Source organism: Akebia trifoliata, chromosome 3, assembly GCF_017979445.1.
Source record: "Akebia trifoliata isolate Shusen 1 chromosome 3, ASM1797944v1, whole genome shotgun sequence".
Lineage (NCBI taxonomy): Eukaryota > Viridiplantae > Streptophyta > Magnoliopsida > Ranunculales > Lardizabalaceae > Akebia > Akebia trifoliata.
Genome location: NC_141377.1, coordinates 4,134,446 through 4,202,120, shown reverse-complemented (window position 1 = coordinate 4,202,120; position 67,675 = coordinate 4,134,446). Strand labels below are relative to the sequence as shown.

The 67,675-nt window shown below is 31.4% G+C and overlaps 3 protein-coding genes and 1 long non-coding RNA gene across 7 annotated transcripts; 1 reads left to right on the top strand and 3 right to left on the bottom strand.

Moving 5' to 3' along the window:
- Positions 1–9,096: 9,096 nt before the first annotated feature.
- LOC147405619 (transcription factor bHLH167-like) lies at positions 9,097–12,429 on the bottom strand. Its single transcript, XM_086434143.1, has 3 exons — positions 12,409–12,429; positions 9,267–9,605; positions 9,097–9,165 (listed from the first exon to the last, which is right to left on the bottom strand). Exons 1-3 carry the CDS (start codon positions 12,427–12,429, stop codon positions 9,097–9,099), a joined length of 429 nt encoding a protein of 142 aa, XP_086290269.1.
- Positions 12,430–12,535: 106 nt separating this feature from the next.
- On the top strand, positions 12,536–13,006 carry LOC147405618 (uncharacterized). The gene has a single exon (XM_086434082.1). The coding sequence runs from the start codon at positions 12,536–12,538 to the stop codon at positions 13,004–13,006; it is 471 nt and encodes a 156-aa protein (XP_086290208.1).
- A 19,602-nt stretch (positions 13,007–32,608) lies between these two features.
- Positions 32,609–35,030, bottom strand: LOC147405617 (transcription factor bHLH162-like). The gene is made up of 3 exons (XM_086432720.1): positions 34,736–35,030; positions 33,092–33,430; positions 32,609–33,000 (listed from the first exon to the last, which is right to left on the bottom strand). Exons 1-3 carry the CDS (start codon positions 34,868–34,870, stop codon positions 32,884–32,886), a joined length of 591 nt encoding a protein of 196 aa, XP_086288846.1. The 5' UTR covers positions 34,871–35,030; the 3' UTR covers positions 32,609–32,883.
- A 23,097-nt stretch (positions 35,031–58,127) lies between these two features.
- Positions 58,128–65,987, bottom strand: LOC147405616 (uncharacterized). 4 transcript variants are annotated; one of them, XR_015176014.1, is made up of 6 exons: positions 65,427–65,987; positions 65,061–65,342; positions 63,565–63,598; positions 60,452–60,495; positions 60,310–60,337; positions 58,128–58,871 (listed from the first exon to the last, which is right to left on the bottom strand). It is a non-coding gene; the product is annotated as an uncharacterized LOC147405616 (long non-coding RNA). The 4 variants fall into 4 exon arrangements; XR_015176013.1 differs by having other exon boundaries at positions 65,111–65,342; XR_015176016.1 differs by having other exon boundaries at positions 58,130–58,871; positions 65,061–65,133.
- Between the last annotated feature and the right edge of the window lie 1,688 nt (positions 65,988–67,675).

Genomic DNA, 67,675 nt, shown 5'->3' with positions numbered 1-67,675 from the left:
TAATTTGGAGACCAAATCCCGTAAAGTTGCATCTTTAATTTTTGGATAATTAGATGTTTAAGGAATCGATTTTGTTATCATGTCAAGATTTTGTCATCATTAAAGCCTCGTTCTTAAAAAAATGGGTTAGTAACGAAAAAAAAAGGCATATTTTTTTAATAAAAAAATGTGTTTAAAATGCATTTTGTATCTCTGACGATTAAAACGATTTAAAAATGTGATTTTTTCATTTGTAGGATTTGCTACATAATAGAATTTGATGATTCATAAATGTAAAAATATGGGATTTGAAGATACTAACTTGATTTTATGAATTTTCATTATATATTTTATAATTTTTAATATATATTTTTTATCTTATATTTTTATTTTTATTTCCAATTTTTCCAAAGTTTTCCCTTGCTATTTTAAACTCATACTCCGACTTTGCGACTATGGGTGGAACAAGTCTTATTAGTGTTTCTTTTACATTATAATCTCGATTTTGCATTGGGTTGGCAATCTAAAAAAAGATTTTGTCACCTCCTAACATAAATCTTGATTCTCGTCAAGTTCGATCTTGAGTCTCAATGTAAATTTTATGTGCCAAAAAAAGAGAGAAATTTATCAAAACAGTTGAGAGAGATGGGTAAAATTACTGTGTTAATTCTGTCAAAATGGGTTTTACCCCTGTTGGTCGATAATTTATTTATTTTAAATGGTAAATTTGATAAAGCAACTAATAGTTAATTTTCTTTTATACCTTTTCAATAAAAGAGCAAAACATTATAATAAAGCTTATAATAATAAAAACAACCCTCTGACAAATTTAAGAGAAATTTCAATTATAAATGCATTCGTTTTAATTTTCTCCTTGTTTTCAATGGATATCTACTCTCTTAATGCCTTTGTGGGAATTTTTTGATTGATCTTTTTCTTCGAACTTCTTTATGGTAGAATTTCTCTCGGTCGATACTGTCCGATGCATTTTGGTGGACAATTATTTAAGTGATTTTCACTCTCCCGATACTTTTCTGTTGAACTCTTTTAATTTTATTTTTTTTACTATGTAATTTACATATTTTCTTGGGATATTATGAAAAAACGATCAACTTTTGATGAATTTATGATTCTGGGCCACTATTCATTTTAATTACCAAAACATGAACAATAACGAATTCGGAGGTTTTAAAGTGACTATTTTATAAATTCTTCAAATTCACCTCCCAAAATGGTAATTCAACCTATTTTCTTATAAGAGGATGTAAAATAAATTAACCAGACAAAAATAACTGTAGAAAACTTACTATTTTAAAATACAAAATAAGTTATCAAAACGTTTAAGAAAAAATAATTTTGGTAAAAATTCTGAAAACTTGACTGACAAAGTAATCAATCAATCTTTCTCTACTGTTTAGGTAAAATGCCCTGTTATTGATAAATAATTGAGTATGTGACATCATGATCACCCAAGTTGATTCTTGGCGTAAATTAATTAGCAAAGTTACCGGTTGTACTAGATCATTAATCTACTCCTAGTATAATCTATAAACTTGACCCTACATCATTTTCTAGATATGGTATAAAATGGGTTGGACTTGATCCGAATAAAAAGGGTCGAACATGACCCGACATTATTTGACCCGCCCACCCTGAATGATATGAATCTAGGGATGATTCTAATGTGAAATGTAATTCAATTAGACCCAACACAATGAAATGGGATATGACTTAGTTAGTATGATCTGAGTCGGATCTAGTTTCATTTAAAATGGGTTAGACTTGATTCAAAATTCGAGTGATCTGAAAATTGAATTTAACGGGTTTTGGGTCCTTGGAATGGTTTACTATTCCTTGACCCGACATTATCCGACCCATCCCCGAAATTTCCAAATCTATGGATGTTTCCAATGTGAAATGCAATTGATGGATTTGGAAGGACTGAGTTAATATGATCCGAATCAGACATGGTCCCTTTATCAGATCTAAATATGGAGATACTTAGATCCGACTCATTTTATGACTTATTTTTAGAAGATCTTTATTTTTATTTTTATTTTTTTATAATTTAAAAAAGAGTGCTTTTGGTTGTTCACGAGAAACCTACTCTTTTTGACTTAATGTGTGTAGGAGTAAAGGTTGGAGGGGTCTCTCACATGGGAGTCTTGTGGTGGTGGAAGCTTTCCCGTGAGAGAAGAGAGAGTTTTGTCTTTGCTAGCTCTCTCTATAACCCAGATCTCATCTTTGATTGTAGAGAGAGAGAGAGAGAGTTCACGAGTTTCGTCAAACATAACCAACAAATACAAAAGTTTAAGATTGATCAGAACACGAGGTGCCTCTATGTTCTAAGTCAGTATAGTCAGGTAAGATTGGATACCAAATTCATGAACATACATACATACAAATTAATTATATAAAGAGGAAATTATCAGAATAGTCATGTATTTTGCCAAAATTATTGAGCCCACCAAATTTTTTATATTATTAATTAATATTTTAAGAAAATGGCATATACTTAGGAGTGTAAATTTGGACCGTTGGCCCGTTAATCTGGTCCGTCTCGCCCAAAAAGTTGGGTTTAGGGCATTGATTTTGAGCTTGCTAAATAGGGTTGGGATAAGAATTTTTTTTGCCCGTTAAATCTTAGTCGGATTAGAGCCTATAAATGCCCGGTCCAGTTTGGCTCGGCCTGGGGCAAACCGACTGGCTATTATATTGTATATGTGTATGTTATATAGTTACATTTATGATTTTTAACTAAAAAAAAAAGAAAAAGAAAAAACTATAACATAACATAAAATAAGAAATTTAAAGTCGTCTCTCACTGTAATTAGGATGGAGATTAGAACCCTATTTTGATGAAAAATAGTATCAAATGACTTTGGAAGGTGTATGAATTTAATTATTTTTTATATAATCCAAAAAATCAACTCGAGCCTTTTAAGATGTATAATGATTTTCTGATGCCCCCCTTAGACACATGCCTCCATACAACCCCTGATGTGGCACGTGCTAGAACCATAGATTCTTTTCCTCAGAATACACAACTGCATATTTTTATGGGGATGTACACTTGTGTATCCCAAGCGAAAAAAATATAAGGTTCTAGCCCATGCCACATTAGAGGGTGTATGGGGGTGTGTGTTAAGGGGTGTCAGAAAATCACGACTCTTTTAAGATTGGACTTCCATTACCCGACTGAGGTCCAAGATGGGTTTAGGGATAATCTAGGTACAACCTGCCTCTTTAGGACTAGGTTAGGGCTTATGCAAGCCGGGCCAGAACCCATCCATTGACAGCCCTACATATACTTAAAGCCATTATTATTATTGTTTTTCTTCTTTGAAAGTGACCATTTGTAATTCTTTATGCTCTTGAATTGATCAATTCTTCATCATAGAGAGGGTATAAATAGCAAAATGAAGCATACAATATACAATCATATTTGTAAAAGAATAAATAATTATTAAATTGGGTATGTGTCTATTTTCATAAATATAAAAAAATTGTTGATTCAATAATTTTGCCAAAATAGTTGGCCATTCTTCGTAAAATACCCTTATCTAAATGTACGTACGTATGTATGTATACACAAGCATGCATATGTAGGTACATGACAAACGTACAAAAAACTGTTATGCATTTTGCCAAAATTATTGATCCAACCATGTTATTAAATATTTTATCAAAGTGGCCATACATTCGTTTTGGTATTTATATATTTGTATCAAAATGGGTACCCATATGCTCGAATTGAGAGTTGTTAATGAAAATGGTTATTAAGTTGATGAACTAATGGCATAATACCACATGTGTTAAAAATAGAAAAGGTGATTGGCTACTGGTGCGAGAATTGCAGAGAAAATTTCTCAGCTATTTTCATGTTTGCATTTACGTCTATTCTTATACACATGGCGATTTAATTTTTGTTGGTATATATTGTATTTTCAAGTAGGGTTTCTAATGTGTTTTTTGTTCTGTGAGGTTCCTTGCAGTTGTCGACAGAGAGTTTGTAATCTTTATCGTTGATAGTGGATTTTTCTCCTTCTCCTCTATGAATGTAGGCAATTTGCCGGACTACGTAAATCTTGTGTGTTCGTTTTATTATTTCTTTAATCTTGTTACACTTCCGCACAACAATATATATATATTTTAAACTATGAAAAATCCATAACTATATTTAGAGTTCAAGATTTAGTCCAGGTAGAAAATAAAAGGTACAAATGTAATTAAAGGGTGTGAAGGTGAATTCAGTTTAATGTCCATTAAGTGGATTCTTTTTTTGGTTAAAAAAAATAAATACCAAAATGAGTACATGATCCTTTTGATAAATATTTTAAAAAATGTGGCTGGACCAAAATAGTCCTAAATAGAACATAAATTAGGTTACATTAGTGACTAGACGGAGACGGCGTGACCTGACTCATCATCCTCGGTGTCCAACATTAAGTAATAATTCAGTTATATTAAGTTATAGGCTTCATTATTTCGTGCCATTAATGCAATTTTTGAGCTTTGACGGCCCAGAAGTGCGTCAATTCTAGACATGAGGAATGAATACTAAGGAATATCTCCAAAATGAATATGGAGAAGGTGTACTCAGAGCTGTCATTTTGGTGGGTTGTACCGGGCTTGGTTGAACCCTATAAAGGCAGGTTGTACCTTAGATCAGACGTAAACCATTATCGGACCTAATTTAATTAACCACAAGCTCAATCCTAATGGGTTTAGGTTGGGCTAAAGTTGATTTTCAGATTTTCTAAAAATATTAGCTTTTAATGTTTAATGATTTTCTAACTCAACTCTAATAAAATAACTCAAAAGCTCAGTGACGTGGCATGTGCAAGAACCGTCAATTTTTCCCCTCAAGATATGCAACTACACCCAGTTGTGTATCCTGAGGAAAAAAATCGACAGTTCTTGCACATGCGACATCAATGAATTTTTGAGTTCTTCTGTCAGATAGAGTTAGAAAATCAGTGCTCAATTTTAATATCTCTTGAAGTTGTTTGGAACCGTTAATTATTATTTTTCATCAAAATAGGGATCCAATCTTCATGATGGTTTAAAAAAGGATTAGAGATGAAGGCCAATTTGTTTTCTTTATAATATGTTTTAGTTATATTTTGTTATAAAATCATACATCTAATTATATAATAATATAAATATATGGATTTAGTGGTTTAGAAAATCTTGAGCCTGACCATACTTTTCGAGGTTCAAGATTAAGACACTAAACAAAGCCTTTTCGGGTGAACCAGGTTAGCAGGCCAACAGGCCTACTAGATAGCCCTATGTGTACTAAAATGGTGTGCACACCTATATTGTACAAAGTCTCATGTTGTCTATAGCTGGAGAGCCCATGAATAGATCCAAGAAGTTCGTATAGTTGGGTTCAAGATTTATAAACATATTTGGAATCGTTTGAAGAGTTTCACAATAATTAGATTGTCGTTGACATATAGATTAAACCATGTTATACATTCAAAAATTCAAAAATTACTAATAATAATTCCAAGGGGTTGGCTCAATGGTAATTTTGGACCGATAAGCGGTTAATGCTCGTAGGTTGTGAGTTCAATATCCAGTATATATGAGTATTAATTCTTCAGGGCCCACCCGCAAGGGCGCACCCTCACTTACCTAGTGTGTGACAAGTTTGGAAATCAGATTCATATTATACTTCACCAAAAAGGAAAAAAAAAAAATGCACACTTAATTGACTCTCTTGACGTGACAAGTTTGAGAACTGTAGATTTGTACTCCTTGGGATACAAAACTGCACTTCCCCATAAAAATGTGTATCCCAAAGTGTACATATCTAAAGTTTCGAAACTTGTCATGCCAGGAGAGTCGATTGAGTATGCCATGTGGGGTAGTCAGATTATCACGACTCTTTTTATTAAGATCGTGGTATACAACCACGTTTCATCTAGCCCACCTTAAAAAAAAGGCTATTCAACACAAATCAAATCCTGAAGTCCAGTCATCCTTTTTTTCTTTTGAAAGGTTATCAGGGTCAAGGCATACCCAAACCAACTACAACCTCAGGTATAACATACCTCTACTATCTTGACCTAGATTGACAGAAGATCACCCAACAAGGAATTACAATCAAGCTCATGGCAACCACAGTTGTTTGATAAGAGACGATCAGTCATCCATTATGCATAAGAGGACCAAAAAATGGTGGCTTTACATTTACGGGTACAGACTCTAAATCAAAATGATCAAGCTCGCCAAATAGTTGTCTCTAAATCAATAGTGATCAAGTTTGCTACTTTGAGCCTCTGAATCCCAATGATCAATTTTCTTTTTCGGAATAGAGCCTTTTGAATCTATCCTTATCTATTTTGAGCATTTGAATGATTCATAATCAAACTCATCTTGACCCATAGAGGTCCAATTTCATTTTTGGATCAAAATTCAATATGTTTCAATCTAGCCTAAACCGATTGCTCTTCTTCTTCTACACATTTGGATATATAATTTTTTTTTCTCAAACAGGCACTCAAAGTGTAGTTATTTTTCTCATTTAAAATACAAAATTGGCAACATAAATTTCAAATACGACGACTTTTATTTCAAGACTATATTCATAATCAAAGTGTGGTTATTGCAAGACCATAAATTTCAAAGAGGCACTCAAAGTGTAGTTATTTTCCTCATTTAAAATACATAATTGGCAACATAAATTTCAAATACGACGACTTTTATTGCAAGACCATATTCATAATCTCATCAAACATGCATTTGGCATTGGTGACACTTCTTTAAGCAACCATATAATTGGAGGCTATTGATTTTAGCAAACTCACGTGGGTCATTGATCACTATAAATTTGAGGGAGGGTATCAGTGCCAGAGATAAGGTATGATGTGCATTGTAAAAGTTGTATTGCGATACACCAAATCATATTTCTATATTGTAATTTACTCTGAAAATCAATATAATTTTTAAATTTCAAATTTAGGACCCACCCTTCAATGGACCACACCAAACAACACTCTAAAGTCAAAAAATCAACCATATTCAATGTAAGGAGACTAGGCTCTCTTCAAATCTTTCATTATTTTGGATGTTTGAAACCAGAATATGGTCGAGAGGTTAGGAAGAATGGGCCCAATAAACATAACCAAAGGAAAGTGATTTGAAATGATTTGGAGAGAGAAAAAACATTCGGTATCACAATAAATGAGAATGGGTGATTTGGTGCATGTTGAAGGTTCTAAAATAGTAAAAGAAAGACAAAAAATGATTTTATTGTGTGAACTAAAAGTAGGATCCATTATAGAATTAAATGACAAATTATGATTAATGTTATCAAGTTTAATAATTAGGGAAAATAACTTAAAGGATCCTCGCAGAGGGACTTCTTTCTAAATAATCCCTAAGTTTTCGACTGTAGCTTAATAGGACATTTAGTAAACTTTTCCTTTCTAAATGGTCCTTGGACCTAGGGCCTGTCAATGGATGCTTATTGGTTCAGATACAACAATATCCGAATCCAAATCCGAAATTTTTATCTGATATCCAAATTAGAATTCGAATCGGACGGATGTTCTAAAACTCTATTTGAATTCAAATCTGATTATCCTATCGGATATAAGATAATATACGATTAAAATTCGAATAATGTATCTATAAAAAAAAACATAATTTTCCCATATCCAACTGATTTTTCATTATTAAAAAAAAACTTATTATATATTATACTATTTAATAATAAATAAATCAAATAAAGTAATATATATTATATTATTTATATAAAAAATTAGTTAAATAAAATAATATATATATTATTTTGAATCGGATATTATCGGATTCAAAATTATAATATCCGAATTTGAATCGGATTCGAATTTTCGACTATCCATTGACACCCCTACTTGGACCTCATCTCACCCATATAAGGTATTTGAAATACCCAAAGTACCCTTTTCTCATCTACTTCACATAGTTATGTTTTTCAACGGTGATTGCAATCATTTCCGACGATCTTTGATGATGAATAACAAATGGAGAATGATATTCTCTTAATTTTGAACATCTAGATGTATTTTTTTATATTTATTTCAATAATTTATAATAAAAAAAATTTGGAGAATGAAGTTGAGATTCCATTTTTTTTAATGATGGAAAATGATCTTCTCTTAATTTTGAACATCTACATGTATTTTTTATATATTTATTTTCATGATTTATAAATAAAAAAAATTGAAGAACGAAGTTGAGATTCCATTTTTTTTAATGATTACATTGTAACTTTTGATTTGCAACCATAATTTATGCAAGTATCGAAATGGAAAAATGAACAAAAAAAAAAAAAAAAAATGAAAAATCTGATTTGTTGGCAGGGTACCCTTGTGACAATCCATAGTGAAGCATATTAATTTGTTCTCTCTTGCCTCTATCTGTTTATTGAGTGTGGAATTCTCACCTTAGAGAATCTTCAATATTTATTTATAGGTACCCTTATTTGTTGAGGGAAAGTTTCGGAGTTCTAGAAGAGAGGAACCATGCAATACTTGACACAATATACATTTTCCAAACTTCACACAACTATATATGGTATGGTGATTCGTAGAACTTCTTTCAAACTTGTTAATGACTTGTGATTAATACTCCTTGACAATTTGGGGTGGTATAAAATAATTTCTCAAAAATGAAGAAATTGAGAAAGAATCGTGATAATCTGACTACCCCATGCCGTGCACTCAATTGACTCCTGATGTGACAAATTCAGGAACCGTAGATCGGCACGCCTCGGGATAGAAAGAAAATGTTTGCTTATACATGTATTATTCGCAAATTGGTTAACAATACTACTGGTTACCTTAAAAAGAGGGGGGAGAAAACTCATTACTTTGCCATTAAAACATTTATAGTGTTGCATGTGTATACATAATCATCAGAACCAGATCATATTGATTGAAGTAATCATACTTGTAGATCATGAAGCATTCTGATTATCTTACCATAAACTTCAATGGCCAACCAGATCTCCTTTATTTCCTACTAGTGGAGTTCTCTGTGGTGTTACAATCCTCAAATATTGAGGTTGATAACATAAATCCTATTTGGCTATTCCATGGTACCAATCCTTCAAGTAATTAACTAATAAACCAACTCCTTCAATCTCTCACATACCTTTGAAGTATCCACACCAATTCTAGAATTTCTGACCTACAAAGATCAAATTTAAACAACCCAATTAATATTTTAAGCTTAATTAAATTTATCAATCTTCAAAATAAACAAACATGAGAAAGTTAACAAATATATACCCGAGAAATGATGGTGTGGAAGATCTTATTGCTCACAATAGAGAAGTTAACATTCACAACTTCAGCTCCTTCTTCCTCAAGAACACTAATCACTTGAGAAAGCATGAAATTCTTGTTCAACCCACTAATCAAAATCACCTCCAATGTAGAACCCATATCTCTTAATTCAATTGCTGGCTTTGTTAAGCCAGGCATCACTGAATTGGTAGTGTCATTTGTAATTGATCCCTCAATACCCATTAATAGTTGCTTCCTTCTCTTCAATTCTTCGATTCTTTCTCTCAATTCCTTTATGTAAATGGTAGCACGGTCCAATTGATCTTGCTGAGGCAATGTATCCTGAAATTCAGAAAAAAAACTTTAATGATCAACAGAACGGAAAAAAGTACTAATTAATGAATTGAGAAAAATAAGGAAATCAAAGCAACAAAGCGGATTCTATTAGAGAAATAATCGCTCTAGAATTATATAATTTATCTGCTTTCTTATTCCCCATCCCCCATGCCATTATCGACCATACATTAATAAAGATTCACATGTTAAATTTATTTATTAAGAGAATGCTGACAGCAATCCTCAGTAGTTATCGAGAATCCTCATTGAGGATCTTTGTAGTAATTATTCGCATTGCGCTTGTTTTTAGGGAGGGGTTCCTTCAACCCTATCGAGAATACTTAAACACCTCATATGCTATAAAACCAATAACAAGATTTGTGAAAAGAGGTGCTCGGGTGCTAGTTAAAGGTTCTAAAAAGAATAAGACTAAAAATGAAGTGGATAGAGATGATAAGAATATATTTGAAATACGAAAACATATCTTCATATAGGACTATGTGAAGAGTCGAATGCAGTAGGATTCATGCAGCCAATCCCAATATATATTTGGGACGAGACAAAGACGATGATAAAGACGATGCAGATGATGTGTAAGACTAGCTAGTGTTTAGGTGGGGTGACTAAGAGGCCAGTCTTACTAGATGTGATTGCTTGGGCTACCAATATATTGCATATGCAATGAGAAACTGCTGAAACACTTGAAATATTATACGTTTAAATGTCTATATATAGTTTAATTTGAACACTTTGAGTTGAGAGAGGCAACTTCGGGTTTAAATGGTGTTGCAGCCAAAACCCCAAGCCACAAATCGAACACCAAAAAAACTCCCGAAAAGTTTGAATGATTCAATATCGAAGACACCTTAGAAGGTAGATGTTTCGATAATTGATTTGCGAAAAGTTGTGATTTTTCAAAAGAACATAAAATCATCTGTAGTAATTAAGAAAAACTTAAGAAATAGTTTAAAAGAGAATTCAAAAAAATTCAAGTAACAAGACAAAATAATATGTAACAAAAACTATTGAAGCAAAGAGTGATTCCAAGAAGACACATTGAACCAAAGTGTAAATTAAGTAAAAAACCCATCAGTTTCTAAGTCTTTCTAATTAACAATAAGCCACCAAAACATATATATATATATATCGAGAGAGAGAGAGAGAGAGAGAGAGAGAGAGAGAGAGAGAGAGAGCCTTAGAGGAATTGTGGGGGTTAGGGATGAGAGAGAAGAGCTTGAAGCAAAGCTCCTTCATGTACATTCTCCTATTTCTCTCAGCAATCCTCCTGTCAAGCTTAAAAGAATCACTGTCGCATTTCCTCTTCATCTCTTTCTTTTTTTTCTTTTAAAATAAATATTCTTTCTGACCACACAAAGAGACAGCTCAAAGCAAACAAGAAGAAGAGAAGAAACAACAATGTTAGCAAGTGTTTTTGAAACCTGAGACTGATATTTAAAGATGTGAAATGTGAAAGGATAAAGGGAGACCTAGAAAGAAAAAAAAGAAGATAAAGGAGGGAGGAAAGTTCAGAACTTGATCACCCCTCGGTCAAAAACTCTATTAATTTGGAAAGGTCAGCTGAGCCCACTGCATTTCTTTGGCTTGCATTGTACGTGGCGGCTCAAAGTACAACATTAAATTCCACAACTATTGTGGCCGCGTTCTCACCGACCAATTTTACTAGCCCCTTCATAAAAGGGCAAATTATTAAGATTTACATATTTTTTATGAATAATTATAGTGACACCGTTTGAACACTCAGCGACATAATAGATATGATACATGATTTTAAATCTCATTGGAGACCGAGATGACTTGACCAAGTCATATTGATATTGTCCATGAACGAAACGGATAGACAAGGCGTCTCACATGTGTAACATCTCACGGGACAAACGACATGACTTGATGATATCTTGAAAACCTCGGATGACTTAGTAAAACTCATCTGAGTCAATTGGGATTTTATATATTTTAATTAAAATAATTAATTTTTTTAATTTAAATACGTATTGTCTAAATAAAATATGAGTATATGCTTAAACATATTTTAATTTAGCTTATTTTATAAAAAAAATTATAGTTATTTTATTATAAATATATATATATATATAGAGTAATAGTTTTTTGACGCCCCCCTCTGACATATGCCCCATGCGCTCCCATCATAGAACCGTAGATTATTGCCTCAAACGTAGAATTATAAATCTTTTCTTGTGTATCTCGAAGCAAATGATCTGTGGGTCTATGATGGAGACGTAAGGGGACGTTAGATTATCATGACTCAAATATATATAATCATAGAACGAATTAAATGGCCTATATATATCATACAATATGAGTTGACTCATTTGAGACAACTCAGTCTCGTCCATGAATAAGACGAGAAGTCAAACCGAGTTTAAAACCATGATAGGATATCCAATGTGCTTGCATGATGTGATTTGTAATTTTTGACTCTCAAGGGTGTAAATATTGTAATAATGCTTAGTTGTTAATCTGCAGATTAGTTAGTTAGTTAGTTTTCTAATTATGTTTTCTGTTATAACTGTTAGTTAGTTAGCTTTCTCATTATGCTCTCTGTTATAACTAATTCATTGTAATAGTGGCTATATATATAGCTGGCTTCTGTATTGTTTGGTTGGTATGAATGAAGATCATCTTCTTCTTCTTGAGTGTAATATGGTATTAGAGCAGATCTGATCTACTGCAAATTTACTTGTTTTCTTCTTCCTTCGTTGATTGTTTTTATTTTCATCGATATGACGAATCTTTCCTCGATGAGTGATTCCAATCTTGGAGAGCGTACCAATTCAAATCGTTCCGCCATTGAAGAACCTTCGAATCCCTATTATCTTCATCATTCTGATAGCCCTGGTCAAGTGCTCGTCTCGCAGTAGCTCACCGGTGAGAATTACACCAATTGGAGTCGCGCGATGTTAATTGCACTATCTGTGAAGAACAAATTGGGATTTGTCGATGGTTCCATTCCTGAGCCTCAAGGTATTGACGCTAATTTGTTTAACTCCTGGATTCGCAATAATAATATTGTTATATCTTGGATATTAAATTCGATTTCAAAAGAAATTTCTGCCAGTATTATTTTTGCTACTTCTGCCCGAGAGATTTGGTTAGATCTTAGGGATCGTTTTCAACAGAGGAACGGACATAGAATTTTTCAGCTTAAACATGAATTGATGAATTTGCGTCAAGAACAAAGTTCTGTTAGCATTTACTTCACAAAGTTGAAAACTATATGGGAAGAACTGAGTAATTATCGGCCTAATTGTTCTTGTGGAAAGTGCTCTTGTGGTGGAATTAAAAATCTTAACGATCATCATCAAATGGAGTACATAATGTCCTTCTTAATGGGACTTGATGATTCTTTCTCTCAAGTTCGTGGTTAGTTGCTTCTCATGGATCCGATGCCTCCTATCAATCGTGTTTTCTCTCTGATTGTTCAAGAAGAACAACAAAGGAGGATTAATCCTTCCTCTGATTCGAGTAATTCTACTGGCACAATGGCTTTTGCTGTTAAAACAGATGTTGCTAAGTCTGGTGGATCTGGTTCTCATAATTCTCAAAATTTCAATATGAGTGCTTCCAAGAATCAAAAAAGAGACAGGCCTTATTGCACACATTGCAAGATTCTTGGACATACAGTGGATCGTTGCTACAAGATCCATGGATATCCTCTTGGATATAAATTCAGATTGAACAACAATTCTAATGCTGCTGCTCATCAAGTTTCTACTTCTGATGATAGACCAGATCAGTCTAATTCTTTTGGAGGTTTTGTTCAGAATCTGAACTCCAATCAATATCAACAGCTAATGTCTATGCTTTCTACACATTTGAGTAGCTCAGCAAAGGTCACCAATGCTCCTGATCCTTCTCAAACCAACTGCCTCGCAGGTATTTGCTTTTATGTATCTTTGAGTCCTCTATTTTCATCCAATCAGTTCTGGATTGTAGACTCAGGAGCTACTCGACATATTTGTTCACAAGCTAGTGCCTTTGTTTCCTTGCATTCCATTCATCACACAACAGTTACTTTGCCAAATCATTCTCAGATTTTGGTCCATTTTGCTGGTGATGTCAAACTGCATTCTGACCTTGTGCTTAAAGATGTATTGTTTGTTCCTCAATTCAAATTCAACTTGATTTCAGTCAGTGCTTTAGTAACTGGATCTGGCCTTACAGTGAGTTTTCTTCCTGACTACTTTGTTATCCAGGATCTATCAACCAAGAGGATGATTGGCAGCGGTGACAAAGTCCAAGATCTCTATGTTCTTAATGTTCAGTGTTTGAATTCTATTTCTAATGCCTTTATCAATAATGTTTCTGCTCATATTTGGCATAATAGGCTAGGGACATATTTCTTTTAAGAGACTTGATTCTTTGAAAAATTAGTTGAAATGTGATGTAACTAGATTGCATAAGTCGGATACTTGTTATATTTGTCCTCTTGCTAAGCAAAGAAGGCTACCCTTTGAATCCAATAATCATTTGTCCAAGTTTCCTTTTGATCTTGTGCATTGTGATATTTGGGGGCCATATCAAACTGTTTCTTATACTGGTCATCGATTTTTCTTGACTCTTGTTGATGATTGCACTCGTTTTACTTGGGTTTATTTGTTGAAGAATAAATCTGATGCTGTCTTTGTGATACCGAGGTTTTTCAACATGGTTTCCACTCAGTTTAATGCCAAAATCAAGGTATTTCGATCTGATAATGCACCTGAGTTATCTTTTGTTGAGTTTTTCCAACATAAGGGAGTTTTGCATCAGTTTTCCTGTGTTGAAAGGCCTCAGCAAAACTTAGTTGTGGAGCGCAAACATCAACACCTCTTGAATGTGGCTTGGTTATTGTTTTTTCAATCCAGAATTCCAGTTTCTTTTTGGACAGATTGTGTTCTTACTGCGACTTTCTTGATTAACAGAACTCCTTCTCCACTATTGCGGCACAACACACCTTTTCATTTGCTATACAAAACATCTCCTGATTATACTCTTTTTCGAGTTTTTGGCTGTTTAGCATTTGTTTCCACCTTAGTTGCTTATCGAACCAAGTTCCAACCTTGTGCTCGAGTTTGTGCTTTCCTTGGTTATCCACCTGGTGTGAAAGGTTATAAGTTCTATGATGTGGAGACCAAACAAGTTTTTCTTTCACGAGATGCAGTGTTTCATGAGGAAGTATTTCCTTTTCATGCTATTACTAGTCCAGATCAAGTTACTGATTCGTTTCCAGATTTGGTTCTGCCACATTCTTCATTACAAACTCATTTTATTCCAGATATTGCTTCTTCCCATGTTCATGATCCCCCTGTTACTTCTGGTATTCCACTTGATCTTCCCATTGATCATCCGGATTCTAATTCTCCAATTGATTTTGCTTCTACTTTAGCAGCTATTATTCCAGTAGATGATATTCCAGCAATTGTTCCTTCTACATCTGGTGGTGTTCTTCGAAAATCTACCAGAGTGATTCATCAACCTAATTACTTAAAGGATTATCACTGCAATTTACTTGCTGGCTCTTCTATTCATGCTTCCACATCTGCATCTTATCCAATCTCTAACTACATCTCTTATCATGGCCTTTCTAATTCCCACAAACAGTTTGTGCTCAGTGTATCCTCTCAGGTTGAGCCTCAATACTATCACCAAGCAGTGAAGTTTCCTGAATGGAGATCGGCTATGCATGAAGAGTTGAAAGCTATGGAAGAAAATAACACCTGGATTGTCACTCATCTTCCTCATAACAAGCATACCATTGGATGCAAATGGATTTATAAGATCAAGCTTAAATCGGATGGATCTATTGAGCAACATAAGGCTCGTTTGGTAACTAAAGGCTATACACAACAAGAAGGTTTGGACTTTGTTGAAACCTTTTCTCCAGTGGCAAAATTAGTGATTGTGAAGGTTCTTCTTGCACTTGCTGCCTCACATAATTGGCATCTAGCTCAATTCGATGTCAACAACGCCTTTTTAAATGGTGATCTTTTTGAGGAAGACTATATGGATCTTCCTCTCGGCTATCTTAGACAGGGGGAGTCCTCTTCATCTCAAAGCAAACTAGTATGCAAGCTTCACAAGTCCATTTATGGTCTCAAGCAAGCTTCGAGACAATGGTATTCAAAATTTTCTCAAGCTTTGCTCAAGTTTGGTTTTCTTCAGTTAAAATCTGATTACTCTCTTTTCACAAAAGGTCATGGATCCTCTTTTGTTGCTCTTCTAGTTTATGTGGATGATATAATTCTTACTAGTCCTTTATCTCAAGCTATTGATGAGCTCAAACAGTTTCTGCATACACAGTTTAGGCTCAAGGATCTTGGTTGTCTCAAGTACTTCCTTGGTTTTGAGATTGCTAAGTCCAAACAAGGTATTGTGCTTTCTCAACACCATTACACCTTACAATTGCTTGAGGACACAGGCTACTTGGCTTGTAAGCCAACTGCTGTTCCAATGGATCCAAAACTTTGTTTAACTGCCACTGAAGGTGACTTGCTTCCTGATATAACACACTATCGACGGCTTGTTGGGAAATTTCTTTATCTCACTTTATCTCGCCCAGAGATTACTTTTGCAGTTCACAAGCTCACTCAATTCTTAGCTCAACCTCGACTTCCTCATCTCAAGGTAGTGCATCACCTGCTTCGTTATCTCAAGAAAAGTCCTGGTCAAGGGTTGTTGTTTTCTTCTACTTCTTCCTTGCAGCTTAGAGCTTACTCTGATGCTTGTGCTCCAGTTCGTTTGAAAGCATTCTCTGATGCTGATTGGGGATCATGTCATGATTCTCAACTCTCCATTACAGGTTTTTACATATTTATTGGAGACTCTTTAGTCTCTTGGAAGGCCAAAAAGACCACTGTCTCTCGATCCTCAGCTGAAGCTGAATATAGAGCCCTTTCCTCTACTGCCAGTGAGCTTATCTAGTTGCAGCAACTTCTTAAAGATTTTCAAGTCTAGATTGATTCTCCTGCTTTGCTATATTGTGACAATCAAGCTGCGATACATATTGCCTTTAATCCCACCTTTCATGAACGAACTAAGCATATCGAGATAGATTGCCATTTTGTTCGTGAAAGAGTTGCTTCGGGAGTTCTCAAATTGCTGTCCATTAGATCTCAATACCAATTGGCTGACATGTTCACTAAACCCCTCCCATCTACTCAACTTTTTTCTTTGTTGTCCAAGATGGCTGTAAAGGACATTTACAAGCCACCTTGAGGGGGAGTATTAGGGTGTAAATATTGTAATAATGCTTAGTTGTTAATCTGCAGATTAGTTAGTTAGTTAGTTTTCTAATTATGTTTTCTGTTATAACTGTTAGTTAGTTAGCTTTCTCATTATGCTTTCTGTTATAACTAATTCATTGTAATAGTGACTATATATATAGCTGGCTTCTGTATTGTTTGGTTGGTATGAATGAAGATCATCTTCTTCTTCTTGAGTGTAATAAATCTCACTTAAAATTTCTTGGAATTCTTTAGCCTAGTGTTACTCTATCTTCTCTTATTTTCATAGATTGGAAGCGATTTTGAAGGGTTAAAGATAACTTTTCAAATGAAATCAAGTTTGAACTTGCACAAAATACATTGAACTTTCAAGAAGTAAAAGACAAAAAAAAAAAAAAGAAGGAAAAACACTTTCTTTTTATTAAACTTTATTTATGTGATTTCGATGAAAGATATTAAGAACCAAAATTTTCTAATCCCAACCATGGTTGAGGTTTTCTATCAAACATACAGTTGAGATGCAATGAATTTGCAAGAAAAGATTTATGGGTAATTTATCAAATAATTACTTGTATTTTTGTTTATTATCAAAATATATTACTACACTTTTGAATTTATCATTTTATTATTTTAGGATATAAAAGCCCTTTCTTCTTCTGATATTTACAAAGTTTCCATCATAAAGTAACTTTAAAGTATTTCCCCTTAACATGTTTAACGAGAATTTTATTGGGTAATGTACTTTTATTGTTTGTTTTAAGAAGTGGTTGATTTTCTTGAGATATGCATAGGCATTTAATTTTTTTTAATAGTAAAATTAACAAAAGAACCTTTAAGCCTAATGAAAACTTAAAAAATGCCATGAAAAAGTTATTAAAAGCATTTGTCTCTATTCTCATTTATCAAAAAAATTGATAATGATGTAACTTTGTGACTTGATTTTTGAATCATCTAATTTTATTAAGATATACATTGTTTTGTCTTCACACAATATCTTAAATATATTCTGAACAATATTAACCATAGATATGTTCAAAAGTTATCCCGATTGAACGGTTGAGAATTATGTCAAGACAAAATTAAAAATCACTAATATTGTCAATTCTTATAAAATGATTTGTCAACATTATGTAATAGCATTGTCAACGCTTAGAGATATGTATGTCAACACTATGTATTATAGATATTTCATAATCTAATTAGCAGGATTTACTAATATTTTGTTATTTATTCATAGATATTTCATAGATAATTCATATAATCATATCAAAACTCTTATTGTGATTATTTAAGATAACGATATAATAAATCTTCCATCAATGTAGTCATTTTTTAAAACATGGTCAAGTTAGAAGTCTTAACTACTTTCAACTTGTAAACATGATTTTAAAACTTGTTTTGACGTCTCATCTCGTTCGTGAACAAGATCGCGTCATCTCGGACAAGTTTTTCAATTTATTCAAGTCATATCGTTTAATAATGACTCGATAGACATTGGATTGACTTAAATCAACAACATTTGAGAATGGTTTTAATGATTGAGACGACTTGTCTATCCGTATCGTTAATGGTTGATATTGAGACATATCGGATGAGTAGTCTTGCTCTCGAATGAGATTTAAAGTCATTCTTGTAAATGAATCTTTAATTAAGATTGAAAAATTTGTAAACTGTTTAAGTCAAATTTGTTTTTTTGATCAATTTAGTTGACTGCATGTCTCACATTCCACGTTAGCTTTAAATGTCACGTTGGTACCCTGGTTAGCCTTTTAGCAATCTCCGCATGACAAAGAGGCCACATCATTTTCCATCGTCATCTCTAGACATCTTTGAAGAATGAACCATCTTCTCTTTTCATTTTTCCTTCTACATCCTTTAAGCCCTTTTGAGTTACTTGTTTTTTAATGGTTAGAGACTTCGAAACCTATGTTTAATGTTCTGACCAAATGAACGTTTCTAAAAAGGAACTTTTAGAGCCATCAGATTCTGTTGGTCCACACCCTTTTTTGCTATCTTTAATCTGTAGATTCTCTTCAGGTAGCCTAGCTTGAAGCAACAATTACAATAATGTGGGAGAGAATCATAGTTCTTTGGTAGCTAATAGCCTGATGTTCCATGGGCCATCCAAATACATTTCGGATGGTCCTCCAATAAACCCATTCAACAGGCCAGGGTACCCCTTTTTGTGGCATGGTCTATCGAAAAAACCTCCCCAACCAGCAAAGCGATGCTTCTTAAATTTGTCTCTTCATAACAAAAGAACTAGGAGATTTGGGAGTGTTATCGACGCCGACAAGATAGACCGGTCTCGTTTGGAGGGTTTTAAGAACGGAGACCATTTGAAAACACACATGGAAAAACCTTTGATTAAAAATCTATCTTTCAACCAGATTGATAACATATCCTTGTTAAGCGAAAAATTTAGTAGCAAGTGTCATGCGTCGAAAGTCATGGCATCGCATGAACCTTTAAGGTTCTAGGCTCTTATCATCTTCCTCATGCCTTGCCCAAGAAGAGGACTTCCGTTTTTTGGCTTGAAGAACTTTGCTATCAAAGCAAACTTAAAATTTCTTGACACCAAAATGTCTTATTTTGAGAAAGAAATCACAGGTTTCCCGTCCCAAACTGTAGGTTTAGGAGCCAATATCCAAATTGTTACTCTTTGAATTGTCCGATGCATCATCGTCTTCAAGAGCTCTTGTCCGAGCAACCACATTAGCAAAATATCTTCCTCTAGTGTTTGGAAGACCTTCACCCATTTTCTCCCTCCCCCACCAAGGACTGACCAGTGGCCCTAAGATTATGTCCGGATCCATATAATATTTAATATATCAATGAACTTTTATATATTTTATTTAAAATATAATTTATTACATGCATTTTTTATTTCACGTAGCTTAGAGTTTTCAACATATTATGATTGTACTTGTAACTTGTTTTACATACGAAAAGCATATATAAAAGAACCAAACTAGAGAATCTAAGTTAACTTAGAAATAACAAAATATCCCTTTCTACCTCCACAATTCAGGTAGTTCTAGAGCAGCGAACCACGAGCTAAATTTGGACCGACAAACTAGATAACATTGGATTAGATCCATTCAAGTGAATCAAATGCTCAATTTTTGTCATAGGATCTAGGCTTTTATATAAAGGTGACAGGTTTAGATTCATTCAAGTGAATCTAAGGTCAATATTTGTCATTGGATCTAGGATTTTATATAAAATTTAAATTATGGGTTGAGAGAATTATCTTTTGCAGTAGGTTGTGAAAGATATATAGAAACAAATATTTAAGTTTCTCTCATTAAGAAGCAAAAGAAGGTTAGCCCTACTTACTTTGTTTACAGAGTTTTTGGTGTAGTAAATCATTTGCCAAGTAAAAAGTGCTTCAGAAACCCTAAATTTTTAGATATTTTAGTAAAATATTATCTATATTTCTATAGTACTTGAATTCCAACCTTTTCTGTACGAATTATATAAATATATTTTATAATATAATCATAATAAAAGACTCTTATAAACACTTTACGATTGTCCTTCCGTTGTTGAATTTATTTCTAGTCTCAATAAATAATTTTGATTAATTAGCCAATAATTTTTCTCCCCCAACATTTGGTGATCTAACTTGTGTTCAAAATTATGTCCCTCTAGTGCTCTAAAGACAGAGGAGCAATGCTTTGTAATAATAATTATCACTATTTTAGAAATGTGGTATCCCCGTGGATGACGGATTAGACCGTAATCGGGGTTTGCTGGACCCGTGCTCCCAGCCATACCCGACAAGATTAATCCATGGGCCCATAGTAAACCCTCAACCCCGTGTGCCAGTTAATTCAAGGGGCATTACCCAATTTCTAACTCACGACCAAGGGGAGCACACCCCTATCACTATGTCTTACCACTGAGCCACCACCTTGATGGGCAATGTTTTATAATTATTGGAAGTAAAAAGATCGTTAAACGAAAGATTATATTGTCACACAAGCTTTTTATAACACATCAAACAAAAATTAATTAAATATGATACATGAGTCGTCAATAATTATTTTATTTTCTAATAACAACACTTCATTTCCATTTTCATAGTGATGTGGGGTTATTTATATCAAAATTTTAAGATACTTTTTGGTAAGAGAAGTAATTACATAATATGTCAACTTGTATGATACATTTGTACAATTTAACGTTTTTGTCAAAAGATGGATCCATACTTTAATCAAATTATTTTTGGTTAATTGGGTTAGAGTCGTGATAATACGATGCCCCCTCTGACACTCCCCTTCTCCCCTTCGTCCTGATCATAGAACTGTAGATCATTTGCCTTGAGATATACAAGAAAATGATTTATGATTTTACGTATCCCGGTGCAAATGATTTATATACGGCTCTGTGATAAGGGGCGTGTGTGTGAGGGGGGCGTTAGAAAATCATTACACATTGGGTTATATTAATCACCTTTTAAGTAATGATCCAAGTCCGAGTGACTCGTTGAAGATGACTCATGAAAAAAAATGCATGATCACGACTGTGGAAACATAAAATCCATGCATCATTAAGATACACATAAGTCTTGACTTGGATTTCATGTTTACGCGGTTTGGATAATGTGTTTGAACATGGTGACGGGAAGTTTGATATGATATAATTGCAAATCCACTATAATGATCTCATCACGCCATACTTTTGAGAAATGGGCCCACAGTGCTCACAAATATTTCTGTTCTATTTTGGTTGTTTTAAAAGTTTTTAACTACCCTTGTGAATAAATTACTTAATACAATCCCAATATTAGATTTTCTTGCTAAAAGCCCCATAATTTTGAATGATAAGTTTGTAGTCTAGATGCTAATATTTTTTTCTTTCAAAAAAGTGCTTTGTTACCTTAAGAAATACTCTACTCTCACCTCTTGTACCTTACCTGATTTTTTCAACACACTTTGACGATTTGTCACAACGAATGATTTTTTTTGTTTTGTTTTTTGGATGATCTCCTTACCATAAAGATTATTCTCACAAAAATTCATCACATTTCAAAATGTCTAGCCCATATAAGATAAAATATATTAATTTACATAATCATATGACATTGAAAGTCAAAATTTGTCCTATATGACTTAAAAATATTGGATTGGGTTGATTTTTTGTGAGAATGATTTTTATGGTCAAGAGATCATCCTCACAAAAAATCAGTTCAATATGAAATTTTCAACCTAATCAAAAGTGATTTACAAATTAACGAGAAAAATACAACACCCCACAATTATAAATCACTTCAAATGGGAATAGAAGTTTCCGATTGGGCAGAAATTTTTGTCAGAATGAACTTTTCACTATAAAGATCATCCTCATAAAATATCAATCGATTCTAAAACTTCTAATTCATATAGGACAAAGGCGTTAACTTCCTATCGTTGGTTGCAAATGGGGAAATCACCACTTTTCAAAAGTGACAAATTTTCTGCTTATGAAAGTATCAAATTTGTCACTTAATAGGTTTTTGCAAATATCCAAAATGCATAAGTAATGATATTCAAACAAACGATCAAAAGTTATTCTCTAATTAAAATTGTGATTGAATTTTTTCGCTTAAATAAATTAAAAAAAAAAATAATAAATTCACCATTTTATCAAAAAGGAAATGCACGTGTAGCAACAAAACTTGAAGACAAATACTACTTAGCAAAAAAGTCTGGGTCATAATTTGTACGGGCCGTGTCCTGATCCGCTTGTATGAAATCGCTAGAGCCGTGTTCCCAAACCCGATTAAAACAAAACAAATAAGGAGAAGGGAGAAAAACAGAGAGGCAAATGAAAGCGATTTCATTATATAATATTGGGTTCACACCCTCAGCTCCTCTTGCTTTTACTTTAGGGTAAATTAGACTTTCACCCCCTGTATTTTGGTATAATTCTATTTCAACCCCCTAACGTTTTGACAATTATTATTACACTTACTTCCTTTATACTTATCTAAAGGGCTCACTTATCTTACTCTACTTGCCATCATCTCAAAGAATTAACAAATGATTTTTATTTTTATAAAGACTATTTTAAATTTTTTTTTTTTTTTTAAATATTTACTCATTTGATGAACAAAAATATGCCTGTGAAAAAAGGGTTCATGCGTAAGAGTGTGAATACTTAAGAGGGGTGCAATTTTAATTATTATTTTAAAAATTAATTTTTAATAAAAGATAAATTTTCAAAAAAATATTGAAAATTTCAAAAGTACCGAAAGTGTTATATGAGTTGACACAACTATCACGTAATATTGATAAAATATTATTAAATTGTCAACATTGCGTGATAACTTTTTTTTTTTGCTAACCGAGTGTTCGAGCCAGCTTGCGTGCACCAAAACTAATCTTGGGGAGGACTACCACAACAACTCACCGCCATGGTCCTCCAGTTAAATCATGAGAAAAATCCAACAGGAGAATCGAACCTGTGACATGCGCCTAACCCACACTTCACATGCTCGCCCTTACCACTTAGGCAACCCATGGGTGGATGCATGATAACTTTGTCAACATTGACAACACTTTGGAAGTACCAAAAACATTTGTAATTATTTGTGAATTTACCCAAAAATAAAATGAGAGTAAAATATAATAGTAAAATAACACCTGATTTTCAACACCGTCAATGACAGGGGAGATAAGTGCAATTATCAAAATGTTAGGGTGGTCAATATGGAATTATGCCAAACTACAAAGGGTCAAAGTGTAATTTACCCTTTACATTACGAAGGGTAACTAAGGTTGTCAATGGATTAGGTCTAAATGGGACTATAGTCAATTTGGTTTCAATCCGATAACGATTGGAATAGACTCCTGCCGGATCAAGTTTTATAGAATCTAATATTAGAATCCAAACCTAGCTAATCTAATAACAATTCAATCGGATCTGAATTAGATCAAACCTAATTTGATATGCACAATCTAAATAAATTTCATTTATTTAAATAAAGGCACCGACTAGTTGCACACCACCCACTACCTATTGGGTTCCATCACTTGAAAATTCCCCTTTGCACTTCTTTTGGATGATTACATTCCAAAATATAATTTAAAAAATGTTGCACTTTTTTATTTTATTTTATTTTTTATGTTCTTCCTCAATTATGTTCACAAAAATTATTGTTGGTTTACTAAGTTTTGCTAGAAATATTTTGTCATTTTGAAACCATGTTTACAAAGTTTCATTCCCTTGAAATGCATTGGTTTATAATTTTGAAACAAAGATTAGAAAATTAATACCTTAATTAAGTTGAAGTCAAAGAGAACACAAGCAAAATCAATCACAAAACATGCACAAAGTACAACACGAGCAAATAATACAAAATTACAAGATAAAATAAAGGTTAAACCCTAAAATGTTACGAATTGGAGAGCAAGCAATAGGTTAAAATAGAGGTTATAAAGAAAAATTGTATTTTTAAAAAAAATTAGTGTGCAACTAGTTGGTCCCTTAAATAAAGGAGTGCTGATTTTCCAACTCAACCTAACATAATAACTTAAAAACTCACTTACGTGGCATGTACAAGAACTATAGATTTTTGTCCCTCGGGATACATAGTTGCACATCTATTGCACATGTTTTATGGGGACGTGCAGTTGTGTATCCTGAGGAAAACATATACAATTCTTGCACATGCCATGTCAGTGTGTTTTTGAGTTTGTTTATTAGGGTTGACTTAGAAAATGACTACTCTAAACAAAATATATAATATAATTTATATACTTTCTTACACATGATTGATCTAGAACTGATCCAATAAGATATTTGGATTAGAATTTTATCCTAAGGGCAAAACAAAATGTAGTTTTATTTACACGAGGGGTCAACATTAAAAAATAAAAATAAAATTAAGAGTAAGGCTTGCGTGGCTATCTTCGAAAGATTTATCTAAGTATAGTTGGACCTACATGGATTGCCACATTGTCAATCTAAAACCAGTCTTCTAGATTTCTTGGAAAAACTCAGAAGTTAAATAATAAAGTAAAAAATACAAAAATACAAAACAAAACTATCTTGTGCTTGATCTAACATGTTGAAAACAGACAGCCACACCATTCCCAAATTTAAAATTAAGATTCAATGGTGAAAAATAATTATTTAAAAAATCTACTTTTTGGAAGTTCTTAAAATATTATGATCTAGATCCTTGTGGTATCCGATCATTTTTTACTTAGAAAAGTGTTTTTCATCTTTATTGTGCGCACTGGTTTAAATAAATGAAAATAACAATAAATAATTGTGATAGACGTACCTCTGGCTTTTAAACTGATGAGATGCTCCTCTTTATCACAGTAAATGAGAGATGAAGAAAAAATGGTTATTCCCCCCTAAAATTGTATTTTCTATTTGAACTGTTTATATAACAATCACCATAACATAAAAAGTGTACCAGTCAAAAATAAAAAATATTAAAAGTGTTAGTATAGAATAGTTAATGCAGATAATATCATCAATGCATTATAAATGTAATTACAAATATTTGCTTCCAAAGTGAATAGTTTTTTAATAAAAACTGGATATATTTAATACTTATTAAGCCAAATATGAGTTATTTAGAAGGAAAAAAATTGAGAAAGCTTTTGAAAAGGGTTGGAAAATGGGATCAGGAGACAACCTTTATCCTATATGGGTTGGAAGTTTCAGAATAGATTGATTTTTTGTAAAGATGATCTCCACATCACAAAAATCAATTTATTCTTAAACTTCTAACCCCATCAAACTTAATTTAGAAGTTAATGGTAAAAAGTGACGATCCATTAACTTGTATACTACTTTTGATGAGGTTAGAAATTTCAAAATGGACTGATTTTATATGTGGAAGATCTTTATATTATATTGATCAACCTTATAGATTAAATTAACCCATTCTAAAACTTCTAACCCATGTAAGAAATTTTTTTTCAAGGTAGGTTGTCAAATTTGGATTGTGGCTTCATCCCAACTCCTTTAAAAAAGATTGGCAGTCAATATAGTTACATGAAAATTACAACAAAAAATTAAAAAGTAAATATTTTTTGTGAAATTCCCTTTTCAGCGTGTCATTTATTTTAATTATTGAAATGGTAAATTATCATTTTCTGAAATTAATTTTTTTTACTAAATAGGAAAAATTATTTTATATTATTAAAGAAAAATGCTACAGTGACTCCCTACGACATTGAGCTCAACACTACATTGATGTGTAAGTGTGCACAAAACTATAGATATTTTTTCGTCGATATACAAGTGAAAACATATATGGTTTCATGCATACCAAAACATCAGCTCAGTGTCAAACACAGTGTTCAAGTTACTCGAGCATCACTCATTATTAAAACGAGGCAAGTTGACATTGAGAAGTTCCTAGGTGATTATATCAACTTCAAAATGACTGTGAGCTTACGCGAGTGCATCGCAAGGCATTGGTGAAAAAGGGTAAAAGTCGACGTGACTCTTTCAAAACACTATATGAAAAAAGGGCTAAATTTGACAGATCTTCGCATCGAATTTACCCCCTTTTCATGTAGTGAGCGTAGTTTCTCTCACAAAAATAACTGAGGTAGTTAAAGCTTAAAGTCCTATAAATAATCATGGGCGCTCTTATTTATTCTATATTTGAGTGTATCTTTTAGGAATCAGTTTTTTGACTTTGTATATAAGGGATAACTATGAATTTCAACCAATAAAAGACCAGAATTAAACACAAATAGCTAGCAAAAATCAGAAATAATATTTTGTTTTTTAGAAACTAAACTCTATTTATATTAATTGATTTAAAATATAATAATAGATTTTAATAATAAGAACCCATCATGCCTAATCATCTGAAGCATGGAAGCTTTTGAATTTTGACTTAAATTGATCAAGAAATACAGATGATAAGAAAAATATTTGACTCAAAATATGAAGGAAATTCAAAATCGAAACACCCAACAGGGAGTAACCTTCAAAAAGTTTATGGAATCTTCAAATCTCTAATCAGATTTTTAAGGAAGCCTGTATAGAAAATGCAACAGATATGCACAAGTGAGCTTAGCTTTTCTTTTTATCCTCAGCGGAAAAATATCAATAATTGATCACAAATGATAGGATGCTTTGGATCCTATTAAAAGTTTGATCCAACTTAAAGGGGGATCTTCCTCTCTGGAAAACTAATTTATTTCTTATTATTTCAAATATGAACTACAATCTCCTTTATAAAGGGTTTGTGATTCCAACAATTGAGAAAGATTAGACTCGTAAAATAATAAAATAGAAAGATTCTTAAAATAAAAAAATTTCTAATTAAAAAGATTAAAGACTCCTAAACTACTAAAATAATGTAACGTGGAGGAACGAAATACCCATTTCAGATTTTCGATCAAATGGGCTCTTAATCTTAGATTACTGACTTTTATCTCGATTTCGTGGTCAAAAGAAGAGAATATCTTTTAGGTGCTCGTGTTAGAGAAAGACGACATAATGTTAAAAAAAAAGCCTATATGTGACAGCCCATGGCCATCGAATTTCATAAAATTCTACACACCAAAACTTTTTTTTTTTTTTCAGTTGAATTTTATTTTTCGACAGGCTGAAATCATCAAATTAATGGGGGATCGGATAAATTCAACGGCTTAGAGCCATCGAATTTGGGGAACATAAGTTTGTTTGACAGCCCTAGGCTGTCCTTTAGTTTCTAAAAATTGTGACCTTGACCCATAGAATTTTCCAATTTTCACATAGTGCAAGATTTGCTATATCATTGGTGAAAAAAAAAAAGAGCTTATTGATCATTCTTGGCCTATTATTAACATAAACTCTAAAAGGGTACGGTATTTATAATATTGACAAATATATGAAAATTAAATTAATAAAAACATCCTAATTACTAATACTTTCTAAAGTAAAATATCCTATTTGATATAATATTAGATGGGTCAAGATCGGGGACAACTATTTGTCACAACATCACCTAAATGCCGTCTATTTTTTAAATGTTTTTTACAACACCATTAGAGGCCATCTGATCTTGTGAAATGGACGGCATCTGGGCATTTTAAGAATTATAGTTGTCCGCCAATCCTGAGCCATACTAAATATAGGAAAATTCTAAAGTCGCTGTGCAAGACACTGTGTTACATGTAAAGCTGATGTGGAGGCATGAATGAAACCATGGATGCTTTTCCTCGATATAATGAGTCGTGATGAACGCACACAGTTTTGGTATGCTGCTGATGTGGCAAGGGCCCAGAATCATAGATCTTTTTCATCGAGTACATGGGAAAGAGATGTGCACTTCTATGACCTTGATATGTCAGGCGCATACCAAAACCGTGTACATTCATCGTTATTCATATATATACGAATGAAAAGCACTAACAGTTCTCTTCCTACCACGTCAGTTCAATGTCTTACGCAATGTGCTCAGCAATCACTCTAAGATGACTCCTAAATATTATATCATTATCTGTCACAACGTACCAATATTTCTGATGAGATACACTAACAATGATACAATGTATCTCGTGCTTCTCAACACAAATTTACATAATGCATCTTCTTTGTTAAACAACCGGTGACAACATATCTTGATGATAACAAAAAAGTTTTCAAGAAACATTAGACATAATAACCTGTTAGAATAAGGACAAACACACAACGTGAAAAAAACTCATATTCGATGGTCTTGGGCCATCGAATTTTGTAAAATTTGAGAGATCATGGCATCAAATTTTTTATTATCGATTTTTTTTTTTCTTTTGATTTCTTTTGATGGGTCAAAACTGTCAAATGAATGAAGGATGAGAGAAATTCGACGGCTCTAGGCAGTCGAATCTAAGGAACATCATAAATTACAAAGGCCTAAGGCCTTTGTTCATGGGCCTTGTTTCATCAAATTCTCCATAATGACATATCCTTGAGTGAGGGTTAGCAAAAAAAAAAAAAACATATACATATATATATATAGGTTTACATGAGACTTAAGTACATGAAGTGCTATGTATGATTCATATGTATAATTTATTGTAAGGTCATACAATATATAGTAAAAAAACTCATATCCTTAGCCACAATGTGAAAAAGCCCAAATTTGACGGTCCTAGGCTGTCAAAGTTCATAAAATTCAACGGATAAAGGGGTCGAATTGGCGTCAAATTTTTCATTGTCAATTTTTTTTTTCGACGGACTAAAACTATCAAATTAATGAAGGATGGGAGAAATTCGATAGCTCTAAGCCGTCAAATCTAGGAATATCTAGAATTTCGATGGTCCTAAACCGTCAAATTTCATTTTTCAAAATTCGTGGGCCTTGGCCCGTCAATTTTTTCTGTCGAATTTTCCAATTTTCACGTAGTGCTAATAAAGTATTGAGGGTTTAGGATCCATCCTTAAATGCCGACCCTCCATCAAGAAGATCCAGTAAATAAAAAAACCAACCATATTAGATGTGAGGACTTTTATCAAATCTTTCATTCTTTTGGATATACCAGGAAGGAAACTATTTAAACAACGTAGTTGTTAGGATCCAATTGGTCGATTTTGGCTTAGGAAATTTGGTGGGTGGTGAGATGCCAATTATCATAATGAATATGTATAATGTAGCTGAGTGGTATGACTGAAAAATTAAAAAAATCGTAAATAAACTTGTTTGAGAAGATTGAAGAACTCCAACATAAGATAAATTAAAGGAAAGTCGTGGGAGATGGTTTGAACATGCGAAGCAGATCAATACTACCACTTGAAAGGAGCGATTTGGTGAAAGTCATGGGCTTCGTCATTGCCATCTACTTCTTATCCCAATTACTAATAAGGTCGTCGGTAACACAAATCCTCTATATATTTTATTACTATCTATCTTCATATGATTTTTGATCTTCCATTTACCTTTTTAGAACCTTAATTAATGGGAATTTCTGGTATTTTTCCAGGAGACGAGGTTCAAAATCAAACACCAAAGGTTAGAATTTTTTCTTGAACCCACAATAATACCATTTAATTGGGTAGATATCAAGATCTAAAAATTAAAAAAGAAAAAGAAAGAAATTTGGTAGATCATGAGATAATTATATGTTCCCTTTTCTTGATATGTTTTTAATTATTATTATTTTTGGGTTGTTAGGTCCACTACTACCTATAGTGAGTAGTTTGCGCTGAAGATACGTTTTAGGAAAAGTTCCACTAATTGCTTTCTTAATGAAGAATTCTTGTAGGGAAACTCCTACCATCAATCGCCTGGAATACTAAATTAATTGAAAAAAAGAGTACGGATTCTACGCGCTCACTATGAAGGCTAGGATTGAAAGTTGCCTCCTAACCTTAATACATGCCATGTAAGTCAAAATTCAAGAATTAGCATCTAAAATGTCTTCTTTTTAAATTTTCCTTGAATTGTGACTTACGTGACATGTATTGGGGGTTCGGGAGGGTCCAATCCTCCACCCATGGTGCATAACTGCATATGTGCGAATCTGCACTCAGGAAAGAAAGATTATTTAATAGATCTTGTGTGAGATTGATTTTTTTTTTCTTCTTCTAAATAGTACCTAACTTTGGATGGTACAGCTTGATAGTCCATTTAGTATATTTTTTTCTTTTTTAATGCCCATCAATATCATAATATTTTTAAAATATTCAAATTACCCTTTTTCTCATAGTGATTGATTGATTGCCATCATTTTCAATAATTTTTTGACCAAAAATGATGAATAGAGAGTAGGGGTGACAATATATCGGGTTAGGTCGTGTTCATGTCGTGTTGAGGTAAGGGTATTATGAAAATTTACCAAACCCAAACCCAACCCATTTAATAATTATGTCAAAAACTTAAACCTAAAGCAAACCTATTTGTAAATAGGTATACCTAACCCAACCCATGTATAATTTATTTAATAAAATTCTTGAAAAATATAAGTTTCATTTCTGCCACCAAAAATAAAATATCATTACTAAAAATAAAATCATACAACCGTGAACTAAGTTCAACGGTGAAAAGTAACTTTTTTTTCAAAATTTGTAAGTAGAATTTTGTCATTTACAACCATGTGGCATCAAATCATGTTTTTGGATGCCAAAAGGTGATTGGTTAGAAAACTTTCTTTACTAATTTAGTAGGAAAAGTGTTTTTTAATATTAATATTATTATTATTGGCTAAGCAAAGTGTATTTCATTATCTCATAAGACAATAATTTTTCTTGGAAAGATCTTAAATTTTATCGGGGTTATTTTGCCAATATTAAAAATCAAACACCACCTATCTTTAGATTTTAATGGAAAAAATGGAGTAAAAGGATATAAATATAAATAAATAATTTATTAAGAAAAATATTTTTTCTTTCCCAAACTAAAATTTAATCATTTATTAATTTAAAAATATCTTAAAACACCCTTTATATTATGTAGAATTTGATTAAAAAAATGTATTATGAAAAAGTTCTAGAAAATTCTAGAAAAACAAATGAATAATTTAAAATTTTCTTAAATAATTATTGATATATTTAAAATTACACATTAATGACAGAATAACTAAACGTGTCTAAACGGGCTAGGTGGGTTGACGTACAGAACCCAAACCCAACCCATTTAATAATCGTATTAGACGGATTGACACTATTATGACCTAAACCCAATTAGATTTGACTCAGACTCACTAATTTCTTGTCATTTTCGAGTCGTGTTGTGATTGCCACCCCTAATAGAGAGTGATATACTCTTAATTTTGAACATGTAATAGTATTGTTTAGATTTATTTCGATAATTTATTAAAAAAATTAAGAATGAAGTTGAGATTCTAATTTTTTTGAAGATTATATTGAAACTTGATTCAAGTGTCCATTTCGCAACTATGATAAATGGGTTTTGGGTATTTATAGAATATCTATCAAGTTTCATGGTCTAAAAGAAAAAATAATAATAATGAAAAAAAAAAATCGAAAACAAAATCTAGATCACATTTATAGGGTCGAGTTTGACCATTTTTAAAATTTTTGAATTCAAGCTATTGCGATGGATATAATTGCTGATGTTGTTGATATATCTGTCATAATAGCTCTTACAAATTGTCACATGTCAAATCCATCGTAATAACTCTTACAGGTCAACGAAAATATTTCCCAATAGTTTTGAAAAAGGATGAATTTGACAATAAGAGCTATTACGGCCGATTTATCAACTACAGTGGTGGATATATCCATCGCAATAGCTTGAATTTGAAAATTTTAAAAATTGTTAAACTCAACAATAAAAAGTAGTGAGCTCGACAATAAAAAGGTTGAAGTTGATAATAAAAAGTGGTGAACAATTATAAATGTTATCAGATTTTTTTCGTTTTTTTTTTTTTTTTTTTTTTTCATTTATTCGACTTTGATGCTAAATAAATCTTCTCGAAATACCCAAAATGCATATATCATAGTTGCAAAATGGATACTCGAATCAAAAGTTACGACATATAAATATTTTTTATTTTTCAAAAAACTTAGAATCTCAATTTCGTTCTTCATTTTTTATTATAAATCATCGGAATAATTAAAAAAAAAATACATCTAAATATTCAAAATTAAGGAGTATATCATTCTCCATTCGTCATCCATATTAAAAAAATATTACTAAATGGACTATCAAGCTACTGCCCCAAAGTTAGGGACTATTTGGAAAAAAACCTGCTTCAAATAAGGTCTATTATGTAACTTTTCCTTAAATGAAATGATGAACAAAAAAATAAATCAACCACAACACATGAATTTATGTGAAAAATTCAAAATCAAGGAAAAATAAGAAGACTACATTGCGTTCATTATGCTCAAAGGCTAAAAAAGAAATTACAATCTTTAACCGACTCAAAACAACTATAATTAACCTGACATAGTGGTTGAAGCAATCAGACTCGACGATCATTAAAATACTTATAAACAACATTCTAACATCAAATTTAACCTGAACTTCATGGCCTACCAACTAGAGCTTCTCTTTATTTTCTACTAGTAGCTCTCCATGGTGTTATCATCGTTACCTATGCGCCTTATCCCAAATATTGAACGATGTTGGCAACATGAATCCTATTTCACCATTCCACTCTATCTGACTCTCCAAGGTACACTTCTTCTGGTAACTTATAAACCAACTTCTTTAATCTCTCACAAACCCTTGAAGTTTCCACACCAACTCTAGAACTTGTGACCTACAATGATCAAATTTAAACAACCCAATTAGCATTTTAAGCTTAAATTAATAGATCAACAATAAACTAAGACAACACAGTTAATAAATACCTGAGAAAGGATGGTGTGGAAGACCTTATTATCACCCACTACAGAGAAGTTAACATTCACAACTTCAGCTCCTTCTTCCTCAAGAACACGAATTACTTGATAAAGCATGAAATTCTTTTTCAACCCACTAATCAGAATAACCTCCAATGTAGAACCCATGTCTCTAAATTCAAGTGTTGGCATTATAAAGCTGGGCATCACCGAATTGGTAGTGTCATCTGTAATTCTCTTAATACCCATCATTAGTTGCTTCCTTCTCTTCAATTCTTCGATTCTTTCTCTCAATTCCTTTATGTAAATGGTAGCACAATCCAATTGATCTCGCTGAGTTGATGCATCCTTAAAAATATAACAAATTAAATCACTTATGATCAATTGGAAGAATTTTTTTTTTTATTGGAATGAGAAAAATAAAGAAATCAACGCTACAAAGCAATTTACATAAGATAATTAGTCTCCCTAGAATCATAGAATTCACCTGTTTTTTTTCCTCTATATGGGATTATGAGTCATGCAAATATAAAGAGTCATGGCATGCTCCATTTATCAAACAAATTCGTCTTTAATAGTGAAAAATATTTAAAGAGCTCTAATTAAACTGTAAAACCAATAATAAGACTTGCTAGAAAATGCGCTCTAATACTAATTTAAAGGTTCTGGAAGAAATAAGATTGCAAAATAGCGTGAATGGAGATTGTAATAAAAGATTTGAAATGCGAAGATGTTTCACTTTGTAGAGTCGAATGAAATATGATTCATGCAAACAATCCCAATAGTTAGGATGAGATAATGACGATGATGATGACAACATCGGAGATGATATATATCTAAGACTACTGTTGACGTGGGGTGACTAAGAGGCAAGAATTAGATATTGTTGCTTGTGATAGCAATATACCACATATCCCATGGGAAACATTCTGAAACACCTAGAAATATTATTTGTTTAGGTTTCTACCATGGTTTTGAACACATCAAAAGAGGCAATTTCAGTGTTAGATAGATAGTGTTATGGCAAAACCGAAGAGGCCACAATTAGTCCACCACATACTGAAAGCAAACTCGAAAACTTGATGATTTGATCTTGATGAGAAATTGATACAATAATACACAAGTTATAATAGGATTTGAGTCCTAGAATGGTGTTGCTTTTGATGTCATCATTCTAACAGATAGCTTCTATGATTCTGACCTTCTAATTCATAGTGAACAAGAACCCTAATAGGGTCCCCATAATAATGAATTGTGGAAAAAAAACATAAACAATATACTTAATAATGTTCTATGATTCCTTTCTTTATCTCATTAATAGAGAACGGATGAAAGCAATCGGATCGTACTATAATAAGATGGGTAGAAATTGGATCACTTTGAATATTCTCAAGACTCCATAATCTAGTCGAATCACCTTTAGAAGGTAGATATATGTTTGGATAATTAATTTGGAACAAATTTTGATTTTTCAAAAGAACTTAAAATCATGTAAGAGATTTTAAAAAGAGAACTCATAAAATCCAAAGGAACAAGAAAAAGAATATGTAATGTAAACTATTGGACCAAAGAGTGAATTAATTAAACCCATGAGTTTCTAAGTCTTTGTAATTAACAATAACAACCAAAATATTTTTGAGAGAGAGAGAGAACCTTATAGAATTTGTAGTGCTTAGGGATTAGAGAGGAGAGCTTGAAGCAGAGGCCCTTCATGTGCATTCTCCTATTTCTCTCAACTGTCTTCCTATAAAGCTTATTAGAAGCATCACTGTTGTATTTTCTATCCATCTCTCTTGTTTTTTTCTTTTTTTTTTTCTTTTAGAAAACCTTATTTCTCAAACAAATTAACACACATAAAGACAATCAAAGTGAGGCAAGGCAAGAGAAAAAAAACATAAGAAAACATAGCAAGGAGAAGAGAAGAAGAAACAATACTAGTTGTGATTTGGGTGAAGTTCTTTTGAAACTTGAGACTTGTATTTAAAGTACTTGTGAAGTGGAGAGTTGAAGACCAACAAAGAAAGAAGAGAGGAAGAAGGTTCAGAAATCACAAGTCAAAAAGGTGTATTAAACTATTAGTTTCTCAAACGTGGGTGGGTCCCACTTCATTACACTTTTTTAAATAATTAAAACCGGTTTGAACCGAATATTTGTCAAATTGTTAGGCTCACGGTTCAAATCAGTTAGACGTATGTATGTTAATTAAACAAAAAAAAAAAAACGCAAAAATATAAATACATTTTTACTAAGAATCACGATAATCTGACTATTCCAAGTGGCACACTCAATCAACTCTCTTGACGTAACAAGTTCAGGAATCATAGATCTATATGTCTCGAGATACAAAATTATACTTCTCCATAAAAATGTGTATCCCGAGACATACAAATCTACAATTCTCGAACATGTCATGTTAGGAGAGTCGATTGACTTTATCACGTGGGGTAGTCCTATTATCACGACTCTTTTACTAAATTATACTGTTAAGGATGATACTAAAAAATCAGGGGTTCATTAGTCCAACCTATTTTATTATAAAATTAGATCAAACCGGTCCGGCCACCCATTTTGGTCCGGTTTTCAAAACACTTACGTTTGGTTTCCATTGGGCATTTACGTGGCGGCTCGAGGCATGACTCTGACTTTTGTTGTTGTTGAGACGTTGAGATTCCGCGTCTCACCGTCCAATTTTACTACCAATCCATTTATAATAGTGGGAACTAGGAAGACCTTCATATACTTTATAAAATTAGTGTGTTGCCCTTTGACCATTGAACAATATGACTTTTAAGTAATGTCAACTCAAAAAATGGCAAAAAAAAAGGTATGGGTCACTTACGAAATTCTTTGAAGCCCAATATTGCCTTGGTGGCTTACTCAATTGATTAGATACTATCTTACGAGGACAATTACTACTTGCAGATCACAAGTAATCCCCTTGCAACCTTAAAATTATACCCATTCGTGTTCGGGTGCAAGGGACACCTTTGATTTGCAAGTAGTTGCTCTCTAATTAAGTATTTCATCCTCTTGTTCTTCTTTCCTTTAATAAAAAGCCTAGTCTTTTATTAAAAAAAAAAAAATAACATAATCTTTTCTTTCCTTTCCTTGTGTGCAACAAAAAAAAATCAGAGAGATACTATTATTATATTGATTTAAGAAAAAAAAAAAAAAGTCTATAATGAAGTACAATGTTTTGATAATTATTTATGTTCCTTTTAGATTGCAATCATATCAATAGAGTACAATAAATATTTTTGAGTACTAATAATTTGACTTAGGCACATGACAACTCAATCAACTTACCTGACGCACGTTTAGTAAGTCGATTAGTTTTGTCATGTGCCTAAGTAAGATTATAATGACTCAAGATTTTTTAAGTGATGGGAGCAATCGATTCACGTAGCCACTCCCTTATCTTTTTATTTATTTATTTATTTTACTTTAGTTGAAAGTAATATTTGATAAACTAGACTAGATAACTTCTAAAATGAACTTGAATTTGAATATAATATAAATAAATAAAAAAGTAAGATATATACTTTCTATATATTAGACATTTTTTTAACCTACTAAGAAAGTAAGGGGATTAGTTGTCAGTGTGAAAGTGGGTTCAACGGCTTTTGAACCCAAGCCATGAAATTAGCACTTCACACGCCTAACCAACTTAATTAAATTATATATAAGAGAACGGAACTAACAAATTTAAGTGAATTGAGTAATGAATTATCTCTTTCTACTCCAATGAATTGGATTTATCATAGAGTGGTGAACCGCAAAGTAAACTAAATCTAAAGGAATCAACGAACTCAATAATATAGGTTTAGATCCATTAAAGTGAACAAAAGTCAATATTTTTTTGTAGGATTTGGATTTTATATAAGGTGTGTCTTGTGAGTCGAGGGAATAAGATTTTACAATTCATTGTGAAGAATAGGAAGCAAAAAAATTTAAGCTTCTCTCTCATTTTTAAGCAAGAGAAGGTTTGCCTCACTTCATTTGATGAGGTAAATCATTTGCAAATACAAATTATTAAGGTTTCTACCAACCCTATTTTTTTAGATATTTTAATAACATCACCCTACAACTATGCAAATAATTTGTATCCAACATGCAAAACGTAACCTTTTTCGTGAACTATGCAATCAATTATTTAAAGACTTTCAAAGCTTTACCATTCAAATTCAAAATTGTTGCATCATTACTCCACTTAACGAAAGTACACGTGGGTTTTATACGAGATAGTGCTAGGTCAATGGGTGTCATTTGAGTCAACGAGGAGCTACTTTTCTATTGTTGACTAAAGGTCAAAAGAATTTTTATTTTTTCCACTTTAATCAAGGATCGAGAATCACACCTTGGCTCTCAGCGAGGTGTAAATGAAAAGGAAATACTTCTTTATTACAACCATACTTTACTGGGAAAATTACTTGATGAACCCTAAAAGTGAAAATTTCTTTCCCTCCCGCCCTCCTTTTTCAAGTGCTAAGTTTGATGACTCAAATTGTAAATATGGACAGTTTAAATCATTGAGATCAATGGCTATTCCAATCATCAAAATTGACCATTTACAATCGTTGCGATAAAAAAAATTACAAACCGTCAATTGCAACACGTTTGAAAATGAATCATCGAGATCACTCATTCAAATTGCCAAAATAAATACAAAAAGTAAGGGCCTAAAATAAATACAAAAAGCCATGTGTCTTGAAACAAGGAGAGTTCCTCTAAAATTTCAAAGTCAAACTGGCCGCTTCAAAGTCGGACTCCCTAATTACATATGTATGTCAACTCGTATAATACATTTGTATAACTTAACATTTTTGTCATGAACAAATGAGATTTATTCTTTAATCAAGTTACTTTTATATTCAAACCCCCTCGTTGGCCACTCACAGATATTTATCCCTACTTACCTCGTATGTGTGGTTTATGAGGTATTACATGTACCAGGGGGATTTGGGAAGATGGGATGCTTTAAGAGACCAGTTGCCTTGCCCTTGCTAATTGGCCTATGGGTCCAAAACCCTGATCATCATCGGGAAAAAAAAATTACTTCAATAAATTGGGTAATAATTATCTTTTAAGTGATGGGTCAAGTTTCGTTGATTCAATGAAAATGACCCGTGAAAATGCGTATGATCCCAACCCATAAACATGAACTCCAACCATCAAAGTAAGTAATGGAGGTATATATATTGGGGGGGGGGGGGGGGGGGCGCCATTAGATCACACTTGATCTAATGGCTCAGAGAACACTCCCTATATATATATATATATATGTGTGTGTGTGTGCGTGTAATCGTGTCTCCTAGTCACGTGTTTTTACATAAGTAATTTACATGAGTTAGTGGAAGTAGGGGTGTCAATGGGTCGGTTCCACATATACCCAGAACATGACCCTAAATAAAATCTCGTTCCGATGCCAACATATTTTGATTTCAGATATGATATCCTTGGAACCTTCGGGATGTGAGATCCTTGGAACTAGAGCCCACTCGACAAATACCCGATATCCATATCTGGTACCCACTAGATGGATTATGTTTTTTTGAATGAGAAAAAAATATGAATATCCAATAAAATAAATAGTTATTTATAAATGTAACAATTTGTCTTATAATTCCTCAATTGAAATTTGAAAGTTAAGTTCAACTATAAATTCAAGCAAAACAAACTTTTGAAAATAAAATCATAGAAAATTATATTAAGAACTATTTGTCATTGAAATTGTAAAATAATATGAAAAATGAATGGGAGTACTTGCAGAGAAAAAGTAAAATTTAAAGGCTTCACATTTTTTTGCTATTTTAATTTTACTTCAACTATTTTTACTTAAAGACATTTTTTTGTAAGCAATAAATAAGATTACTCATTTTATTATAATATTATAAAATTACTATTCGGGTACTCGAAGGATACCCGATTTTTATCAGGTCCTTGAGCTAGCTACTAAGAATCAGACCCAAAAATGATCAAGTCCATATTGGTAGGCCCAAACCAATTAATCCATTTCAAGAACATCGGGGTAATTGGGCAATTGTATACCCATTGACACCCTTAAGTAGAATAGAGCCATGACGCACCAATTTGATATAGGGCTAGCAATGATCCGAAATATACTAGATGTCTGAATTAATTCGGTCTAAAAAAAAAATATGAAAAATTGATTTTTCGGATCAGATTTGCATTGAAATCTTAGATCTGATACAATTTCAAATCGGATTGGATATACCTTAGTCCGTTTTGAAAAAAATACGATCCGAACATATTTTAATAATTTTTTTATTATATATTATTCTTAATTTCATATAGATACATATAGATTACACATTTGAGTCTTTTTGATTTCTTTCTATATTTATTGTTGAAAAGTGCATTTTAAAAAATGTATAGGATTTATTTTTAAATTTTTTTGAGCATTATAATTTTTGAAAATAAGGCAGTTGCTCAGATTGGATTGGATCAATTTTGGATTAAGGATATAGAACCGATCGTTGCCAGCCCTACTTTGATATAAGGTAATTGTAGATTGAGTATATTCCACTAAAATGACACCACCATGCCAAATATTAGGAGAGCCCCAACTGATCAAATAATTTATATTTTAGTATGGTTATTTTAAGGGATTTTAAAGGAATACACCTTCTTATGGGGCTTTCTCGGTTCCCCACTTTTTAGAGCTGCTATTGGCACCCCAACTTTTACTTATTACATCCTAATTTCTTAAATTATTTATCACACTTTAATTAAGAGTAAATTATCAAATAATTACAAATGTTTTCGGTATTTTGGAAATTTGCTAATGTTGACACAATTACCACATAATGTTAACAAAATGTCATCAAATTGTCAACATTAGCAATATTTTAAAAATATCCAAAACTTTATAATTATTTAAGAATTTATCCTTTAATTAAAAATTAAAACAATTTAAACATTACAAAAATTTGATTTAAATTATACCTCCACATTACTAAGAATCATAATACATTCAAACAACTTTAGCAATTGTTTACAATTATGATTATGCATGTATAAAAACCTAAAAAGCTAGCAAATAGAAATCTAAATAAAAATAAATGAGAGATTTTCTATTGGCACCCCAACTTTTATTATTTCTCAACCATTAACCTATATTTTTTATTTTAATGGGGGATCAATAAATAAAAGTTGCGGTGCCAATAACAGCTCTCCTACTTTTTGGACGTTAACTTAATAATTTAGATATTAATATTTTTTCAGCAAAATGCACCTTCATCTTAAGAAATAATCTTTTCTCGCCTCGTTTACCTTACCTGAGTTTTCCTACACATTCTGACAATTTGTGGTGATGAGTGAAGAATGGAACAAAACATCTCATCATTTTGAGGAACTAAGTACCACTTTTCAAAAGCGAAAAATTAGCTAGTTTTGAAAGTAGTAAATTGGTCACCTGGTAGATCTTTGCCAACTGCCAAAAATGTATATATAATAATAGTCAAACATAAATTAAGATCGAAAGTCACATTTAAATAAAATTAGGGTTGGATTTCATTGCTCTTGAACAAATTAATAATAATTTAAATAAAAAAATACATCGAATACGCCACCTTAACATTGGACAAAGCATTGAATTCGTTGCTTTTGATTATAGAACTTGACTTGGACTGAAAATTCCTTCCAATGCTCAAAGTCACAATAAAAACGATAATATTTGACTTGAGAAGAAAATGATAGCAAACAAATTACTAAAAGCTTCTCATGATTGGCATGTCACAAATCATAAAGACCATTCGAACATCTAGACATGAGGGAGACCCATTGTTACTATAATTAAACCTATGATAACTAATTATTGAATCATGATAATTGTTCTTGACGTACTTTTCTTTTTCACATAATTGAATACAATTTTTTATGAATCTGCAACTATTTTTTGGAAGAGTAATCTGGGGGTTAGGCATACTCCAACCAATAATTAAGATTAGAAAAAGATGACATTACAACCTCTGAAAACATTATATAACTTAGGAAGTAGAGGTCTTGAATTCAAATCCCTTCCTTATAAGGGCCACCCTCAAGGGTGGGTGTGGGAGTGTGTGTGTGTAGACAGCACGTGCCCCAAAGATTAGTCGGGTGCTCTAAGAGACCTATGTAACTAAGTTTGGGAAAAAAGATTAGATTAAGTCATAAAGTCAAATTGTAGTTAGAATGGGCCACATCCTGACAACCCGCACTAAGTCAAAATAGTAAGGTGGTGTTTACTTGAGCTTCAAAACGTGGATTTTCCAGCGTTTGTGGTGAGAAATTGCTTTTTGAAGCTAAATCAAATGCGCCCTACGCTTTTAAAATTTGCGTTTTGAAAATTTTAATGTAATTTTTCAATTTTAACGGCTGTTTTGAAAAGCGGATGGGAGACGCTTCGTGCAACAGCGTTTAAACGCAGTCATATGAAATGACATTTATACCCTTCGACATTTTTAGAAATTCCATCATCTGTCCGTGATTATAACTTCGTTCACACTTCGTGTGTCTTCACCCTTCGATTTCGACAGCAACAGCCGATTGATCTCATTGACGACAACCACCACCACAGCACCGATTTAACCCATTGACGACGACGACGATAAATCCTAAGGCTTGAAAAACCTATCGTCGATCGACACCATTCATCGTTGAACCCAACCTTGATCAAGACAGTGACGAAAATCGATGCCATTGACGACCCAGTTTGCGATTGACGACATTGACGACGACGATTCGTGGTCAGATCGAAATCAATCCCTCCGTTTGACCCCTTTCTCCAATCAACGTCTTTTTCCAATCTCTGTGAGCTCTCTCTCTCTCTCCGATCAATTTCAATTTTTGTGAATGATTCTTGACAAAATTGCATATTAAAGGTTAGATTAACATAAATTTTTCTATTAGGATTCTAATTTCTTGATAGATTTTTATTAAAATAAAATAATAGAAATAATTTCTATAGAACTTGAACAAAAGGGCATGTATGTCGATTTCAATTTTTGTGAATGACGAAATTACATATTGAAGGTTGGATTAACAGAAAATTTTCTGTTAGGGTTCTAATTTCTTGGTAGATTTTTATTAAAATAAAATAATATAAATAATTTCTATAGAACTTGAACAAAATGGCATTTATATCGATTTTAATTTTTGTGAATGATTCTTGACGAAATTGCATTTTGAAGGTTGGATTAACAGAAATCGACATATTGGATTAACATAAATTTTCTATTAAAATTTTTTGTGAATGATTGTTGTTTGATTTAATTATTGCTTGTTTTGTTGTTTGAATTATTGCTTGTTTTATATAATTTTTATTTGAATTTGTAAAAATAACTTGGAATTTTTCGATTTGGAATTTTTCTGTTTATAAAATGAACTTGAAAATTTTCAATTAAGCTAATTGCACACAATTGAAGTAATGTTAGTAAAAGTTGGTGTGCCAATTGTAACTCTCAATCAACAAAGGAAATTGTTCCTTTCTTTACAATTATGTGTACCTAACAAATGAGTTACTATTGCGATACCACTTTTTATTAATGTCATACCAATTTATAGTTTGTAATCACAAACATAATTACCCAATATTTTAGTGTGATGTGCGAAAGGTAAAAGTTGGTGTGAAAACTAGAAAAAATACTCTCTTTAACACCATTGCAACCAATAAGTCCTTTCTAAAACAAAACAAATTATTATTTCCTTTGAAAACTTGTTAGTCTTTGACTTTTTAGGATAAATGATTTTCAAGAGTATAATAACTCATTTTCTTTGAAATTCATTTCCCACTCAAAGCTATAATGTTATTCTTACCTTTAAGATAAAAGATAACTTTTTTATTTTTTATTATCTTTATTTAGTTTACATTTCTCTAAGGGAAATTTAAATAATTAGATTTGTTTTGTCATCAAATTTCTTTTTCACAATCAATTTATTTATTTTTATTTTTCTGACAAATTCATATTCCCTTGAAAACAAAGGTTAAGGTAAATTTCTTCACCTCATCTTACACCTCAATATTTTGTAGATTCTTAGAAAGATTTGTGCTAATTCTGAAATGATTTCACATGAATTGGGGTGCTATTAATAAAAGTTGGTGTGACAATAGAATATCTCTTTCAATTTTAGGTTGAAGATGAGGGGTATTTTATTTAAATTATATGTCACTTGTTAACGGAGTCAAATAAGAAGAATGAAAAATACTTTTGTATGCATTTGTTCGATATATATTTTTCATGTTTTTATTTATTTTAGTTTTACTTATTATATTAATTATGATTATTATGTTTAAATGATGTCGAAATCTAAATTAGATGTTATGTGGATGTGTTATATATATACGATGTAATGTGGATGTGTTATGTACAATGTGAATTTTAGATTGCATATTATGCAAGTATTTTGTTTATCAGAAAAATTTCATGTCCATTTTTTAGAGGAGATGCTGTCGAAATTTTTATAGAATTTTATTATATTTATATCTATTTAGTATAATTATATATTTATAGGGGTATTTTAGTAATTTTTGATGCATTCTACTTATCTTATATTGGATTGCGTATTATGTAGGTATTTTATTTATTAGAAAAATTTCATATGTCTATTGTTAAGAAGAGATGCTGCCGAAATTTCTATAGAATTATAAATTTTTCTATATTTTTTTTAGAATTATAAATATTTTAAAATTAATACAATTATTTTTTTAATTTTTTATATAATTTTATTATATATATATATATATATATTTAGTGTAATTATATATTTATAAGAGTATTCTAGTAATTTTTAATGCATTCTGGGTGCACTATAAACCTTAAGGGTATTCTGGTCATTTTATCCTAATACAGTAGATTCTTAAAGCTGTATCAAACAGTAATTACCAGATTCTGGTCAACATCACATCATTTTTACAAAACTCTATCAAAAAATCTTTTCAATATTTCAGCTTCTAATAACAGATTCAGGAAGCTGAATTAATCAACACCTAAATTTTGACAAGAAAATTCGACGGGCCAAAGACCACAAATTTTTAAAATTGAATTTCGACATTTCATAGCTGTTGGAGTTTTTGATGTTATCCAATTTGATGGCTTAGAGACGTCATATTTCTCCCATCCTCTGTTAAATTGACAATTTCGATCCGTTGAAAAAATAAATTTGACAATGAAAAATTCAACGCATGGTCCATTGAATTGTATGAAATTTTACGGCTTGGGCGGTCAAATATAGGCTTTTTTCACACCGCTTGTATGAATGCTAACTATCATGAACATTGTGGTAAAAAAGACAACATGAGAGCCATGTTCCAAAAGCCAATGAAGAGGACTTTTTGAAAAAACAAATAAAAAAGGGGACAAGAATACAAACTCAACTGAAATCACTTTCATTAAGAAAAAAAAGCGGAGACAACATGCTAATGTGTTCACATGCCACTTTTGCTTGTAGTGTACCCAAGGGAAGCTAATAAAATCAAACGTAGTATTATTTGCTTTTATGGTTTTTAGGTAAGAAATTATGAGGTCTTCATCAAAGACTATGACCAGTCAAAAAAACAGGACCAAACTAGTAGTCCGATCAGGTTCGATCACATTTTATAACAAAATCGGTATGGTCTATAAACAATTCTAATTTTTTTAACGTTATTTTGTATGAAATAAATAAAGGTAATTTAAGAAAAAAAATTTTACATGTTTTAAATTTTTTTAATAAATGTAAATTGTTCCAACTAAATTGAGCTAGGGTCCAACCAGATAGCCTGATAAAGTTGGTAAATTTTCGGTTCTAGTTTGCTTTTTAAACCATTACCCATGTGCACCAATTTGTTGCCTCCCTAATTTTTTTTTCTTACTTACAAAAAATCTAGGTAAAGGTTTATTATAATATCAATTTGTAAATGTGTTAAAAAAAAGTATGATAATATTTTTTACTATTATAATGAGAGAGGGCTGAATGGGTGTCTGTGGACACACACCATAATGTGAACGGGTAAACACGCCCCAACCCAAGGGCGGAGCCACGATTTTGCCAACGTAAGGGCAATTAAGAGTGATTTTGCGAGAGTGGAGTGGAAATCAGATTCTTATATGATGGAGTGGAAATCAAAGACGATCTTCGTAATGCTAGTGCCCCAATTTTGCAAGCATGGAATTGCAACTGTGTTTGGAATCCTAAGCCTTCAACGAGTATCTTTTGGATAGGGGTGACAATGGGTCGGATAGTGTCATGTTGAGGTAAGGGTATTATGAAAATTTACCTAATCCAAACCTGACTCATTTAATAATTGTGTAAAAAATTTAAACCCAAACCCAACCCATTTATAAATAGGTATATCTGACCCAACCCATATATAATCTATTTTATGGAATTCTAATCTTTATTGGAACAAAACAAGTTCCATTTCCATCATCAAAAATAAAATACTATCTCTATAAATAAAGTGACACAATCGTAAACTAAGTTCAATGGTGAAAAATAACTTTATTTTGAATTGGGTTTTCCAAATTAATAGAATTTTATCCTTAACGACTAGGTCCATGTGGCATCGGATCATGTTTTCAGATGTCATAAGGTGATGTAGTCAGAAAACTTTCCTTATTAACTTATTGAGAAAAGTGTTTTTCATCATTATTATTATTATTAGTTAAGTATAGTGTATTTCATTATCACATAAGACATACTAGCCGTATTAAGTATGATCTTATATCTTACTAAGAGTCATTTGCCCACATGGATCACCATATTAGGAGTCAAACATTACATGCCTTTAGATTTCAATGAAAAAGATAGATTAATATAATATAAATATAAATAAATAAACAACTTAGTAAGGAAAATATTTTTTATTTCCAAACTAAAAACTTAATCGTTAATTATTTGAAAAATATCTTAAAACACTCTCTATATTTTATAGAATTTGAATATATATATATTATGAAAAAGTTATATGAAATTCTAGTAAAAAATGGTAGTTTAAAAAAATTCTAAAATAAGTGTTGGTATATTTAAAACTACATGTTAATGACATAATAACTAAATATGTCAAAACGTGGGTTGATGCCCCTAACTCAGATCCAACCTATTTAATAATTGTATTAGATGGATTACACTATTATGACCCAAACCCACTAATTTCGTGTTGTGTCCATGGGTCGTGTTAAGATTTCGACACTTTTGGACATGCCCAGATACTCATATTCAAAAATTAAATACGGATGACTCTTTATCTTTCATTGGGGTGGATTTGGATTCATTGGGAGAAATCATGATGTAAATCTTATTTTTGATGTGCATTTGGGGCAGATTTATCAAACATCACTTCCTTGGAAATGACGGCCATTCTTGAAGCCTTGAAATGTGCGAGTATGAAAAGTTTTCTTCATATTCGAGTGAGTTCTGACTCATTATACTCGATTGATTGCATTAATAGAAAATCTAAACCTCCTTGAAAATATTTGGACCTTGTCAGAGAAATTCAAGATCTTTCTTCTTCTTTGTCATGCATCTTCGAATTCCATTGGAGAGAGACAAACCTTCCTACAGATTTCCAAGCCTACTTGGGAGCGATAGATAGAGATTTTATTTTGATTGAGGTTATGTTTTTCAATTCTCAAGAGCTCGAGAAACTTATATGATGACTTATCGTGTAAATATTCTCGTTAATCTAATAAAAAGGAGGGGTCCTTTCAACCCCATCTATCGATAAATTTTTTTAAAAAAAAAGTGATTTTATTTTTTTTGTCAGAGTAGCTAAGTGTTAAATTTTTTGTGTAGGGATAGCTAAGTGTTAACAACTAAGAGTAAAAAAAAGGTGAGGGGGCAATAGTGAAAGATTTTTTTATCCGTCGTTCTTACTATTGCAATAACTCATAAATCCTTCAAATTTTGAAAATTCTTGTGGGGGCAAGTGCTTCCACTGTAAATCCGCCCCTGCCCAACCTTTATATTTGAACTTAATACCATCAGTAATTTTTGTTAAAAATCAACAAATTAAAATGTCACGACCCTACCTTTAATTCGTATGTGTAAATATGAATTGTTATTGTAGAGTTGTTTTCCTACGAGCTTTAGCTCACTGACATTGTCGAATTCAATTTCAGATATAACAATGATCCCGACGACTTGACAATTTTGAGTAGAGATTAACAAGCATGTTCCATGTTTTCTTTTTCTTTTTATTTTATGTCACTAGGACCTCATGTTGATTGAACCTTAAAGAACATGTACTTAAGAGATTGGAACTTGTAATTAGAGTATTAGTTATGCATTGAATTTTGTCCTATTTTAGATGGTGGTGATTCCAACTAAGAAATGTGTAGTTAATTCATTATTCTGATCCATTTGAGCAATATAATAAGGTTTGTAAATTATTAGTATCGTCCTATAACAGATAAAACAAGAAGAAATCGATTTTTATCCTTTTAACCTAAAAAAGGTTGTTGTAGCAGTAACAATAAATAAATCACAAATAATTAAACAAATATCAAAAAAAAAAAAAAAACCACGAATTTCTTTGGAAAGTTTTCCAACAACTAGTAGATGTTACAGAAAAAATTTCAAAGTAAGGAAAAAATATTTAGCTGATCAAATTTAAACTATTATGGACATTTTTACATGACTGTAGAATTACATACATGGGTATTTGATTTCAAATCCTCGTTTCTCAAAATAATTATATATTAACTATGATATTTTATATTTTTTGAAATAGTATTGAAGTTATATATTATCTAAAAAAAATGAGACCTTACACTATTCTCATTAAATTTTAATAATTTTATAAGAAAATTGGATAAAACATTGTTTTTCTGTTATCATGAGTATACATCAATGTTATTCAAAAAAATTTAAAGGTTTTTTTATACGATCCAATTTTTCATTAAAACAAAAAAATTTAACCATCTTAAAGAGCTTTCCAACCATATGAGGTAGAGGTTCAAATTTCAAATAATGAATTTTGTAGAGAGTTTTTATTTCAACCTTATAAATGTTTATGTTGTCATCATTCAACGTTGAGCTAGTTTAGGGGGTTATCCTTCGTCATCTTAGGGAAAGAATTGATCTTTTTCAAAACGATTGCCTTGTCCATTTCTTCTACACCCTTTGCCACATGCCATTTTCATTGAAACAATAAAATGATGCATTTTTAAGTTCATTTTTCAGAATAATAAAGAACATCAACTAAAAATTTAGATTGAACTAAATAAAATTTTCAGATCGAGTAAAAGTTGATTTATCCCCAAATTGTGACACTTCTAAATTTACTAAAGTCAAAGATGAAGATTGTGGGTTTTCTTCTAATTTATCAAACTTTGTAGGTTTAATTATGATTTATTAGTTTTTCATCTCATCTCCCCAGCATCATGGGTTGGTTCAAGAATCCAAATTTTGGGCTTCTCTAACTCCGCCCTTGGGCATAAGCTACCCAAAAGATGATAGAGATGTGAAAAGGTTTTCTCAGGCCAGATGAATATTGGCCCCCAAGTGAAAAGGCAAAACGGAGCTTGACAGCAAGATTCATTCGTTGAGCAAGGACAAAAGTTAGATATATATTTTAGATAATACCCCTTTGGGGTTTTTGTGAATAATGATTGAGATACTATTATCATCTCAAATTGCTAGTATAGGGCTCCTATCCAAAGTATTCTAGGAGAGGTTGACTAAAAATATGACCTACGTGCCTTCATCTTCAATCTCTTGATTATGTCCAAAAAAATTCATCGTTGATCTTGTTCCAAAAATCTTAATAAAAATATTGGAATTTTGAGAAGTTGAAGATAACGAATGGTCCAAAAGAAACTTAGCTGTTGAAGACAGACATTTAGGTCATTTTCTACTAATCTCCTAGAGAAAATAGTGGTGAAAGTGGCGTGTCATTAGTTTGGAAATACATGGTATCTCAATTATTGACTAAAACTGAGTGGATATGTTTATATTACCCAATAAATAGTGGTACATAAATAATGACCGTCTCATTGTTATAATGTATTTATATTATAATTATGATTTAAAGCTCTATCGGCGATGGTCTCGTGCATAAGTTACAAAACAAAAAGAGGCAAACTGGAGGGTTCAACCCAATGTCTTGTATGATTAAAACATTCTACGACAATACAAGTTTTGATTATAATAATTTAATGTATTTTCTATTTCAGTTATTTGATTCATTTTTATATAACAATAATTATAGTATTAAAAGTGTTAGTAGAATATTTAAAACAGATAATATCCTAGTGAATTCAAAGATTGACTGTTATTATAATAATAACTTTTGAAATAACATTTTGGGTGATGTAGACACCCTCGTACTTTTGGTGAATATTGGAGATACCTCTTTATTTTCAAATCATAACATGGCTTCTTTTACCTCTGTTTTGGTGATTTAGACACCCCCTCTATGTGTTGGTGGTTATTATAATAACTTCTAACATTTTGGGTGATGGAGACACCCTCGTACTTCGAAAACTATTGGAGATATCTCTATATTTTCAAATTTATGACATGCCTTCGATTATCTCTTTTTGGGTGATTTAGACATCCTTCTATATTTTGGGGGATAATTTAGGTGATACTTATATTTTTTAAATTGATGACATGTCCCTCTGACCTTGTTGTCCCCTCTCAAACTTTTTATGTGATTTAGACACCCCTCTACATTTTGGGGAATATTTAAGATGCCTTCAATGTTTTCAAAAAATAACCTTAAGTACCTGCATTTTCAAGTTGTAAGTCCGTGACTAAAAGCCATTAATTTTTCTTTCCAAAATCTACAATCATTTTAAAGTCTCCATCCTCTATAATAAATTAATTTTAATCTACTTTACCTCATCTTCAATCCATCATTTTTCTACCTTGTCTTAATCTTTATAAAAACATATAATGCTCTTTCAAAAGATTTTATCACTTCCAGTTCAAAATTCTTATATTGTTCAATAGGTCTAAAAGATGATGTAGATAAATCTTAAGGTAAAAAATTTTACCCAAAAAGTTGAAGATAATCAAGTTGAAGGCAAGGTATAGAAATTTAACATTTTCTTGCTAAATTCCATTTAAATTTTTGATAATAACTTAATAATTTAGATAGTAAAAAATTTCAACGAAATATACCTTCACTATCTTAAGAAATGCCTTTTAATTTTCTCGCCCTCTTACCTTGCCTACATTCTAATGATTTGTAATAACAAATGAATAACAAAAAAAAGAGATCTCGTCATGTCAAAGAACAAGACACTACTTTTCAAAAGTGATGAATTTTCTTCTTGTGAAAGTAGCAAATTCATCACTTAATAGATCTTTGCAAAATGCCTAAAATACATACATAATAATATATAGTCAAAGGCAAGCGCATTAGGTTAGTCTACAAACAGGTTAGACATGTGAAGCCCCAAAATTTAGATCGACAACTCGGCCCATGACTTGCAAGTCAGGATGTATATCAAAATGTTGAAGGTCCAAAATTATAAATTATTTAAGATATAAAAATATATGTATGATTTTAATGAAAGGGATTTCACGGTTAACACTTAAATTTTATATAACAGTCAATCTGTTAATAAACATCGAAAATTCAAAATGTATAATTGTATTCGATTATCGAGATACTTCAAAATGATTCATTCTCTAAATTGTTAGATTTTAGCGCAATACATTTTTCATATATATATATATAAATTTAAAAAAAAATTAACAAATGTGTTTTGTCCAATTGTGGACAAAATAGACAAATTTTAAAGAAATGAGCGATACAGATTATACACTCGGTATTTTTACGAATGGCCAGTGGGGTTGGAAAAATAACACATAAACCTAAATGTTTCGTTTTCTGATTATTTCCACACAAAAAAAAAAAAAAAAAATTCTTAGAAAAAAATGGGTCGAACAAAGCCCATTTGCAAAAACAATAAATATCTAAATTTGCATAGTTAATTTAAAAAAAAAAAAAAAACATATAAAATTTAATATCTCATCGGTTTAGATGATTTTGCCCATTTTGAAAAGATATTTTTATTTCCTATCTAATAACAATATTAGCATATTCTAAAAATTATAATTTCTTGGGTAAAATATAAATAAGATTTGATATACTTAATGTTTCAAAAATAAATAACAATCAATTATCACTTTAATTAATTATTCAAAAAACTTAATAAAACAACTCAAATATTCCTCCAAGATAATCCATCACATATGGTTCAAAAAATAATAAATAAATCCCCACGTGATTTGTTATTGGGCATAATTTATTTTGAGACAAATGAAACACTAAAACTTATAAATATAAAAATGAATTTTTTTGGAATCCACCTAAGACGCCTCCTTAAGATGAGTAGCTAAGATACTATTATACTCACACATGATTTAATTAATATAATATTCATATCAAATAACAAAGAATATTGTAAATCTTCTATTAAGTAACTAAAAATAATAACATGTAATGAATATTTTATGCAAAAGTCTTACTGAAATTGCCTCGATTATTTTTCACTAAATAGTTTAAAAGAGTCTGATTGGTTAATGGGGGATTTTTTGAGAAATGAGAGTCGTTACCTAATTTAGGTTTAGGAGCCAAAAATAACTCCAAACGGATTTGAATTAGTCCACGGATAAGAGAAATGGGTAAAGGGTTAAATTACGGGTTTCAGAAGGTATTAAGCACCGAATCCGCTCAATTGAGATAATCGGTCTCTACTACGATCCAAAACTATCCTATGGTCAATATACAAAGACTAAATTAAAATTAGAGTCCAATTATCATTAATTTACATCGAATTTGCTAAACGAATTTTATGGCTAAAATTCCTCCAAATATTACATGATTCTTCGAATTTCACAAAAAAAGGAAAAACTTTGAAAAAGCCCAAATCATATCACATGTTTTAGAGTTAACATGGCAATATTCTCCAATTAAAAACCCACATATGTAGATATTTTTCAAATGAACAACAATGGGAATTTATGAAAGTTTTTCAAATTAGAAAATTAGAAATGTGAAATCTCTAAATTGGTAACTTATGAAGTTTTTAAATTAGAAATCTGGAATTTCCTAAATTAGAAATTTATAAATATATGATGAATTTTCAAATTAGAAATTTATAAAAATAAATATTTCAAAATAGTAAATTACAAATATGAATAGAAAATTTAAAAACAAATGCAATTTATGAGTTTCCAAATTATCAAAAATTTTAAATTGACAAGTTACTCACATAGGCGAAATTCCAAAATTAACAAGAGTGATATATATACCAATTTCTAAATTTACAAAACGTTCGTTTTAAATATTCATCAACTTCATGAACAAATCATTGCATGCCATATTTTATCACATTCCTTCAATTTAAATAATTTTCCATTCCTAAACATGAAAACTATCAAAATAAATCGAATCACCCTGATTGCTAAAAGAATTTAAATAAACACAATTTCATCATATAAAAATGAACTTAATCATGGTGATCATGAAATTCATAAAAAATTAATATAATTCCTAATCCTACTAATATGAGAAAAACTAATGAGAAAGAATAAGAAAACAACTTCTTATACTCTAAGCTACATGATGATCATTATTCTGAAATAATAGAAAACTCTAATATAATAATATAAAAAAATAAATGAAGAAGAATAAATCATGAAAAGAAGGAGAAGAGAAAAAAAATAAAAAAATAAAATTACATTAGACTTACCTCAATGGTGGAGTGGTGGCTGGGTGTGGTTCCTTCAAACAAAACTCAAAGTAGTGTGAGAGATGTTGAAGAAGGTGGGAAGGCGAGTTTATTGTTACTATGGAGAGCGTCAATGATAAATGAAAAGTAGAAAGCGATTATGTTCTAAAACGTTTAAAGAAGAGGAAAGATTGAAGATGACGGAGAAGGCATTGCTGGGGTCGATCAAGAAGAAAAATGATGAAAAGGGTTGTGATGTTGGGTTGTTTAAGAGATGAGAAGAATGAAAAGGACTGAGTTATTATGTCATTTAAGAAGAAAGAGACAAGGCTATTGCATGGTTGTGGGAAGGAGGCATTGTGAGGGGCTCGGTAATGAGGTAATGGGACAGCGAGGACAGTCAAGTAAGTACTTCGTCTCACTTTTCTCTCTCTTTCTCCCTTTTTTTGGCTGTCGAGAATTGGAAAAAATGTAGAAGAGTCTATGAGTGAGAAAGTTGGAGAAAGGGAGCTTTTCTTCAAAGGAAGTAGACACGCTTGAGAGAGAAACATCTAAAGAGCAAGATTTGAGATAATAGGGATGTAGGAGATCAATAGTTATGTAAGAGAGTAGATCATGAGAGAGAGGAGGCCCTGAGAACAGGAACTGTGTGAGAGTGCCCAAGGGGAAAAGTCCAGTTTAAAACATGGGAAAGCAACTTGTTTGTGAGAATTGTGTTGCTGTAAGAGAATAAGTCTTTCTCTTTAAAATGTGGGGGAGAGGGAGAGAAGGAGAGATAAAGAGAAACGTGTAGAGGTTGTTGTTGGGTCGATAGATTGAGAGAGAGAAAGGAGGTCAGAGAGAGAGCTGGGCAGAGATAGGAGGTCATAGAGAGATAGGTTGGAGCAAATAGAGGAATGTGAATTTGATTTTTAAATTTAAATTTGATTTTCGTTAGATTTTTAAATTTCAATTTAATTTTTTGATTTTTAATTTGAGTTTGATTTTTAATTTAAATTTGATTTTCGTTAGATTGAATTTTTAATTTGATTCAAATTTCAATTATTTCATTTTTTTTTTGTCTTGGTTTCCTAAGAATCAGGATCTCTAGGTCAAAGTTGGACATTGAAGGGCATTTTCGTTATTTTGGTAATTTTTGTAGATTTTTACAAAATTTAACGTGAGGTTTCTTTCAATTCCAACGTAATTATTTATAAGTCTCGAGGTCATATTTTTCTAACGTAGCGAGGTTTCAAGTTATCAAACTATGTAGCGAACTTAAGTGTACGTGCTTACTAAATCAGATGTAATGTATAGCAATCCTAAGTGTGCGTAAATTTCTATGTTGACTTGTAACAAGAAGGCGAGATGAAAGGATTAGAAATAAAAAGATTGGAGACAGTACTCACAAGCCTCCAAGTTATTTGCGTTCATCATTAAGAATTCACCACAAACGAGGGACGAATTGTCGAATTAGACAGATACAGAAATGAAGTATCTACACTCACCCACATAATACGGGTTGGAGCATGCATGTACTAAGTCATACACTCACATAATACAAGGCCTTTTGCGAGACATTTGAGACCTTTCACCCTAGGGCATTATGGCTCCTCTTGCTCAATTATATATATTTTTTATTAATTCATTATGCTGATGCAACGATATTATTTTTCAAACATTATTATCATTATTCATGTATCATTAACGAATTATTCTACCATAAACGATATATAAACGGAAACACATAATTTTTCTTACATCAAGAAAAGATGAACAAAAACTTCAATAAAATGAAATATCATTATTATATTGAAAATATTTAAAAAAAATATAGGTGTGCATTTATCTAATATTTTGATATGAAAATAAAGTATGTTTTAGATCTTGATTAGATGAAAAATTTTCGTGTTTCTCCTGAGAGCCCGAGAGCAAATGGGTTTAGCAGATATTTCAAGAATTGCTTTTAATGGTGTTTTTCTAATAAATAATGTTTAAGAGTTGGGTGAGGTAACCACGAATTTGAGGAGACTTATAGGAATTTTAAAACTTTAAAACTTTATTTTTTTGATCCCCCAATAGTAACCTAGATTCCTAATAAATTAGCGTGGCTTTAATTGTACTGTTTGCACCCATTTATGCTAAAATACTCCATACTTCATTATGACATTTGATTATTGATTTTTGAGTTATATGAAAATATCTTAAAGTTCAATGTAATCAACTAATATGATTAAAACATATGTCAAATTTTGATCAATGGAAATAAAGTTTGATGCAATAGAAAAGTAACATGTGGCAGGAAAAAGTTTTACAAATTCAAAATTCTCAAATTTATGAAATAAATATCAATTAATCGCCCTATTTTCTCTCCAAAAATTCAAAAAAAAAAAAAAAATTTTAGGCACTTATGAAAATTTTAGAAAACTCCTTCGTTTGACTTAGCACAAAAATACAAAAATACCCTTTCTAGAAAAATTTTCAGCTTGTAAGTAATAAGATCATCAATACTATCAAATTATTTTTAGAACTTTATTATATAACCTATAATGTAAATATAAAATTATCACAAAGTAAATCATATAAAAAACAAAGAAGACAAAAAATATGTCAAGGGCAAAATAGTTCAAAAGTTTTTGTTTCCTAAAATTTAGAAAATCTAATATATTTTATAAAATTATATTCTAAGATTTTTTTTTTCATATTTTGGTTGAAGAGAAAATTTTGACATTTTGTTGCCTAAAAATACAAATTACTTAAAAATAAAAATGATGGTTACGTCCATAATATAAAGATATTATTATTTTTCAATTAAGTTATGATTTTCCGGACTACAAGGATTTATCAAACTCACATAAAAGGATAAATATTTTTTTGACAATGATATTTTCAAATTACTAAACTATCATGGGATGAAATTACCTTTTTACCCCTAAAGAGAAAAAAAAATTATACATACAAAGAATGGTAGAATGAAGTTTATATCTATATATTATCAATTATATTTAACCAAACATACTTATATGCATATAATATTATTTTAATATACTTTAATTATTTTTCAAGGTATTACAAGATGTTGGTTTGAGAAGAACCCTACAATAATCGATGTAATTGAGGCATACATACTTGGATCCAACTCTTCCATAAAAATGGATGTCCACATTAAGGTTAGATTTTGTTGCTTTTAGATAAACAAAAAAAAAAATAATAATAAATGTGTTTCTTCTTTTAGAGTCAATGAATTCACTACTTGAAATTGAAGAAAACATTGATTTCACTTCTTTTATTATAAAACTTGACTTGGACAAAGAAAAACCCCTTCATGTACTTTTAATAATTCACAACGAAAACCATAACATTTGACTTGATGAGAAGAAATTGACCACAAAAAGAAAATAAAACAAAATACTACAAACTTCTCAGGATTCACACTTGACACCTCACAAGTCTAAAAGATCATTCAAAAATCTAGACTTAAGGGAGAACCATTATTATAATTAAACTTGGGATAACTAGTTAGTCATTGAATCATGATAAATTTTTTTGACATAGTCTTCTTTTTCACACAATTGAATGCGGATTCCGATGAATCTGCAAATTGTTTTGAAAGGTAATTCAAGGTTTGACCGGTCTAACCAACAATAAAGATTATAAAAAGATGAGATTGTCATTAGAGATTAATGTGTATTATATTAACATGCATAAGATATATTGTATCATTGTTAATGTATCTCATCACAAATTGAAGGTTGTGATGAAGAATGACATATTAAGTAATATCAATTTGGATAGGAGTCAAAGGATCATCTATTGTAATTTTTTTTTCATGTGGTAATCTTTCCAGTGTGGAGAATCTATGTTGAATTTTTTTATTTTATAACCCATTAGGCATGTAAGTATCATGTCTAAAAAATAAAAAAAATAATTAAAAAAAAAAAAAAAACTTTTTTAAGCCTGATCACTAAAGTTCACATATTTAACAAAAGTATTTTGATATCTCTGTCATGTGACATTCTCTCAATCATATAACTTAACTACAAGGAAAAATTACTACAAAAGATCCACTTCTATTAGGATATTCTAAATTAGGAATTATTAATAATTATAATATTTGTATTACATACGTTTTATATTTTGGTTGATGTAATATATTTTAACATCCTCTTAGAGTTAATGTAATAATTATCAAGAATTATCAATAATCTCTATTCTCCAATAATTACAACCTTTGAAAACGAGAAATGACTCATTCATAAAGTCGGGTCGTAGTCAAAAGGGCCAGGATCTGACCCAACTGTACAAATGCTGTCGATCATGAATGTTGTCATAAAAAGGACAAAAGCCATGTTCCAAAACCAGTGAAGAGGACTTTTTGACAAAACAAATATAAACTGAAATCGCTTTTACTAAAGCAAAAATATATATATACAGCGGAGACAAATATGGAATGTATTCACATGCTCCTCATGCAGCCATGCATGCATTGCACGGATAGCAGCTAATTAGATAAAATGTAGTTGTCTTTGATTTTTTCGTCTGTTAGGTAAGATATTTTGAGGTGATCAATGACTATGACCAAGTCATAGAAATGGGACCTGATTTTATAAAATAATTGGTTTGGTCTAAGAATAACTCAATTTTTGCTAGTTATTTTCTATGAAAATAAATTAGGGTAATTTTAGAAAAAAATACATATTTTTAAAAATTTTAACAAATATAAATTCTTCCAACAAAATTGAACCAGGTCCAACCATTTTTATATTAATTTTTTTGTTGTTCAAACTCAGTTTTTAAACCAGTAGCCACGTGCACTCATTTGTTACCTCCCTTAATCTCTTTGGTTACTTACAAATAAGTGGAAATTACCAAAAAGGGAGTATTTTTTATTTTTTATTTTTTGTGAAATTCCCATTTGAAGACAATTATTTTTCAAAGATTGACAGTTATTATAACCTTTAATTTGAAAAATAATTATTTGAGATAACCCTTATATTTTCAAATTGATGATATGCCCCTTTGACCTTATCTTCATTCCCTTCCCTCTCAAAAATTTTAGGTGACCCAAATGCATTTTGGTGAATATTTGAAATACCTACAATGTTTTCAAATTGATGACATTGCCTCCTGTTGGGTTATGTTTTCTATTCTTTTATATGGGATTGTTGTAGATTCAAATCGGATTTTTTGATGATCTGTTAACAACCTGCATGATCCGTTTAAATATTAGACCCATTTGCTTTGATTTTGGATCCGACCCTATTAGCGGCAGTTATCCATTGCTGAAAAACCTAAAGCCCCTGTGTATTTGTCTACTAATGGTGGTTATAAAACCTCCATCAATTCCTCATGTTAACCGTATCTCTGATAAACTGCCTCTAAATAATGTATGCGATTACTTAATCATCGTTAATAATATAAATAATGTATTTAAAAATATTGATATATTTATTAATGGAATTGGTTGCGGTTAAAAATCGTCATTAATAATCTTCTTTTTTAATTTATTTATTAATTAGCAACTGAAGCTGTACAGATATTAACAAATTTGAATTAGAAAAAAAAATACATATATCTAAAATTAATAAATTTGAATTAAAAAAATACATATATCTCAAATGTAAGGACTGTAAACAAAGAATAGAAAATTACTTAAAGACAGAATAATTCTAATTAGCATCAGTGTTTGTAAAATCTCCTCTTCACTTAGAGCCCAACAACACAATCATAAGGGGTTTGTCTATCATGGGCACAGCCTCACATGTTTCTTTCTTGTGAAGCTCTGTATGAAAATACGTACACCACCAAATTTTCTCTCTGATTGAGCATTGAATCTCATTCGTCGGTGATATTAATGTTCAAAAGCAGGCAATCAGATATGAGGCTACAAGATCATACAAAAGAGAGGAGATTCACAAGACATCAATCTACACAATCAACCAGTTGTTCAATTAACAACGTTTGGAAGAATGTCGAATCGCCACTGCCACGAAACCTAAAACATAAATTTTACACTGACAATTGTACATTTTATGACACTTATAATGTGATCTTCTCCATAAAGTTGCTGCAACTGTTTTACAACTTCTTGAGTACCATCAGGACTCCCATCATCCTCAACAATAATTTCAAAATCAATATCCCTAAAGCAAGCATAGAAAGGGGTGTCTACTTTAGTTTCATGCACAGATAAGGGTAGTCTTATGGACAGAATGAAAACCAAATGTAAATTAGAAAATGAAAACAAGAGCAAGAGAGGCCTTACCCCAACATTATTCATTTACCAAATCGATTATATTAATGTTAATTTTATATGATCAAAGAATATTTTTCTTAATCATGTCAATCGTTCAAAATCAAATATATCTCCAGAACCTATCACATTAGGATCTTATCAAAATTTTAGGTACTAACCTCGTTGAGCTATTAGATCACAAACCTGATTTGATGTCGAATCTAGTGGAGTGAATCGTTCTTCTTTAATTTCACACGTTCCAAGTTGATCCATGTTTCACGATTTCTAGACTCTCATTCTCCCTCTATCTATTTGCAAGATCGGCTAGGGTATGCCTTGATTGACGGTAATAATCAATTGATAGATATAGATCCTTTCAACGTGTTGGTCATGTCAAGGGCGGAGCCAAGATTTTCTTGTAGTGGGGGCAAACTATGGTTAGTTGTATAGTTGAAGAACTTGAAGATGAATGGTTTTAAGGAGAAATTTAGAGGTTTTTAATTTTTCTATTTTTTCTATTTTTATATATACTAGTAAAGTGCACATGCGTTGCACATGAAATACATGTTTAATTAACATGAAATTATAGATTAAAATTTTAAAATTATTTGTACCTAATTTAGTCTATCCCAAAAAAGTTCTAAATTTTTATTTTTTTTAGAGAGGTTTTCAACATTTTACCAACTACATGAAACTTTGTGATATGCATTACAAAGGTTCATGATATTCTTTTTATTTGGAATTAATCTAATCTCTCTTTTAAATTAATAGCGCTCACTCTTATAAGTATGTTTGTGCCATTGTTTCACATTTAACAAATCAGTTGAATCTTTCTTTTGAGCAATAATGCTTATTTGATTGAGATTATCATAGCAACTCCAATATATCTGATGTCATGTATTCTATAAATTACGTAACTTCATAGAATTATTCTTTGGATTAGAATTATCCTTTGGATCACTAACTAAATTTATGAATTGGGAGAAAGATTCTCTTGCAATAGGATTTGGTGGTTTAATTAGCTTGTGGAATCATGACTAATGCAATCCCACTCTTCTCCAAAATATCTTTTTTTCCTACTAAATTGTGTTGGTCATAGATACCAGATTAGATTGGGATTTCATTCTTCATTTTTTAATAATGAAATTCAAATCATCATCATTTTGTAGGAGAAAAATATAAACATTGCTCCAAAAGAGCTTTTAAGGAACCATTCTTTGTGCAAAAATTACAATCTAAGAAGGCATGAAGTAAGAATAACAAATTTTTCAAACAAAATATCCAAAAAATAGTTGGACAAACAAGGGTGTGGAAGTCATCATACAAAAGGGACAAAAAAATCTCACCTTTTATGGTCCGTATTTTGAACAAAGCCTAAAACAGAACATGAATGCAAATAAATAAAGGGGTCATTTCCAAATTCAATTTTTTCATCAATGAAATCTAAATAAAAAAAAGTATTATAGATTTGAGAAAGAGAGCACCTACTCAAAGGAGACAAAGACCTCATTGGGATTCCTTTCCCTATCCCTCTGCATTAGAAATTGAAAACCTATATTTAGAGACAAATCAAAACCCACAAAAGTTGACAAAGAGAGACAAAATACCTCAGATATTTTTTAAAGAAGAATTAGAAGGGAAAAAAAAAATTGTGAGAGAGTTCATTCGACTTAAAAGATATAATTACTCTTGATGTTAACAGCGACATTCCGAGAAGCTCAAACCTAATTATTGGTGCATATAGAATCAACCATTTGTTGCTTTATTTCTAATGTAATTCTAAATAAAGCAAATTGATTCATGAGTACCTCACAAAACTATTGTTATATGCAGAAATTGAAATAAGGATTCATAAAAGTGAGATATAAGCCATTGACATTGGGTTTTCAATAAAAATCCAAAACCAATAGACAAATGTCTCGTAGAGCCAATAAATACAAACTAAGGTAATCACAGGAAAAAAATATGAACTTCTAACAAATAATCACATTTTTTCCCTATGTTTGAGTGTAATGATTATAAATGGTTAGCTAACACTTTCTTTTTTTGGCTATACAGGCTGCACGTACAAACCACCCTTACCATCTCAGTTAGCCCCTAATGGTAAGGGTTAATCAACTCATAAGACACCAACTATCATAATAATTTCATTAAAATTACTCATTTTTTATTAAAAAATAATATTTATATATATATATATAGGGAAATGTTTGGCACCCTACATTTACCCTACGTGTTTGTCCTACATGGGTTAGAAGTTTTGGAATGGGCCGATTTCTTGTGAGGGTGATCTCCTCATCATAGAGATCATCCTCACAAAAAATCAGCCTATTCCAAAACTTCTAACCCATGTAGGACAAAACACGTAGGGTAAAGCGTAGGGTGCCAAAAATATGAAATTCAAATCATCATCATTTTGTGGGAGAAAAATATAAACATTGCTCCAAAAGAGCTTTTAAGGAACCATTCTTTGTGCAAAAATTACAATCTAAGAAGGCATGAAATTAGAATAACAATTTTTCAAACAAATATCTAAAAAAATAGTTGGACAAACAAGGGTGTGGAAGTCATCATACCAAAGGGACAAAAAAATCTCACCTTTTTATGGTCCGTATTTTGAACAACAAGCCTAAACAGAACATGAATGCAAATAAATAAAGAGGGTCATTTCCAAATTCAATTTTTTCATCAATGAAATCTAAATAAAAAAAAGTATAATAGATTTGAGAAAGAGAGCACCTACTCAAAGGAGACAAAGACCTCATTGGGATTCCTTTCCCTATCCCTCTGCATTAGAAATTGAAAACCTATATTTAGAGACAAATCAAAACCCACAAAAGTTGACAAGAGAGACAAAATACCTCAGATATTTTTTAAAGAAGAATTAGAAGGGAAAAAAAAAATTGTGAGAGAGTTCATTCGACTTAAAAGATATACTTACTCTTGATGTTAACAGCGACATTCCGAGAAGCTCAAACCTAATTATTGGTGCATATAGAATCAACCATTTGTTGCTTTATTTCTAATGTAATTCTAAATAAAGCAAATTGATTCTTGAGTACCTCACAAAACTATTGTTATATGCAGAAATTGAAATAAGGATTCATAAAAGTGAGATATAAGCCATTGACATTGGGTTTTCAATAAAAATCCAAAACCAATAGACAAATGTCTCGTAGAGCCAATAAATATAAACTAAGGTAATCACGGGAAAAAAATATGAACTTCTAACAAATAACTACATTTTTTCCCTATGTTTGAGTGTAATGATTATAAATGGTTAGCTAACACTTTCTTTTTTTGGCTATACAGGCTGCACGTACAAACCACCCTTACCATCTCAGTTAGCCCCTAATGGTAAGGGTTAACCAACTCATAAGACACCAACTATCATAATAATTTCATTAAAATTACTCATTTTTTATTTAAAAAATAATATATATATAGGGAAATGTTCGGCACCCTACATTTACCCTACGTGTTTTGTCCTACATGGGTTAGAAGTTTTGGAATGGGCCGATTTTTTGTGAGGGTGATCTCCTCACCATAGAGATCATCCTCACAAAAAATCAGCCTATTCCAAAACTTCTAACCCATGTAGGACAAAACACGTAGGGTAAAGCGTAGGGTGCCAAATGGGACCCATATATATATAAACTGCACATGAGGGATTTCTTGCAGAATCCTTCAAAACAAAAAAAAAATTCTACAATGAATCTTGCAAAAGTTCCTTATTGCAGAAGCAAATGGCACCCATGCAAAACAATCATATGGAAACTTTATGTAGATACAAAGATTCATAAATCTTCTTGGTGCTTAATTGTATTCAAAGAATACAAAATCTAGATCGATTGTATTCATTTTTGAAATTTCAATGCAATTTATAAATCCAAAGATGAAAATTCCTAATAATTTTGACACAAAAACAAAATAAAAAAGGACACTTCTTGGAGAAAATTTCCATTGGTAATACTTCTAACAAAAAAAAAAAAAAAAGTTTTCAAAATATATTGTTTTGAAGAACCAAGGGGCAAGCCTATGGTTTGGAGCTATTTTACAATTTACAATTACAACTTAAGAAATGTGAATTGTAAATTGAAAGTTTGGGTTCTAATGATTCATGGAAAATTACTCGTGTAAAAACATATGATCCTGACTCCATAAACACAAAATTCAACAATCAAGTTTTTCCCTCACAATAAGTATCTTTAAGATATGCAGTAGGAGGATTCAGGATCAAATGTTTTTTCAAGAATCAATTTCTATGAGTTACATAACCTATAGACTAATATTAGAACTTAAAATGAGAACAAATGCTCAAGTTCATATCTTATTACAAAAGTCATAGAACTAAGTTCAGTTAAAATATTAAAATTGAAGAAGATAATGGACTAAGCCCATAGCTTTATTAAAATTGATGAGGTGGTTTCCTTTTACGAAATAGTCAAACATGTTTTCAGAATCAAGGACATAAGGGAAGGAAAAATAACAAAACTTACCATGAATTACATGATGTTTATGATAGAAGTTACAACCAAAATATAAGGAAATATAAATAAACAAAAGGAAAATATAAACAAATAAAAGGGTAATAACCTCACCTCTCTCAGCAGCCAATTCATTGTTTATTAGTACCTGAATGTGAGATAACAAAAGTTAATAGTTTAGTGTAGAATTGAAATTGTACAAGGCTGTCCAACAAAAAAAATGATATTAAAAGAGAAATCAGTGTTATAAAAAATCCCATAAATAAAAGGTAATTATCAGTGAATGCGATTACAAAATATACAGTTAGAAAGAACATTGTCTACACATCAATTCATTGTCCAACATACTCAATAATAGATAACTCATCATATCATGAAGATAGCTCTGTCCAAACACTTTGGAACATGAGGCCTACAGTTCATATATTAGAGGTATACTTTTGGAGGAGTTTGTGTTTAAATAGGAATATTTGTTAAGCTAAGGTTGTAATCTAGGCGGGTTGTCTCCATTCTTGAATTCATCTTCTTGCTCTTAAAAAAATTATAATTAGTAAAAAAATTTGCAACAAGAAAAATGATAGAGGGAGGATGGAAAAGCCCAAAATCCAATAAAGCGTGCTCAAATTGCCACAAAATACAGATAAACATGAAATATGGAAACTAATTTTTCACTTGTAATAACAGAGCATGTAGGAGGAATTGATGATTGGGATCACTGGCCAATAGCAATAAGGTTCTCCTAATAAAAATTAAGGCTATTCCAGATTCGTTTCTAAGGTGATAAGTACATTTGCTCATCAATGAAGTGGTAAGTGCAAAAAAACCTAGATCATAAATAAAACTTTATTCTTGGTAACGACATGTGAACAGTTATAATTGAAATTTAAATTTTCAAATGAGCTCTCCATTTGAAAAGAAAGATTAATTTTTTAATCTTTGTTAATATTTAGCATTCTCTCAATAAGATGTTAACACTGATCTCTAGATATAATATCAATTTCACTTAATTTATAGGTAGTATTTCCTATGACAAAAATGACAAACATGCCAAGAAGAAAGATAAGTAGAAAGAAAAACTCATACCCCCTTGTCTATTCTCTTCCAAGTTCCAGACATCTCAAACAATGATTTGGAGCATATGGGGCAACAATACCTTGGAATGAAACTCGGAGAAACATTTAATGACAATAAAACTATTCAAGAATGCAAACACCATTAACAGTGGTAGAATTGCTTAACATTCGGTAAACCTTTTCATTAGGCAAACTATTGAAGGAAGGATATTGAATTATGTTATTCCCACTCAAAAATGTTGCTAACCAAACTCTTTCATGGTAAAGACATTGTTTTAATATTTGATGAAAAGGGATAAACTCTGAAAGTTGCCAAATAAACTTCGTTGTCATCATCCAAAATAAGAAATCCAATTTTATTAAAGATGCAAATTATGTTACATGGATTTCAAAGCAACCCATTGAAAAACAAGAACAAAATATTCACAAAAAGATCAAATAATCTGAGCACCACTTATAGATTTTCTTTATTTGCAACATCTAAAATTCTAAATACAAAACCTAAAATAGCCACTAAAGAATCAGGAAACAAATAACCTGTAAAATGATGGAACTGCAAAAATTTGAGAGAAGTTAAATTGACGAACCTTCTTATCAGCTCTGATGCTGCCTGTACCACCAAAAGAAAAGAGAACAAAGCAGAATAAGAAAAATTAAACAAATTAGAAATTAACAAACCATAATCAAAGAGATTTAGAAATTAACAAATTTAAGTTCTAAAAGTTGAAGCTAAAGCTCAACTTTTGCCTACAAACGCCTTTTTTTTTCTCTTGATTCTCTAATGGATTCCGACTCGAGATTTGTCTTCTGCAACTCCTCCTTCAAATAGAGAAACAGATTAACCTGAAATGAATTTTTTTAATTAAAAGAAAGAGAGACATGGAATTGAGGAAGGAAACTTACGGTAATTGCAAAACTTCTTGATGAGAGTCATGAGTTTCCTCTTAATACGGCGCTGGAATCTTTTATGAGTCCTAGCATGGAAGAGCTTCACCAACTCATCGTTCCCATGTTGAGCAATAGAGAATCCAATAGAAATCGTGATGATTGAATAAAAGAGAGAAGATACGAAAGTTTTCAAACTCAATATGGTAATTAAGATTTTCTGATGTGGAGATCTGGTCCTCAACTGGATTACAATAAAGGTGGCACTTATAATTTTCTTCTTCTTGTAGGAGAAATTATTGAATCGATTGAGAAAGAGATCAAGAGAATCACAGGTAAAATGAAGAGTTTCGAGTGTAAATGGAGAGCGTTTGGAAGATGAAACGAGATTGTAGGGTTTTGGTCTCATAAAGAGATGCGGGGGAGGTGGAGAGGGGATGAGACGTTTCAAATGAAAAAGAAGAGTTTTAAATTGGGACATATAAGGAAATAATATATTAAAGAATTATATTTTAATCAATCAAAAAAGTCGTACGATGAATCCTCTTTTTATATAAGTAATAGATGCATTCTTTGTAGGTCGAAGAATATATATATATATATATATAGATGGGGATGATGAGAAATGGGGTGAGAGAGAAGATGAGAAGATTGGGTGAGAGAGAAGATGAGAAGATTGGGTGAGAAGATGATTTTTTAAAATAAGGAAAACAAATAAATCAGAAAAACCCCAAAATAAAATCCATAGAGATCCTAAAATCTGTGATTTTAACTCTCTATGTATTATCAGAAGAACTAGAATTCAAAAACCAACATCTCAATTTTTCTACTAACTTCAACATCAGAACATACAAACATCAGAAGAACAAGAATCCACAAACCAACATATCAACATTTTTCTCTACCTAATGACATCCAAAAAAAAAATCCAGAACAAAAAATTCCAAAAATTTTCCAAGAAGTTTTTACACTTGCAGAGAAATTTTGCAATTTAGGTCCCATTTGAGTGAAATCCAGATTAGTATCCAATCAAGAAAAAAAAACTACTATGACAAAGAGAAACATAGAGATCATAGAAATCCAAATCCAAACCCTAGAAATTAGGTTCAAACAGAAACTAAATCGAAGAACTGAAAGATTGAGATTTTAAATCTTACCTGATTTCTCCAATAAGTAGAAGCGTTATGAAGTAATCGTAATAGACTCAAGCCCTAGAGATCGAATACTTGTTGATTGTTGATGAGGAGATTGGATAAGAGAGAAGATTTGATTGTTGTTTGTTGATGAGGAGATATGGTTGTTTGAGTATATAGATTCGAAACAACGTGCTCTCCAAACGGTTACAGTCGAAAAGATGCAAAACAGTTGGAACGAAAACGGTTGTAATCGAAGAGATACGAAATGGTTGATCATCGATTCTACATTCCTTCTCTTCTCCACTCACATTTTCTGAAATTGGAGTAGCTCTCTTCCGCTTTAAAGATTTCTTCATTGAATCTTCCATTGAATCTAAAGCCCTAGATCAAACAGTGATGAATCTCCATGAACGCAGAATAATAATCGAGAAAATAGAAAAAGAAAACATAATTCTAAGAAAAAATCAAACCTGATCGAAATCTAGGGTTTTAGAAGGATCCAGACAGCGAAAAATCAACGGATTCTGCTCAAAATTGGCCAAACAACGCGACTTTATATCTCATTTTCTGCGATTTTTCACAATATTTGATCGATTTAAGATCGAATAAACAGAGTAATCGAAACGTTTCGATGAATCTACACAACGACTTGTGAGATAAAATGATATGAAGTTCAAATCTGATGACCTTTTCGAATGTTTATTTTGTTTGCAAGAGAAGCAAGAGACGAAGCGATCCCTCATCTAAAGTTCGAACGGATTTATATCTAATCGGACGGTTAGTAGAGTGAGTTGAAGATGAGAAGGAATTTAAATGAGTAAAGGTTATTAGTATAGAAGATAATAAAATAAAGGGTATTATTATCGCAATAAAATAAAGGGTATTATTGTCACAATTAAAAAGTCGTACCAAAAGCAATCCTCTTTTATAGTAGGTAATAGATTAGAAGTTGAAGAAAAGGATATTTAGATCATTTTCAATTAGTATATGAGGAGGCCCGGTCAAGAGGCAATGTCATCAACAAAAATTGGAAGGAGGGTGTGGGAGCAAATGGGGAGAGAAGTGAGGGAGTGAGGACAAATGAGGCATGTAATACAAGGGTGTCTCAAAGTTCTGTGGGGTAATTGGCCC

What these genes read in the sequence shown, in the direction of transcription:
- LOC147405618 (XM_086434082.1), top strand. Translation starts at nt 12,536, where the DNA reads ATGTTAATTGCACTATCTGTGAAGAACAAATTGGGATTTGTCGATGGT.
- LOC147405617 (XM_086432720.1), bottom strand. Translation starts at nt 34,870, where the DNA reads ATGGATAGAAAATACAACAGTGATGCTTCTAATAAGCTTTATAGGAAG. An exon ending in AGCACTACAAATTCTATAAG is followed by an intron (nt 33,431 to 34,735) that starts GTTCTCTCTCTC and finishes TATATTTTTAAG; the next exon opens with GATGCATCAACTCAGCGAGA. An exon ending in TCCACACCATCCTTTCTCAG is followed by an intron (nt 33,001 to 33,091) that starts GTATTTATTAAC and finishes TGATCATTGTAG; the next exon opens with GTCACAAGTTCTAGAGTTGG.
- LOC147405619 (XM_086434143.1), bottom strand. Translation starts at nt 12,429, where the DNA reads ATGGCGGAACGATTTGAATTG. An exon ending in TGGCGGAACGATTTGAATTG is followed by an intron (nt 9,606 to 12,408) that starts GTACGCTCTCCA and finishes TCTGAATTTCAG; the next exon opens with GATACATTGCCTCAGCAAGA. An exon ending in TCCACACCATCATTTCTCGG is followed by an intron (nt 9,166 to 9,266) that starts GTATATATTTGT and finishes TGATCTTTGTAG; the next exon opens with GTCAGAAATTCTAGAATTGG.